Source organism: Saccoglossus kowalevskii, chromosome 16 (assembly GCF_978046115.1).
Source record: "Saccoglossus kowalevskii chromosome 16, keSacKowa6.1, whole genome shotgun sequence".
Classification (NCBI taxonomy): Eukaryota; Metazoa; Hemichordata; class Enteropneusta; family Harrimaniidae; genus Saccoglossus; species Saccoglossus kowalevskii.
This window is the reverse complement of record NC_140656.1, coordinates 16,024,336-16,096,424: the sequence shown is the minus strand read 5'-3', so window position 1 is coordinate 16,096,424 and position 72,089 is coordinate 16,024,336. Positions and strand designations below refer to the sequence as shown.

The following is a 72,089-nucleotide window of genomic DNA, read 5'->3' as shown; positions in this document are numbered from 1 at the left end:
TTTTGTTATTTATACTTTCCTTTTTTCTAGTTTTTTATATGTGGTAAACCATCTAGCCGGAAATACTGGATACGTTTCCATACATGGTATTGTTTTAATATTGGCTTGTTTCAAATTGCACCACTTGCAACAGATTTTTTTTTTCAAATATTTCTTTGATCTTCATTGGAACTTCTGAAAAAGTATAACTTCACATTTTTATATGGAGTTTTGAGCTTTTAGCTCTGCTGTTGACAAAGTCGACACAGCGGAGCTGTTCATATTACTGATTGTCAGCGTCAACTTCAGCATTACAATTTCAACTTGTTTGATATGCAAATACCTTGGTTGGTTCTCTCAGATTTGTTCATTTCATACTTTAATTGAAATGTGCATTGCTAACAGCGAAGCCGATGGGATTTTTGTTTCTCTTAGAATAAGATCAAGATCTCCACAACTTAGAAAGGAGTTGTTCACTTTGATTGTTTAGCTTCTGAAAGAAAGACCTCTATTCCAGTGAGTGAAAGCAATGCTCATCAAATATTGGGCTACGAGAAGATTTACCTATACAAACTATCATTGGAATTAGTCTATGATCCAGTGCTTGGAAAGCAGTGTGACGGAATAATGATTCATGGATCTATTTTGTTGCATAATAAACTGAAAAATATGTTCTCAGCTTTAGTTTCAAAACTAAAAAAAGGGCAGCCAAAAAAATATTGTTAGCCATCATTTCAGTGGAATTGGTGAACGTTTAGTCATATCAATATTAAATACAGAAATTGAGGCTTGCAAACTTAACCTAGTATTCGCAAAGAGCTCCAAAGACTTCTGTAACAGCCAATAATGACTTGGTTGACTTTTCAGGCAATCCATGCAAAAACAAACTTGTACTATTTCAATATGTCCTGGATGGATATCCTAGATGGATGTCTTAACTAAATTTTAATGGGTCAACCATAAAGTACAGTGGCTGAAGAATCACAAAATTTACCTTGAATTCGAACCCTCTGTAATTTTACTGTCTGATCAAGGCTAAAAGGTGTGCTCAAATTAATGTGCTCACATACGAAAGAGAACATCACCCACGAAGTCAGGGAAAGGTACGAGATATATTAAAATTTCAATTTTACCTGTGTATACACAGATACAGAATGAAAATCCACATAGTTCACTTGGCAAGTACAAATCCATCATTTGATTTAAAATTACTAATATTTTTTTAACCATATGTCACAATTGCTAACTTATTGGTAATTCTCAATAGAGAATGACTTTCTATTTCAATATCATGTATTCATTGGATTCTGCTGTGTAAAACCACAAACATCTGATATGATTTGTTAGTGTTATCACCATTTCTATACACAAAAGTAGGTAAACCATTATCTAAAGTTTTTGTCATTTAGAGGGGGGCACGCTATATTTTGAAGGTGGGAGCTGGAAATCCAAATTCTGATTATGACCCACAGGAAATAGAAGTATAATTATGTTAACATTACAATGTTCAATTTCATACTTAGACTGCTTTGTGAAATACTTAGTATATTGAATTTAAATCACATTGATAATCTGGTAGAGTGATATCGAAAAAAGAAATTAATAAAAATAATTTTTTACTTAGTGCTCACTTTATATGTATAGTGCCATAAGTAACACAAAGCAAGGACTGTATTTTTTTGTATATGAAAACAGTTTTAAATAATGATTGATATTGTAGAGCACTGATAGTGGTGTTGAAATAACACCTGAAGACATTAGTCAGCATTTGGAAATGTCAATTATGCAAAAAGAAGTAGGATTGCATTTACAGAAAGCCGTAAAAAAGCTGCTGAAAATCCCTCTTCTGTCTATGACATAGGTGATGATATTTTTGTAAGATTTAAAACTAGTGACAGGGGGCAAGGAAGTCAACAATCCTAAAACTGTTGAAGCAACTGTTATTACTAGAAACCTGGGAAAGTTCTTGTACATGTCTTGTGATAGCCAGAAGGAAGTTGCTGAATGGAGAAAAGTAGATGACCTCACTTCTGTTACACGTGTGAAAGAATCTCAAAAACGGGCAACAGTAAAAAAGTTCAACAGTTTGTAAATATTTTGTCTTTCTTAACTAAACTTCACAATTGCACAGAAAATACTGAAACAGTGTATATGGTCTAGATAATAATGTCACACCCTCCTGGCAATACTTCATTGGGTACCTTTGGCTGTTTTATTAAATGTTATCAAGGGCACAATAAAAATCAATGACTGTTTCTAGCAATCGTGGTGTAGTTAAGATCATGACTCATAAATTGGGAGTGTGTACATGGCGAAAGCTTGGTTATCAGGGTAATATACAAGGGACTTGTGACCCTTGTAGCTGCCTTCTAACACTGCACCGGTCTGGATTCAGTGCATGGTGCGATGATTGACAGGGTCATTAATAATCCACTACTCGGCATTAAGGTCAAACTTGGAGTTGTCTTGATAGTTTATTAGAAAACACACTGAAACTGAAATTTCATAAGCTTGCTTTTCACAATAGTATTTGAGATATTTCATGATAGAATTGTAGGATTTCTAGGATACTGGGCTATTATACATCACTTCTAGAATACCAAAAGGTCGTTGATGCTTAGACCTCTGGTTTCGGTCTATCAAATCACCAACTGGAATCTAAATTCCTTGGCAGGCAAGCATCCTCTGGTCAGCTATGAACAGTCTTTTAGGGATTTCCGAACGACTGCAGGTTAGTTCTAACTTTCTTATTTCTTATTTGTTAAGGAAAAATGTCACCAGGATTCAAACTTACACGGGAAACTGACCCCACAACTCCATTCACTAGATCATCACTTACATCAATGTTCATCACACGTGCACCCACAGCTAAAATAATTGTTTTCGCCAAATTTGTGGGCGTTTTTTTATTGGTTGCAAAAATATGGATTCTATCACATTCCTCATCGGTTTCACGACACTGAAGCATGTATACATCACTCATTAGCAATTTCTTCCTCGTTCTTATGTTATTTAGAGTTTCAGGAAACTCTGAATCTTGCTGTTCAGCAGTGGAGAAATATAATGCTTTTCGTTTCACTGTTGGCAACTGATAAAAATGGTCTACAGCAATCACAGAAATCTTTCCATATGGTGAATAGTCAGCCGTTTGTTTGATTTGTCTTCCATGGACATATGCAAGTAGTTCTTTTGTCTACCATTGAAATTTCGTCGATGAATAAAATCTGCAAATTAGCAAGCATATTGTGTTTATGACTTCTCCTAGTGGTTGATATGGTAATTTAGCATCAACTGCTATGGCGAAAATACTGTGTATTGTCAAAGCATATTAAATGCCGCAACACCTGTCAACAGAATAGATATATCATCAGGATTTGGTACTGTACGAGCAAGAATTCTTGAAGCTTCATAGCATATATCCTTAATTAAATGAGATTTTCCAGTTCCTGCTCCACCACATGTGAAAAGGTTCTACATGTATTCCATTGCATTTACTTAAGCACCATTGTCGCACTGGACAAAATATATCACATTGCCTATCCAATGATCTGAGCAGTATTTTAGCTTCATCTCTTGAAATTCCACAGTGATGGTATATTTCACTAGAACAAATATTCTCATCTTTTTCCCGCAAGTCTGCATGTTGGCATACTCTGGACAGATTCTTCTTCATTGGCAGCACCAGTTAGGTAGAATTCTTCATAAGTATTGAATGAGTCAGGTTTCAACTGAACATCTGTTCGATAAGGCCAAAAAAAGATACAGAGTACTTTGACAATGTTTCTCTGGATGTTTGGCGAGGGAAAATCTTGCATATCTTATAACTGCTGGTTCAGTTCGAGTTCTCAGCATATGACCAAGTTTATTATTAAGTTCAATAACTCTTTCCAGTGTATTTCCCATATTTGACACCTCTGATTTTGAGAGAACTCTGTATTCAATAACAAAAGTAGCAAGACATTGTTGTCAAATAGTTCCTCAATTGGTCTGTTTCTGTATCGATCCACCATGCATGTCATCCAGATATTCTCATTGTTAAGGTTACCAGTTTTATATTTGTTTTGAAGAATTTCAAGAGGTAGACTCATTTTAACTGAATTTTCTCCAGTAGGGATAAACTGTACCTTTCGGTGATCCCCCTTTCAACTTTAAATTACACACTCTGTATACAGCCTCTTGAACACCTAGCTCTCTGTTGTTAAGGTATACACCTCCCAGCTTTTTCATTGCTAGTTTAGCATCTACATTTCCTTCCCCAGAAGCCGCTGTATGTGCATGCTGTAACAACAAACCCATTTCTTTCTCAGCTTTTGAAATATAAGAGATGATGTACACTATGCAACTATATCCATCAACAACAAATTGTATATCCATATTCGCATTCCAACATCGAAGAAGATCTTTATTGTATTGGTTGACCCAAACATCATTTGTCTGCCTTCTTAGAACTACACTTGTTTTGTTTGTTAATCTACTATATGTCCTTTCAAAGCGCTCTTGAGTTAGGCCAATACTGCTAAACAAAGAATCAACTGTTGGAAAGTCATTTTTGGTATTTGATAGTGCCTTCCACATTTTTGTGAGAATTTCCTTTGCATCATCTTTTGTCATTAATTTTCAATATTTTCCGAGTTGTGGTCATTAGTTTTGCATTCATCAATTCTAGCAATGAATGTTTTTTTCTGAAGGTGGACATCAAATTAAATCTACAGTGCGAGGCACTCTGAAACTTGTAGGACACAAGGCACTACACCTTGTTTCCTACAAATTTCAGAATGCCTGGCACTGTGTTTCTGAACCCTGTTTACAATATCAAAGTGCTCTTCATCCTCTTCTGAAGATGGTATTCCACAGTTTACATATTTGTCTAGAAAGTCTGTTACTTCATGGTCCTGATTGTCGCATACGACTTGTTTACCACTGTGACACTGATCTTTATCGATTTTTGGCGCATATTTGACCAAGAATAGACGATGTGTATGTGGTGATCCACGTTGCTAAAACTGAACTGACACAATAAAAATAATCAGCAATTTTCCCAATAGGCTCTGCGGGTGACAATATTACCGGTTTCAAAAAGCAATGAAACCTATGTTCAAACATTCGTGCAGCTGTTACAGGGCTGTTTCTCAGACCAGTCCAGTTCTTCAGCTTTAGAATAATCCCCATTCTCATTAAGAATACTCACAATCATTTCAGGCCATGTCGTGTCTGCTGATGATAATGAGCATAACCATGTTGGTATTCCTAGCTGTCTTAACATTGCGAATAGATCTTTTTATGTACTTTGCCAAAAAGGTGCTGTTCCACGAATAGGTTTCAGGAATTTGTAGCCTTCCTTATATTTGAAGATATCTTTCAGAGACTGTGTGTCTATAAGAGTTGAGCTGTAACTGTTTAGCCACATGCTTTAGTAGACCCTTTCCGTAATGCAATTGATACGTTTGATACAACTTGTAGTACCTCTAATAGATACTATTTTGGTATCCTTAGCAAACAGTGCCCTGTTAATATTCTATTATGATCTGACACCCCAAAATCAGTCAATAGGAGCACAGAAAACCTTGTCTTCAGGAATACCAAACATTTATATTGATAATATAATTACACTGAAACTACATGTATGTATAGTTAACTGATGAAACAGTTTTTCTTCCAGACGATGAAAAGACGTGGAAAAGTGGTGGATGGAGAGGAGAGAGCCAACTGGAAAAAAGTACATCCTGAATTAATGTCCGATGAAGAGGAGCAGGAGGATGGTTCTCTCTTCAGAAGATCTCCAAGGTTGTCCCTCAAAATCAACTGGACCAGCGCCTCAATGATAGAGGGATTATGGATAGGCTATAAAAGGCACAGAACGACAGTTGTTTTCACTCAGAAATAAACCAAATAAACATTACTCAGCCAGCTGTGTCGTTTAAACTTTCTTTATTGTGTTTTCGATTTTCAATCTAACATTATCGCAATAGGTTTTTACAATTGTTGGATTGAGTTATATGGTCAAATTAACATATTTACAAAGTGCTTTCAAGACGCAATACAGATTTAAGTACTTTGTGTGGGGTGGGGGATGAGGGACTACTTGTCATGTATTTTTGAACAATTATTAACTGTATTTTTAAATAATAAACAATACAAGTTATTCTCATTTTGTTTTCTATGTATTGTGATTGTCTCTTTAATAGAAGACCCCCCCTCCCCAATCCATAGGATAGAGAAACACCACTATAGTGGCATTATTTAAGTGACATTGCAAAATGTCAAACAGAAATTAGAATTTACCAGAATTCTGTGATATTTTATTTAAACCTTCAAACAAATTGAGTGTGTCAGTCCCTGTATTGAAGTATTTGTTTAATACTCACCCTATGTTAAGAAAAGAGGTCCCAATATTAATCCATTGCAAAAAATTATGAAAATACAGTCCCTGCATCAAGCTGTTTTTATATAAATTCATTAAAAAACAACCCTCTGCATTAAACTATATTTGCAATATCATAAATACAGAAAAATACACTGCTTGTATCGGCTTGTTTTCATATGAAATATAGCAATAATACAGAAAAATGCAGGACGGCATTTAGCATGAACACAACTGAATGTAGGAAGTGCATTGTACCTGTATTAAAAGAATGCCACTTCATGTGAATACAGCCTGTATTCAGATTATATTTACATGAATGCATTGTAACATTCTCGTATATTTGTGTGTATTTTCTGTTGATACACAGCATGATACAGTGTGAGCATAAAATATGTTGTCTGTATCCTTTGCAAATCTAACCATCTGTATTCATTAAACGAGTATTAAGTTATCGTGCCCGTGCAATTTTCTTTTCACGTTTTTCATGAAAAGTTACAATAGTATACAATACAGGCAATGACCTGTGCAGAACGCCTATCAACAATGACACTCAATTAAACAAAATTGTTGCATATTCTTTGGTTCAGATCAGATAAATTAGGCAACTGCAGGCCATTTTGTTTTAATATGTGCCTCCAAAGCTACTATTCCATCGTGCTAAATTCATACACACAACCACTATACCATGGCAACTTCGCCATCCATACACATCAGTTCATTGCATCGAATCAAACTCTAACTAAAGAAAATAATGTCTCATACATGCTAGAAAGCAACAATTGTAACTTATCCTTCATCAACAGATCCAACAAAACCCAACAAGAGGGGGTCCTTAATCAGCATTGGGCCAATGACACCTCCCCCAACACCTAACAAGACTGAGGGTTACATATTGAAAGTTAGTGATATTGGTAAAATTGTCCAATTCAAATTGCCAACATCAAACAGCACTATAAGAGGTGTCTCTTGCACTCCTGAGGCTCATCATCTGGCACAGGTCACACAAGATGAGCAACCTGTACAACTACTTGGTATAAAATTAAAACCATGTAAGTTCAATATGAAAGACCAAGAGGCAATACTGGAAGGGTCACGCACAATAACTCACAAATGGAGGAAACCTTGCATGTATATGACATAATATCAACAAGGGTGCCAACTAATAAAAAACGAAATACCGCTTTCTCTGTGCGGAATAGTTGGGTAAATACGACTCACTAGCATTAGTTCAGATCAAATTATTGATGAGGAGCAAATTCCAGTATAGATAATGGAAATAATCATGAAATTATTTACAAGAGTAAGAGATTGTTTTTTGGAAGTGGCAAGCAGTACAGGTATGTTGAACATTTAGATTCTATTCTATATTCTTTTGTGTTTGAAAGAAAAATAGGTGAACCGATTACATTCACATATGAAATTGGTGACAAAATATTAGTTTTTTAGTGAATACTTTAATCCATTTTGACATTGAACCTCAAGTTGAATGGAATGTTATAGAATACACGTTTCTGTCATCAGGAAAGACTGAATGCCACGGCTAATTTAGATATTCCACCATATACGATTGTTTATTTTCAGGCTTATCACTGATTGGAGCACTGCATTGTAGGTGTGTGGACAGTAACAATCTTATGGATGTTGACGGCACTGATGCGTCATCAATTACTCCATATGACGGTCCAACTATGCAATCCGACGCTTCAGGTAGTATTATCAGTAATCATCGTACGAGTATTAGAGATTTCTCATTCAATATCGAGGACTCAATTGACGCTCAACCGAACATACTAGAAAATACACTGGAAGATGACTCACTCACGAACTTGCCGCCTCAGTTCGGTGAAGTAGACGTTACGTATGATGTCATACCGGGCACTTCTAAGCAGGGGAAGGCAATGCTAGTCGACAGCATTGGTTACTCGTACAATGCGAAGAGTACTGAACAGCAACGCAATGGAAACATTAATTGCCAATGGTGATGTAGTGTAAGAAGCAAACTGTTAACGTGTACAGCAGCGGTTCTACAAAAGTGAACAACATTTACGAAAGGTTTGCATGACCATAATTACAAATCATTGCCGGTGTTGGAATGCGAATTAGAACAGTTGAGATGAAAAATATTGCCCGAGACAATTATTTTTCGCTCTGCTGCGGACATTGAAGAGGTTACCGTAAAACGTGACGCCCGGCTGTACCCGCGCGTACAGCCAACCGGTACCACTAAACCTTATCCGGGCAGCGTCAGATTATGCGCCCATCCGAGCCGCAGCAACATGATTTAGATCTTGAGATTGCGTACGACTTTATACCGGCTGATTTCGTACAGAAGGACATTAACTTAGATGGTGCCCGACATCTACTCTTTTACACACAAGATCAGATTGGTTTACTTAGCCTTGCTATAACATGGTATATGGATTCAACCTATAAGATTGCATGTCAACCTTTTTCGATTCATGCATTCGTTAAAGGTAATAGTGGACAGATCAAGCAAGTCCCCTTGGCATTTTGCCTGATGTCAAGGAAAGATAATGATTATTACAAAAAAGTGCTCGTGGCCGTTCAGAGTGCAGTGCCGACTCTCTGTTGAAAAGTTCATAATCGACTTCAAAGCTGGAATGTGGCAAGCTTTACGGTGTGTTTCCCGCCGGGGTAAAATTCAGGGTCGTTGTTTTTATTGGAGCCAAACCGTATGACGGAAAGCGCAACACCTTGGCCATCGGTCAGCGTACCTAGAGAATTAAACAACTAGGAAAGACATTCGAAAATTGCTGTCGTACTTGCCACAACCATATTGCGTCTTCTTTTGAAACCCTTGCCTCCCAAGCGATTCTTGGGCTTATTCATTATATTCGATGAGCATGGATTGAAAGTTCGATATGGCCACAATCAACGTGGAGCGTATTCTCGCAAAGCATACGCACAAACAATGTAGAGGGCTGGCATCGTCGTGTGATTGGAAAAGCCGGTCGTGGTCAGCTGCAATTGTATATAATTATACCTTTGCTTTACCAAGAAGCACGTTTGATGTAATTACAAGTCCGACTTATAAGAGATCTATCAAAAGGTTTATCAAAGTCTGCAGGCATGTCTTTTTGATTTAAGGGAACAATGACAGTTATGACATCACGACGTCTCAGTTACTGCGATTAACATGTACATTGAATTGTCCTATTGTAAACGTTACACCTGTACACTAATCGCATTGTATCAGTCCCACTGATAATGAATAAAATTGCCTCATGTTACGGTACGTTGCATTATATCGGTCCCGAATTACAGTACATAGACTATTCACCGAGAGAGAGACAAACTAAACATCTCATCTTATCCCAAAACAACTTTTTAACATATTTAATAATATTCTGTCTGTATTTCAAAAACACAATATGTGTTAATGCTGAATACTGAAATTAAAGTCTAAAAAATAATTAAAAACGTTACATTCTACATTGGTTTGCATTAACGTTATTGTATGAACATACAGTTGATCTTATATTTTTCTTTTGCAGTGACATCAAATCAGTTGCCTTGGGTAGAACTGATTATTTACAAATTACCCTTGATCAACTATTTGATAATTCAACTATTTGATTTGAGTAATTACATTCTGTCCCATGGTAATTAAAGACTGTACACCAGACAGACAGCCTGCACCCAGACTAGTTGAAGACGATGAGATTAACATACTGTAAGATTGTGATGACCCCCCCCCCCATGCAAAACCACCATGTGATAAAGTGTGAGTACATGCACTGGATATGACTTGTAAAGAAGCCAACACACACAATTCAGAATTATGTTTGAAAGTTTTGCTATTTAACATTATAAATGCTTCTTCTATTTACAGTTTTATTCTTTTTTCGTGATTGTACTAGTTTTTTCAGTATAGGATATTTATAACAATGCTAATATTCTTCATTCCAAACAGGCAACGATGGTACTGTCCTGGTATTCGTAGAAGCTGAGTTCATAAAGGAGCACCACCAGTTATTGTTATAACTTTTTAAGGTATCATACTGATTTTAAATGTACTTATTGGGTGTTATACGACGTGATATATTCTGACATTACAAAATAATGAAAGACGAGAAAAATCAATGAGCAAAGTTCGGAGATTTCTGTCAAATTCTTGTTGAACTTTCTTCAACAGTGGAAGTGTTACAAGGGTAAAACAAGGCTTTGTTTTGTTGATACTTACTCTTTGGTCAGATCTCTAGAGATCAATAAATCAAATCTGTCAACATTGTATATTCTACTGTAAATGTTTATCCTTGCTTTAATTGGTCACATGCCCAAATATAAGTTCACTTTCTTTCCTGTGATGTCGGAAAGCTGTCAGTGACCCCGAGACATAAAACTGCATTCTGGGCAAGCTTGACCATAATTGGTATATTGCAAAGTTGGGTGGTTGGTTAAGCTTCATACATGCAGTACATGCGAGAGCAGTTATCACAACTTTGTTGGAACTTTAAAGAAAGCAAATCATGGCATGCAGCAAGAAGAGTAATATCTGTGTGTCCAAGTTCCAGAAAGGATCTGTTGCCTGGAATATAGAGGTTTAGCAATAGCAAAGGTGACCACAGGTGTGAACTTATCTGGTTCATCATATCATCAGTTTTCCAGGGACATGTATGACGAAGTAACAAAGGCTGCGGGGATAATGTAAATTTGCTGAGACCCGGAACAGAAGGGAAACCTCAGACGATTGTTGAACATTTGCAGTCTGCGACGAAAGTACCGACAGGATGCTTGACATGGAGAAAACTTCAAGTCTGTGGAACAAAGCAAAAAAAGAAGTTCTTCAACAACCTTGTGCACAGGTGACTTGCAGTAGAACGACATTCAGAACTGATGAATTTGTGTAACTGTGGGCTTGATGCGTGGTTATACCTGCAAAAAAGTACCGCTTGGTGAAGTCACTAAAAAAGTGGGATCTGGTCGGAAAGCAGCAACAGCTAATGACATACTGCAGGTTGGAAAATATTGTTAACAACTGGTATACCTGCCCCAGCAACCAGTGGCATGCAGAAGTGTGCCAATAAAATTGGCCAGGTTATAGTGAAACTTAACAAGGAAGATCATGTTAATTCAGTACAACACTTCCATGGTGCCACTGCGGATGCCGCACTACCAGTGAAAGGTGATGCTTGCTACAATAACCTACTGTGAATAAATCAAACATTTCAGCCTGCAACACAAATGACATATACCATATATCTAATAAGATATTGTCAGTGTACATCGAGAACCAACTTTGCAAGACTGATGAAAGGCAACTGAATAAAGGATTAATTGTCAACTGCACAGAACATGATGGATACTGTGGTGCCAACATCCAACCAGGTATTAGAGATGAAATGCATGAAAGGACAGAAATTTACTGTCAGCCATTTCACTTCTAATGGGGACAGTAAAGGGTCACCAAGGCATTGAAATGACACAGCATGAACCAGTTGATCACCTGATTAGACACCTGTGTGGTGGACTGAAGAGAAAATTGACAATACCGCCTTCTCTGCCACTACGTTTCCAAGGAAGACAAAAGCATCTAAGGATAAACATAAAAAACATGTTGCCAATGATTTCGTTGTCAGATGCAATACAGAACACACAAAGGCTTTCAAGCAGTATTGTGGATGTCTGGAAAATATAAAAAATAAACTATAATTTACTGTTGATGCCATCATCGATTGTTATAGTGAGAAGAGTGGAGGAATGTGCAGAAAATATTCATTTATTTGCACTGGTAGGAAACGCAATAAATGTAACAAATCATTGTTATGATGCGACTCTGTCCAAGTGCATTCGACAGAACAAAATTCACGACAAGCACACAAACTGAAGCTGTGCATTGTAGTTATTCGAAAACAAATCCAAGGGGCATTACTTGGAGTAGAAATTTTGCCAAGAACAAAACAAATGAACAATGAGACATGCAAAAAGACTAAAATCTAAAAGAATTTAAATATATATAGAAAAAGTAAGTAACTTATATTAAAGAAATGTCTTTAAATGTACAGTGCTGTAAAAAACAATATTTGACCATACTTACAGCAGGACCATGAACAAATAAAATGCAGTTATTAGAGCAAAGATAATGTCATATTTAAAAGTGGGATGGAAATGAAGGAAAAAAGAATCCCCCAAAACACAATACATGGTGGGTATGGATTGTGCTCAATGCACCTCTGGTTGCCATGGCAACATTTTCAACTATTGTTAACCCCCTGGGGTTCCTGCGAGATGGGGCCACACAGACTTTTGTGACACATCTCTTCCACCGACTGCAAATGTCTAGTGGTACAGCAAATATTGCAGTCTGTGGACATGCAATGCTCCACTTTCTAGATCCAGAAAATCTCACTCTTATGGTGCCACACTGTATCCTCCTGCTTGATTTTATATTCCCTCTCCAAACAATGCAGCCCAATAACTTTTCAACTGGCCTATATAGTTCAAATTAACTTTGTCAGAATAGTGCTTTCGCCAAATGTCAGCCATGATTGATAGAGGTCAAAACAATTAAACATTATTTCAACCAAACAAGTTATTCAAGCAGATTGTTCCACATCAAATATTGGTTTTAAATGGAAATCAAAATGCCTGTAATCAACCACATGAACAAATGCACATGTTGGCCAGCTCAAACTCTTGCAAATGTCAGGTAAACAAAATTGGGATTGCACCGAGAGAAATCACTAGAAAAACATCCAAAGTATTAGAACATCCAAATACGCACAGAATAACAATAATAATGCAACTGTCGCCTCTACTGGTACCTCATGCATCCCGTTTCCTTAGCCGAGTGTGTTTTCCGGTTTAATGCATGCGCCACCATAGACGAATGGATGTATTACATAAATGTAGCTTATGTACTCCGATCCGTGCTTATACTAAAAATTGCATCGTCAACGAGTTAATCTCGATATATCAAATTCACCGTCAACTAGTGGTTGCCATTCCAGTTGGGCAAAAGCAACATTGTCGCCAGTGCCGGGCGTCGACTCCAGCATGTTACTATAGCTCACTGGCGCCACACAGCGGTTCCCGCAGAAAAGGCAGCTTGTCTTCAGTTTTGAACGACAGCAATATAATGAACAGTTCTACTACTATCGGTACAGTAACTCTCAGCCAAGAGAGCTTTGATGCTTTAATCAAAAACCAACAAGAAATGATGCGAGTCTGAGGCAACTCAGGCAGCGGCTCGAGGAGATGATCCCCCAGCAAAAAAAGAAACTCGAAAAATTGAGCCACCAAGGGCAGTACAGTTAGGAATTTACTAACACTTCCTGTTACTGCGTACCACTGGTGTTATTTCTGTAGATAGCCATATATTTTAGATCACATCTGCATGTCCATGATCACATTGTTGCATGTTCTCGACTACTGAAAATATATCATATTGTAGGCTGAAGTTTGAAATATTTACAAAGAACTGGAGAAGAATGGTTTTAGTTGGAGATTGGGGAGTTGTGGGCAAGTCGTAATCGCCACTGTGTGTATCGTTATTGTGAATTTGAGCTAATTCAGTATTAAAGCACGGTTGTACTAGATCGATTTTTAATAGTGTTGTATTTCCTAAAACTGCAGTGGAGAGATGTTTTTAACTGGCATAACGCACTGTTTTAACTATTACGTCATCATTTGGAACTAACCAGCAGGCAAAGCACTTCCTCATAACTAGTTAGAGATTATATTCATGGGAACCGAGAAGTAAATTTGATTAAACATGAAATACAAGGCAAAAACTTGACAAAGCTTGTTGAGTAAAATTTAGTGCAGGCCAGCAAATCAAGAGATTATATATTTATTACATGCATTTTCCTACAATCAGAAAAAATGAAACAATTGTTTGTTAAATTGTGATATATTGCCGAAATAACTTTGGATACAAAGGTATCACTCCAAGACATTTGTATGTGTTCCATTCCATGTGATCGCCCAGTTGAAGTGTGTCATTTCTGCTTGGTCGATAAATTAATATTCCACAAAATAAATGCATTAATACATTTGTTTGTTGATAGTGACAATTAGTGTGTTGCATTTTGTGGTTGTTCGGCAATAGTCAAACCTGGAAGCTAGACAAAACTTTTTAGTGTCACTCCCAGTAAAAGAAGTTTGGCCTCTGATGTGGAACAGGTTGGATAAAAAAAGCTGTATTACCCCTACGTCACAGCTATGGGATACACACGTTATGCTTGTGATAATGTTGCCTGCATATCCATGAGTATATTAATTCCATGCTAAGTCAGCATTGATGGTCTAAAACTAGGCTCTGCAACAACGATGATATAAGGAAACACCTAAGACACAACAACAGTGTTTGCTCAGCTTGCCATGGTGAGTTTTTCTGGATGGAGGATGGCAAACAGGTCAATTGTTAGAACTTTTTAGGTTGCATAAATAGGAACAATAAGCTTGGCTATGCTTAATAGTGAAATTGATCTGAATATGGCCGAGGCACTGTCAAGGCTGTTATTCTATTGTTGATAAGCAATAATTGTACATTTTGCTGTTCTTTTGTTAAAAGATGTTAAAAGTTTGAGTTAAGTATACCTCCTGAATTGTAATTGAACCTTTGTCTTTATCATCAGTGTACCTGATCATATCCCTAGCTATTGGTCCGCTTGTCTGATTAGATTTTTGTGAAAGACCATGGATGATTTACATAATAATTGATGTCTGCATAATCTTTATGTATGGACTAAATTCAGTTTGCAGCTGTACTGCATCATTGACTAGTGCTCATCGGTCTGAACCTCTATCTCAAAACCTAGTTTTATTGCAATAACTATGTACCTTGTCTTCATAATTAATACAAAATGCACTTCACAAAATGCAACTTTCAAGCAATCAAATCACGTGGTGGTAATGTTTACATATTTCAGCAACACACAGGAGCACATTAAGTATGGACTGTATGAAGAATATTTGTCATACTATTATCTTGTGTTATGTAATAGTAATTGTGGTTACATCATTCGTAAATTTTGGAACACATGTTTTTCCAGCAATGTCGTAAAGCATGTGTGACTCGTACGTCTCATTTGAACAGTCATACATAAGGAAAAACTAAGTACAAACCCATATATGATACTTGGGTATTTGTATTGAGTCAGGTAATATAATCTGTGAAAACAAACGTACTATCAGTCAACTTCAAGAATATTTTCGTTTTTCATACATCACATTCATATACAGTTTATGTGGTATTGTTTAAAATAGTGTTCCACTTGCTTTTGAATGAGAGTGAGATAACATTAAACATATGCATTGCACAGAGTGGCTTAATGTTTAAACCCGGCTCGGCAACTTCTACTTAAATATATAGTTTTAAGCTGAAAATGTGAGATTGTATATTAAAACTCTACATACAGGAAGACTAGGTGACGTTGCGTAATTAATAATACAAATTCAGATTACTCAGGAGTGATTGTTCAGTAAAAGTGGGATTTTGTTTAACTTAATTTGTTCACAGAACTGCTATATTCATATGTCACAAGTTGAAGTAGTTAGGAACAAATTCTGAAATAAAGGTTGTACGATGTTAACTTGGTATTGTCTCTTACTAATAGGGCAGTTATTATTCTCAAGTCTGTCAGAACTGGCAATAAAGCTGACAAAGTTACATCGATGTAAATATCAATTTCAAAACATGAATTATATTTGACAATCATAAATATTCGGTATACTGAACAGAATGCATAAACACATTTTGTATCAGCAACTCGTAACAACGACTATTAAACTCGCAATGACTTTCAAACGACTATTGAGATTCGTTATTACGACTTTATTTCGAGTTTGAAAGTCGTTATTACGAGTCACAAATTTGCGAGATTTATAGTCGTGATAACGAGTTTCACATAAATTTGTATGAATATCCCTAACAAGCCTTTGTAGTATACCTAGGTCGACACTTGCAGTAGCAATACTGCTGAAGCGAATATATTTCTGACCGTGTATGTTTTAAATATGTCACTACACTCCGTTGTTTGCACTGTGAATTAAATTGTCATACAATTCCAGTGCTTCTTTCCAGTCATTAGGTTTTTCTAGATTACACTCGTTTACTACATACTGGAAATATTCGTGGTATTCATTGCTGTCCTCTACGTCAATTATTTGGGTATTTGCAAATGTTCTACTCCCAAATGATACTCTGGCAAATAATATAGTGAATCTTCTGATGTAGTGAGTGTTCCAGTGATGTAATACATGATCTAAATCAGTTTGTAACAATCCTGCAAAGCAAAACCACAAACATTCTTTATGCAACGTGCTACTTGTTTCTAAACGTCGCTGGGCCTCCATGTCCTTAAATAAATTGATCCACCACGTAGACCGATTGCGTCTGAGGAATGACCACCATCCCTCAATTCTTTGATTTCGTTGTGATGTGACGTACCTATGTGAATCTATGTCATCACGGAAGAAACAATGAATTGCTGCCATTGTGCCATTTTCGGTGCCAAGATCACTGTCTAGTTGTATGGGACACCCACCAAACTTCTGAACGGCATTCACATAATACCTGGCAATATTGTCTGGAGAATTATTGGAACGTGTTACATGCAACCATAAAATCTTTCTACTGAACCCGTCTGTGCATCCATGTATAGGGAAACCAAATGGCTTCAATTTATCGTAACCATCGACGTGCCAAGAATAGTTGGGTCCAGGCAAAATGTATACTCTTCTTTTCAGACGATGTGCTTTTCGCATCTCAGTCCCTTCTGGGTGCAACTCGCTTAACAGTTTCTGTACAACGATTCTAGGAACTCTGATACCCTGCAATTGAAGCGTATGCCAAATAGTTCGGTATTCTCCTATACAGCCAGGACCATCTAACAGTCGTATAATGGTTTCCCTCATAAGATTAATATCATAATCCGGGGTTCTCCTCTTCAATCCGTATTGTCGGAGTCTTCTCAGTAGTGTACTTCTACTTATATGGACGTTATAATATTTAGAGAGAAATCAAAGGATTTCGTCATATTGGTAACCACTGAAGAAGAAGTATCTTATCAAGCTCTCCTCGTCAATCTCATCACAACTCTCGTCACCAGTGAGACTCGTGTTACCTGTGTTTGCTACAGCCATAACGACACTATGTTTGAGATGTACTTGCTAGAAAATGGCTGCCCGATCAGGGAATCATGGGATACATTGATTGCTTCCGTTGTGTTTTTAAGAAAATTAAGTTTTGTTGCGAGAAATAAAAGTTGTGTTGTGAGAAATTAAATTTGTGTTGTGAGAATTAAATTTGTGTTGTGAAAATTAAAGTTGTGTTGTGTTGTGAAAATTAAAGTTGTGTTGTATTGTGAAAATTAAAGTTGTGTTGTGTTGTGAGAAATTAAATTTGTGTTGTGAGAAATTAAATTTGTGTTGTGAGAAATTAAATTTGTGTTGTGAAAATTAAATTTGTGTTGTGAGAAATTAAAGTAAAGTGTGTTGTGAAAATTAAAGTTGTGTTGTGAGAAATTAAATTTGTGTTGTGAAAATTTAAGTTGTGTTGTGGGACATTGAAATTAATGTGACACTTGTGTGCCACCGTATTAATGTCACGATACTTGACATCAAACATCTAACCCAACTTTCATCCCTTCAATTCCAAGTGAATGAAAGATCAGATTTTCTTAATGACCTCATGTTGGAATATCAGCGTCATCTTACTGGTTTACATTCACTGGTAGCTGGATTCCTTCTCATTGAATTCATCAGTCAAGTGAGAGACACCTTGGACCAGGCAAGAACACAACTTAATAACATAGCCACCGATTTTAAAATTACCCACAACGTGTTGTTGTATTATTTTCGCCAAAAGAGCGTTATATTTCACCAAACTTCACATTATCTATATATTCAACTCCGCATCCATTGACATTCGTTTACGCAGAGTATGATTTATATCGTGTTATGAACTTCCCAGTACCAACGCCAGTTAACATACATACAAATAAGTCTACTCTGGATAAATCATTTACCAAAGTTGTCAACCTTCCTGAGTATTTAGGAATGTCATCACACGAGTATACATACATAGAAATTTCGGCTAATGATCTTACACATTGTAGTGGAGATCACCCCTTTAGCATATTTCAATCTGATTCTTCATGCGCTCATGCAATTTATCTGGACAAACAAGACCGTATTTCGAAATTCTGTAGCGTACAAATCTTAGTAAATTATAACCCTAGACCATCGGCATTCTATTTACCAAACTCAAAAGCGCTAATCCAAGGTTTGACTGCTGATACATATGTGGTCTGCCCTGGGCGTGAGACTAGATCCCTGCCTCCATGCGAGTTGTGTCTTGTAGACATGGGATGCAATTGCAAACTTACTTCCAAAGAGATATCACTTCATACCAGTTTGTCGCAATGCACAGGCAATGATACATTTCTGGTACATTATGTGGCTAATCTCCATTTCACAAGAGCTATCTTTCAAAGCTATAGCTTAACAAACGTTACTGGGAGCAAGACGTTTGTATCGAAATGGAAGGCGGAACTTCCCGACCTCTCCATACTTCTACACGCATTCAACCAGTCTCTGACAACGGATGCAGCCCTTACCTTGGATTTAGCGAAAGTTGCCAATTCACATAATAAACGGTCGATTATGTACGCCTCTAATTTGGACCAATTAGCTTTCCAATGCCGACCCAATTTCGATTTGTTTTCTACGCCTTACTCATATTTGGCGCAATTATTCTCCCCTACAATGATATTAGCGATCATATCTCTAACACTGTATCTCTGATGTTTCTTAAGATTCGTCGCCAAGGTGGTTTAATACGACAACTTTTGATAGCCACTTCGACATCAAACATAATTCATACCACTAAGGGTGCACCTATTTTATATTTACATAGTAGCACCAGTGAGCCTATTTTGGACCCAAATATATGCAATTACCCCAGCTCATTATCATTTTCTTTTATGCATGTGGCTATTTTATTAACTACAATGGTTGTGTACTATTTAAGTAAAGCTATGGTGTTGAAACTCAAACGACCGTTTTCATCTTCTTCCATTACCCAGGGTTCCAAAGCAAAAATTATCCTTGAGCTATCTAACCCCATGGAAGCCATTTCGTTTTTTGTAAGAGATGTGAGTTACCCTGTTTCGAGCATTACACGAACCGCCCGACAGCCCATTCGTTCGGCTTGGATAACTCAGGGCTTCCTCACATCCAAACTCAACCTCAAGTGGCGAAATTTACCATTTTTGCTAGAAGACTCTAGGGTAGAAGAAATTTCATTACCTCCTCAAATTTCGATCCCATTCGGCAAATCCTCCAGCACTATTCGAATTCTCCAAACCCGCTACCACATTCGTATCTTGGTTGGCGATGCCCCAGTTTTCACCGAAATTCTCATCATTAATACTAAAAATCGTGAAATCGAAAACTCCACCCATTCCTACCAATATTGTGACGAATCCAGCTGATCAATGATATGTATAACTATGACGTGTTTACTTATGCCATGCAACTGTTATAGCCACACAGCGATTTTCTTATTTTTACGAAATTTATTTTAATTGATTTTCCAGTTTTTTCTACATTTTCAGCATGTTTAAAAAATATATATATATACTATTACTTAATGTGAATATAATGTTTTTCAAATCCATGTACAGTATGGTTCCTGCAATCTATTTTTAATTTCATATTACCTTTTGAAGTATTTTTTTAAATTACCACATATATATATATATATATATAAAAAAAATTGTTATGTATATCATGCATTATTATTTTCATGTATTAGGGTTTCGAGCCCTATGGGGCGAAACCCTATTGTAATTGCTTTGATTATTATTTTTCCGCCGTTTTTTGTAACCACTGTAACTTGAAAAATAATGCTGCGATTGATTTGCTATTTTGCATGCTGATAAATGGCCACGAGTTGTGGTGCATACCCCAAAACCAGCTATGTAGGTCACATGACCTGACCGCCATCTTAGACACAAACCGGAAGTGCTCAATTGCACCACTTTCTGAGGGTCTAAGAACTTCCGTTTTTTTGTGTGGCATCATTGGCTCATGTCTAGCAAATATCAGCAATAAAATCTTTAGCGGTCATGTGACCTTGGCCGCCATATTGGATTTTCTGAAAATTGACAAAAAACTTTCAAAATCTTCTTAAAAATGGCTCATTCATGTGATTAGAAATTTGCTTTGCAGCACCTATGGCCATAGCTCTACAAAGTTACTGAAGCAGATTTTTGAAAAAAATGGCTTCCTTTGGCAACCATCTTGGATTTAGTAAAAAGTGAAATTACGCTATAACTCATGAACAATTTGCCAGATTGACACCAAAGTTGGCATACAACATCCCCTTCAATAAGATGATTATGTGTTCATAAAAATATTTCCCATTTTTCAAGTGGTTTTGGCGGCCATCTTGAATTTATCAAAAAAATTATCTTCTTAAAAACTGCTTGCTTGTTTGACAAACAATTTAGCATATAGTATCTCTGTTGATAGCTCTACAAAGTTACTGAAGCAGATTTTTGAAAAAAATGGCTTCCTTTGGCAGCCATCTTGGATTTATCACAAAAATGCAAAATTCCTCAAAAAAATCATCTTTATTATGAATGACATTGAACAGATGACTAAATGGTTATGTCTGCTGATTCCAGTGTGGTTCATAATAGCAAAATACCAGAAGACTTGTTGAGAACATTGCATTCTAGACATGAGACGTTCGTCAAATAATCACATCAAGCAAGTGCAATTTGCCATGAGCCACGCAGGCTTGAAACCCATCATCGCTGCTATGCAGCTATATTTTAGATTTTATTTTGACTATTTGATCATGCTAATTGAAATTTTCCTCGTCTGAAAGACTCGCGGTCCAGACTCTTCCATTACCTCCACATTATAATCATCCTATTCATTTAATCATCAATTTAATCATCAAAACCTGCATTGTTTACACATGGGTATACTGGTGTGTCAAAGGATGATGAAGGCAATATCCTTTGTATAAAATACAAAGAAAACTGGTTTGAAACCATCATTATACATTATGGACCCACGATTGCTACCATGTCCGGTAAGACATTTTTCACGACTAAATTGCTATAGGCTGGTATAGATATGATAAAAGGTGAACCTGAAAATGTGGTATTAGTCATTATAAACCCATTTATAATGATTTAACGACAAAACTATGTGATTCTACGAAACGTTACTTGATAGTTTTGGATGATTTAATTGGTCGAAATGTGCGATAATATTAATGTATCAAATATGTTTACTAAAGGATGTCATCATAGGAACACATCCGTTGTGGTTTTTCTTCAGAACCTGTTTTGCCAAGGGAATTCCATGCGTGATCTCATTGAATTCACAATACATAATTATCCTAAAATATGCCCGCGATGCGCACAGTTTACATATCTCTGGTAAACAAATTTTCCCGGGTCATGCTAAATTTGTACGTGAAAGTTATGAGGCTACACCAACGATAGACCCCTTTGACCTAAAACCAAACACAATGACTGAATACTGTTTAAGTCACGGGCGCTTGCAACAGTATTTATGGTTAAGGGAGTTATGCTTGGGTAGGGTTGTATACTATTATAATGGAAATAACACAGGGTATAAAACGTCCGCACTTGGAATCGCTGTACACTAAACGAATACGGCTGGTTTGTGAATAAACTCGCACACTACACTCACCAAAAAAGCGATGCACTTGACTATCAGACTTTTATTTATCCGATTTTGTCATACGTTTGTAATAATTTGCCTGTAAATTCGCAAAGAAATGATAATTTCTGGCGCTATAAAACGTCGCGACGTGAAAGACGCAACTACTCTCTGACAAGCTCTGCCCATCGGTGGAAAGGGCTCGATTAAAGGGTCACACTGTCGCTCACCTTGCCGGGGGATATCACCCTATATAATCAGAAGGTGACTCGTTTCGTTGACAGTGGTTGGTGTTCTCTCCGCTTCGTACGATGTTGTATATAGAGACTGATCGTATCAAAAATAGACGACCCAATTTACGCATTCAGTCATTTAGAAACACATAATCAAATACACGTGCGTGTTACCCAAATAAACCCACTTCTTTATTAGACATATACAGAATTATAGATCATAGCAAACTCTACAATATTGTAGGGTTATGCGTAAATATTAGTGACCAGGAAGGAAATTGTATACAAACGTAGACGAAGTGACAAAATAAAAGAATACACACTATCGGAAACATAAATCCACAAATTTGTATGCTAGAGCTAGACTTCACATACGGATTCTGATAGTGATTTCTTTAGCCAATCACAATTAGTTAATTCGGACCAATCATGTCCAAGGCTACTGATAGTTACTGACCAATCCCACATGGGATAAATTTTCGCGCCTTTTACCGAAGGTCAAATATAAGTCTATTTAAAGACAAAGCAAATGTATGTTTTTTTTTCCAGTAGTCTTTGTTCCCGTCATTAATAAACGTTGCTGCTCTGTTCTACGTAATCAGTTGTGTCTTTGCTTAGTCGTCTGTTGCCGAACCGTCCCCAAAAATACAGTTTTTCTCGTACGCTGCAACTACCACCCTTCCCAATACACGCACAAACCGTAGACGCAGATCGCGCATGTGCAGTGTCCACCTTCACGTCGCTCGAGAAGTTCAAGAAATGTACAGCTGATTGATTACGCTGCCATCAAGCAGACGACCTCACTATGGAGGAGGTTTTGAATCTGGCGTCTTCTGGTCATAACATTTTGATGACAGGCCAGGCAGGTTGCTGTAACAACTTCCACCGGCATTGTGTCACTGCAATACCGGAAGGACATTGGTGCGTCGACAATACACAGTGGGCGGGTTTGAAGGTACGATGACACATTTTAAACAAATTATACGATATAACATAATACAACTGACTAAGGGATTATACGAGTTCAAGGCATAACGGATGCGACAATGCTGGATCCTTATACGGTGCATTTCCGGGGATGGTCAACTTTAGGTAAAATGGTGTTTAACTCGTACAAATGTGCTCGTTTTAAAACAAAACAATGAAAAATCGTTTCTAACCTAGTATATAACCCAAGACTATCTCCCTTAAACCACTGGCACTTGTAACAAGATTTATGGTTAAATACAAATATTTATTAAATGGGAACATCAAGCCTACTACCGATAATGAAAGTCCTTAAAAAAACATCCGTGAGATTGGTGACAAGACACCACACTCCAACACGAGTAAAAAACTACACGTACAACATGGGGAATTTGTACCAGCGCTTATTGGTTCAGCATTATTGGCAATAGTCAGTTTACTATTTAAGTACGGAAAACCAGCGTAACATGGTGTTAGTGCCCCAAGAATCATTAGCTATGATGTAAGAGAAAACTTATTCAAACAAATGGGATAAATTGAAAAGCGCATTTGCCAGGAACAGGACAGCTTTTCCCTATTGATATTATTACCTTTGTACAGAAATACCAACCCCACAAAAAGGTAGATACAGAAATCAAGGTTCATTTGGTTCATTGACAATATTAATTTTTAATTTGTATTGATTTATTTCTTTTTCCATAATATATATGAATGACAGACAGCCAGATAATACTGCACAGGCGATGATATGTGAAATACTACACAAGTGTTTAATGATCACGATTTGGATTGTAAAGACTATTTCCAATCCGCGGCAAATCATGCGTGTCAAAAATTGAATAATCTTAATTCGCTGAGGTTGTTGGGCATTTTATTTCATTCCAGTACATGGCGCAAACTGCTTTAACCATCTGAGTAAATTTAATTACGAGAATGCTCAATAGACTATTGTAAATTACCAACGATATATTGCCACAGAGAATGGTAGTACAGAACTTTAAGCATGGTTGGTGTTTGATGAGAAAGTTCAGGCTTAATCAAAGATGTCGACCTGTCATACATAAATATACAGTCGTAGTTCATCACAATAACTGAAGCAGTTGCATGTAGACATATACATGCAAGCATGTCGTGTTTGGTAAAATAAGCAGGGAAAAGCAAAACTAAAGAATTTCCCAAAAGTGTAAAAACTCGGGGAACAGCATAATGAATATGAAAGGAGTTTCAGAATTAATCAGATGTGTTTAGCCATCAAAGTGAAGAAGGGTTAAAGTAATTAGGAGAATTTCAGCAGAATCGTAATTGACCATGAATTGAGTTTATGAGTTCAGAAGACCCAAACTCATCGCCAGTGTTCGAAATTAGATGAAAATCATAAAAGGCCCGAAGGACCTATGTCTAATTGAAACTGTAGGTCCTTCTAGCTAACTGTAGGCCCTGATATTTAACAAACAAATACTAAACGGATAATACATAAGATAAGATAACAGCTTTATTACAACCGTGTAGAAAATTTTACATTTCTAATTTGGTGTTTAAAATGTAATAAAGTTAATAATGAATAACTAAAAAATTAAGTCTGCGAAAGTTGGGTAAATAAAAAGTTAAATAAGTGTGACTGAGTGTATTCTTTTGTTTGTTCATTTACTGTTACTCAAGTACACATGGAGGGATATAATAGTATCTTTATCTTTTGATTGTAAGCTATGTTTAAATTACAAGCTTGCAATTGCAAAACCTTTATTTACTAATTAATCAGATATATTATCTGCAGCCTCAAAGAGGTCATCATCATTTCTTTCATCGTCACTAAACTCATCAAAATCTTCAGAAAAAACACTCATGATCACTGGCCGACTCTGAATCTGACATGTATTTTGCATCCTGTTCACAATCATTGGCGTCAGCCTCAGCTTCTACAAGGATCAATTCTGCTGCACAATCTTCGACAAGGCCGGCAATACATCACCTTGTTGTTATCAAAAAGTAACCAGTCTTTGAACTCCGCCTGCCAGCTAATTTGGAATGTGCGTGGTTTACGCCTAGACCGTTCGTATTCTTGCTGTTTGTCACGCCTTTCTTGTGTAGTTTTCAGCGTGTTTGATGCAAATCAAAGATGGCGGAACATAAAATGTAAGCGCGAATTCTATTGGTTTGAATCGGAGGCTTGATCGGCCTACAACCAATCAGATAGTTTGTTACAGTTCCCACGATCGGCGCATTTTGCGATCATTCGGCAAGCTTGAATTATGACTCGTATGCCCAGGTCGATGAGTGATGCCATTTGTTGATCAAACGTGCAAGAAAACGCAATTTTGAAACAATTCTGGAGTTACTATCGATATTTATTATATATTTGGTCTTACAATCATAACTAAATAATGGAACGTTTTTTTAAATGTATGGTCGGTCACAAGGACTAATGGTTTTTCACAGCTCTAGGTTCTTTACACCCACTGTCTGCGTGAGGCCGACGGACCGACGTTAATTTCGAACACTGCTCATCGCTGGAGACAGCAGAATCTGGTGACGATGACGACATTGCAATTCCCCAGTCAAGAAAGTCAAGCCACTTCCATGGAGGTCAGTGAATTTGAACAAGTGGTTTCAAATTCTTGACCGATTACATGAAAACAAGTTGAGGAAAATGGGTTGAAATTGGTTCACACCAGGAAGGAGGGGGTGCACCCTCCAATGCGAACAATCAAAAAGATTGATTAAAACTGGTATATGTATTATCTTGGCTAACAGTAAGGAATGTTGTGCATTTTCCTAATTTGTTCATTTTATGTCGAAGATTCAACTGTTTCTTCAAGAATGAATATCAGAATGATAGTGAATATTTTGTCACTAAATACACAAGAAAAAGGAACAAGTACAATGTTCATTTAGGAAGATTTGTCGTGCAATATTTGTATAATTTAGTTATTTTACTGGACGATTATTAATTAGATATAATTTGTAACAGTGAATTATGTGACAAATATCACATTATTTGACCCCAGGTATATATGCATTGAATTAGTGCCATATTTCACCCACCTCTTTCACTAGTGAATTCTGTGACAAATATCGCATAAATTAGGTGCACATCACATGTTTTATCATGCATTAGCCAACATAATGAGGAATATTACTACAATTTCTTCCCATGTAGCATAATGTATCAATTGCCTAGTAGTGTGCACTGGATGTAGAATGTTAAAATACACTCTCGTACACCATGACATATCAAAGGTAGGAGATATACACTAGTATTACCAGAAACAAAGTTAAATGTGGTCAAATATCTTCCTTTCACATTATATTACATGTATTTTGCCTACCCTGTAATATTTGATTCTTTGCGCAGTACCTGTTGCAATGTTTGCACATCTTGTTGATGTTGATGGTCGAAATACATATTGCATGGTCATAATATAGTTTAATAGTAAATGCTACGATATGTGCATATGTGCATAGAATTCAATTTGAATCTTGTCTTAAGGTCTAACCTAGACAATTACAAATCTACATGTGTACGTATTGTTGCTGCGTATATACACGACGACAATGCAGAGATGATTGTCTCGTATCAAGCAAATACACTTGAAAATCAGTTACTGAAATACGCTTATTTCAAAACCTCTAAACAGTAGGTCTATCATGAACATGTACTGTTCCACGACTTAAATGCATAAACAATTTTCTATTTTTGCTGTTTATTGAATACTTAGCAACAGGGACGAGACTAACTGATAAACAAATGTAACCTCAAAGATGGGATAGGATTGATTTGTTGGCTAGTTTAGGTAAAGTATCAAGAGTGATGCACTGTTGTAAACTGTTCATCTTTGTAATCATGAAGTATTAACAGTATGGAGAACTTTTCAGTCAGAGACTCCTTCAGGGGGATTTCGAACATAAACCACATACATGGTGTGAATGAATAATTGATTTTAGTCATAACATGTAGTGATTTTGGCATGCACAAATAACATAAATTCAGCATAGAAGATGGTATACCCACACACAGTTCAACATCTGACACGATCAAACAGAACTTCAACAAGTTAACCTGACTGTAGTCAACAAACTAGTTACCTGTTAAAATGGTAGTCATTGACAAGCAAACAATTCATTAAAACATAATAAATAGAGAGCCGTCTCATCAAGTTTATAATGTACATTCAACATGTCTGAATGGCAATACAATAACTGAAATGTTGAAACATTCTGCATGTGGTAAGCCCGTTATTTTATTAGTCATATTATCCAAGTACAGGAAACCACATTTTGTTTTTGAACTATTATCAACTGTGTCGTTCATGAGAACAAAAATCATATTTATGTTACTTATTGGAGACTAAAGCGGCAATATCAGATTTGATGCACATAAAGGTGACACGACCTTACAACACTTATTATTTACAATATAATTTTTAGTTTGAGGTAGTTTGGGGCTTAGCCCCTCGGGGTTAAGATGTATTTAACATTACATCTCGAATTGTACTGTGATCCCCGAAGCAACGCTCGCAGTCATTAGTTCACTTGAGTGATTTAAGTAAAATAACGGTATAAAGCATTTATGCTATACTTTTTGTGACCAAATTTCGGCAATAGTTGTTTCAAATAGACCCGAGAATATACACTGATGCTGCTTTAGGAATATAAACACGCGACAATTTAAATATCCTATATTTGGAGATATTACTGCAAAATAGCGTGACGTGCATTATGATATTGACAAAACAGGAGCTGTATATCAAAGATATAGTGTATGTCAAGAAGCAAGAATACTTGCAGTGGACTATCAGTAGATCTGATCAAAATCAGCGTGCATCTAAGTATAGACTAAATTATAGCGAAACCATGATCAATATACCATATTTAAAATAAAGACTGATGCCAGATGGCCATTCTTTAAAATCACATAATTAATATTAAAATGTATCCAGACCAACAGGTTACAAACCTATTTCGATACGATTCAAAACTGAAAAACAAACTGACATTGCTTTCAACATGTATAATGTGCGTGACAATTAAGAATAAACAAGTGTACAAGTCTTGGATGTGCAGAAGTATTGATAAAAGCTGGTTACCAGTCTGTCACCCTTTTTTCTGATTATGGAAAAACAAAAGTTTCTGGACAAGTATCAACAATTTGTAAATAAACCTTTGTAGTGATTTACCACATGTGTGAATGTAACAGAACAGAGATAACAATAACCTTGATGACTGGTATAGTAAGCAAGAACCCATTACATTTCATAAACAATGCTTGCGAGTGATTTACCAGATGCTGAGAATGCAAGACAATCTGAACAAAACCGAAATGACGACTTCATGAAAGCATCAAGCACAACAACAGGAGAAGAACACGTTAAGAATATTCTGCTAGAAATTCTTGACAGAGCAGGACTGTCAATGATTTTGATGACAAATATGAAAACCATAGAACCCAGCGACAGCCAGCAAGATGAAGCCCGGTTGTATTTTCCCACCACCCTTTACATACACGTGTTACGGGTTATTCTTCGAGAAAATCGTTACGGAACATAAATAACAATGAGAGTTATCAAAACTAGTGATAACCAGCAAAATGCGTTGATATAGTTGAAATTTTGCCGCATATGACAAACAACAAAACAACAGCAGCAACCGAAAACTTGTAACAACCCTTGAAAATTACAAATTCCAGACCAAGCCAAAGAAAGACTTACTCCAGTGACTGCGCATTTGTGACTGACAGTTACGAAGCTTCGGCATCCCGGAGTTGGTAAAATGACCTCAAACTTCAGCCAATGAAAGAACCCACGTGATATGCAAATACGCGCTGCTTTGCCTATCAATGTAAACACGTGTCAAATTCCCGCCAAGAGTACTGGCCTATCATGGATTGCGTACCTTTATTGTTAGACGACTCGGTTTTCTGTCATTCATTGTTTTGGCTGCATAAGCAAAAACAACATAGCAAAGCCAGTATTTTACATCGAAACCTCGATTATTAGGTGTTATTTGCTTATAAAGAAGGCTGAAAAGTCATTAGACGATGGTTTGTTTGAGGAAGGCTATGATGATATATAAGTTTTCCTTGAAAAAAAGACTTTGTCAGGCACTGTTGACTCGCTACCGTATGCACTGGCAAATGTCACCTACTTAAATTTCACAATTTTCCAACTGACCATTGATGGGGAAATCATTTCTAATAATTATTCCACCAGCTGATTTAGAGAGAAATCTATTATATGAATGCATTGAGATTGAGTTGGCATATATATGCGGTCATTATGATATTAGTAGTTTAGTCCACACTATAGAGAATCTTGCATAATTATGACGCCACAATAGGATTCTTGTATACATTATCATAAATTATGATTTCTATAAAAAAAATAGTCTGAATTAGACGTCACAATGGAATCATTTGCATAAATTAACATAAATTAAATGTTGAAATCGAGGGGGAAACGAGGTCGTCGTGAATTAATTAACACAAATAAGCATATATTTTTTGTAATTGTACGAGCAATGACGTCACACCCCGAATGGATTTTCTGAATGAACGGTAGAGGGTGTTCACATACAAGTACGGATAACCATTCACACTGCTTACGCTAATGATTACACGGCATTTTGCAAACTAACTCTGTTTATTACACAAAAAAAGTTAAAATAGATGAAGTGTTTACATTGATTTATCACATGGTTGAGTATTTTTTTAACGCTATGAAAAAAAAACAACGCTGAGTGTAAGGAAAATAGTTGCATAGCGTGTAAATGTACGTAAACAATTTGATTAAAAACCACAGAAAGGTCAATACTAATAAACAGTGATGAATAAAAAATAATTCATTCTACATAGAAATATACAAAAAAAAAAAAAAAAAAAAAAAACGCTCATCTCTCGTAGAAGAAAAAAGGAGAAAATAATATAAAACTGATAGTATAAGTTATATAAGTCACCTAGTAAAACTGCATGGGAAAAAAGTATCTGTCATAAAAGAGGTGAATTGAATTCGGTAAAATTCTCCGATCACATAAACATCCTTCAACAAGAAATACAATACATATTGGCCACATTGACACACTGTATAGAATGAGACTTGAAGTATAGAGAAACCCAAAAAATTGTTATTGCATCATAACATGAGAGAGCACTAATTCCAATTTGGATTGTTATTATCGAAACAAACTTTTGTAGATACTCCATTGAAGTTTTTAATAGTGATAGTTTTCAGTCTGCTCCCTAACTCTGCCATATTGTAGGGCCATTTTGAATCCAATGAGTGTGATTCTAATTCTAATATATGTATGATTGTCGTAACAAGATACAACATGTCCATTTTCAAACATATTTGGCCATTTGGGTTAGGACAGCTACTAATTTCTATCAATGATCGCGTTTCAAATACCAGCGACTCTGCTATATTAAAATATTATTAAATTAATTTGTTTAAGGTTTTTGTAGTTTTCAAGAATACAATTAAAATATTCATTCTTATGTTGATAAGACTGATGCACAAATATGACACTGAAGAAAAAATAGTAACATTTAGTTTTTTGAAATACATAGAACTAGAACATTTTTCAATGGAGGCTATGCAGGATTTTTATGATTACATTATGGTTTGAAACACCTTATATATAGCACAGTTTATATTATATATCTTCCACTTACAAATTTGAATATGCTGTGCTATGATTCCTTCGGCAGCTTTGAAAAACAAAGTATGTTATAGATCTACGGTTGTGTATGTTATTTCTACTTTGGTGATTTTGAAAAAATAACATCAACGGAACTGATGTTTTTTCTATAACATTATCAACGTTTTAATTCACATCGTCTGATTGCCATTAACAATCAATTTAATTTCCCGTGTTTGTTTGACATAGCCAAACTGAGATCATCTTATTTACCAGTTTTATAGAAATGATTCATGAATACAGGTTCACGTTTTTACTTTTCAATATTTTGTTTTAATGCAAATGTGTTTGAATCATCAATGGTTCTAAAAATTGTTGATTTTGCGTTATAAGAACATGTATATCAAACTAAATAATACATAAAATAACTATCATACTCATTCACTATTAGAAAAAAAAAATACTAAGAAATCGCTCAGTCCATCTATATACACATTAAATAATGATAACATGCCAACTTGTCTGACGCCATTCATAAAGGCGCCAACGTAGTGAATCCCAATCGCACAGAAAATAATTAGTTCACAACACAACACAACACTAATAGACATATTACTATAAAGAAGCCTTTGTAAAAAGAGTCCAATGATTAAGCCTATAACAGGCTTATGGCGCATCTAAACAACACAGATAGTTAGATTTAAAATATATTTTAGTTTGAAGCGTAAAATATTGTTCAAAACTCATTTCAGCTAGTACAATCGAACGAGCCAAAAGAGAGCAGACGAAGCTACGAGTTCCAATGAATAGTAATAAGTAATTAGAGGGAAAAGGGGGATAGCTGGTACAAAATGCATTTCACGTTTTTACAGAAAATAAAAGGAAAGTTCCAATTAAAAAAATGTTTTTTTACACTTTACAGATAAAGCAAATTCGTAATTACATTCTAATAATATAGTTGATAATTTGCGTTTAAGAATCAAAATTGGAAATTGCGTAAGAATTGCGACATTTAATGTTGAAAACGCTTTAATATATGCCTGCAAAACAAAAAATAAGATCTTTGTAAAAATTACGGACGAATAAAATAGCTGATTACATTTTACACCTTGCCCATTATTACGAAAATAAAAACAATTGATTGCAGCTTACAAAATTACCCTTTGCCGCCCCCCCCCCCCAAATAGATATAGCTCTGTTTGAATCTTTCCTTCTGGCTTCCAAGTACGAGCGAATGTTTTCTACATGGACGATCACAACGAGATTCGCAAGGTGAGGTATTTAGTATTCTGTTAATTCTTAATTCTAACTCTCCTTTCGAGAATACAAAGTTTGTACACCGACCGTGCATGAGAATGCAAATAGGCGTGAGCTTTTCAATTCGAAAGATGAGACATTATATTCATTGTTTCGTGGAAAGGAATTAAAATCACAGTAAGCCTGTGATGCGTATGCGTGTCTTTTATGGTATTTTGACGTTCGGGATTTTTTTGCGCATCTACCGGAAGCCCGTTGTGCTCACGCGCATCGGTATGCAAATTGACCGTTGACCTAGTTGGGATACGGAAGTCAGAGCACACTCATTGAAGGCAAGACGTCTTGTCGGGTAAGTATTACATTCACGTTTTATGTTCACATTTCGTAGACTTTGAATAGAGTACATAGCATGGATACATACTCTGATTAATAATGAACTTTTAGAAATATTTTTGGGCAGTATGTTTTGTAGAGGATCGGCAAATTTGTCACGGTCAAGCTATGATATACTATAGCCCTGAGTACAGTCCTGTAGGTTGGCCTTCTTCCGCTGATCATTCGGTCCCCACAGTCCTGAGAAGTCGCATAGACCGGGGATTCGACACTATGTGAAGGGCTGTTTTGGGCGATTTAAGAGGTATTTAGCTTTGCAACCAAAAAATAAGTAGGCCGATACGTCAAACTATTACAAATACCTCATCTGAAAGCGAAATTACAGACGATTTCCTGCAAGTGTCGATCAAACCGAAATTTTCCAACGAAACTCTATCTATCAACAGAAAATGTACGCCGCCATCTTGTTCTTCGAGATTACCAACAAGCCTTTGCGCCAAATCCCGTTGAAACAAAAGAGCATCAACTTATCAAACGCATGTGCGTAGATTTTTTTTTCTTCGGAAAATTATTGTATCAGCCAATTTCATGCAACTTTTATAATAATAAACATATAAATATATAAATAAATAAATTGCCTTAAGAATTTACTTTATTTAATAAAAAAAAATTAAAAAATTACAATTTTCCCAGCATCCCTCTGGCCAACAAGCACTTTCAATTTTACTTTCGTTTTTTCACCATGGATAACCTTAACCTGGTAAAAAGCAAATATAAATTCAATTATGAATTTAAAGAAGAGCAAAAAATTATTTTTAATAGTGTTGCTCTTGAAAATATGCACACATTTGGTGTTCTACCAACTGGTTTTGGGAAAAGCGACTGCTTTGTTGTACCTCAGCTATTAGTGGATGAGGTAAGATTTTGTTTAATTAAATTCTCATATATAATTATTATAATATATTAAGGCATGTCAATTTCAAGGAGATTAATACAGTGAATTTCATGGAATGAATTTATAAAATATGGAATGGTTACCCATTGAAGATGCATGGCTTTAAATGGCTGTAGGATCAATTTTGTAACACACATAAAAATAACCACAATCTTCTGCATGCTACCTGCAATCATTGGCCGATTGACCTTCCCAAATCCTTTAATGAGTTGCGATTGGTCAGATTGTTTCAACCATTTTTCATTTCATATAAAAAACATCCATGAAATTTATAATAGTAACATTATATTTAATATCAACAAAGGATAATTCTTCTTTATTGAATTTATTAGATGTACCCAGAAAAAAATCCACACATCGGTTTGGTGATTTCCCCATTGAGGAGTCTAATGCTCAATCAGATGACAATATGGAGAGAGCGGGGAGTGAAGGCTGTCAGTATAATGCAACTGGCTGAAATGTCATCCATAGACATAAAAAGTAAATAGAAAAACATTCTTTGTACCATCTCCAATAAATTGAATATTTACAATTTATGTTCTTTTCAAAACTAGTAATTAATATTTTATTTCAAACTTAATATTAACTATCAAATCATTATCTTTATTAATTTAATTCCTGAACATAAAATGAGCAACATATACAATGCCATAAGTTTGTTTTAAATGGATTTTCTTTAACAAAATTAATTCTTAAACAGATATCATTGAAGGACAGTACAGTGTGGTATTTTGCTCCCCGGAGTCAATTGTACGAGATCCCTGGAGGACAATGTTGGGCAATGCCCATTACAAAGAAAGATTATGTCTTTTGGCATGTGATGAGGCACATTGTATTGTGGAATGGTGAGTTGGTTGATTTACATTTTTAATAAGTAAATTAACAATAAAATAAATCAACTGTGGTTCCTAATATGTGGCTGAACTGTATTCGCTTTTCAATTCTCATAAATAGGGGTGATGATTTCAGGCCTAGTTACAAGCAAGTTACTGTGCTTCGTAGCCTTACAACTTGCCCAATACTAGTCTTGACAGCAACTGCAACAGAGTCTATGAGACAGAATATTTTGTCAACTTTACTGTTGGATGAGGAGGAGGTGAAGACTGTTGCCATTGTTCCTGACAGGTGAGAATTTACATGTGTTTGAATTTGGAATAACTTTGGCCATTTCATCAATGCAGAAAATTATTGTCAAATTTGTAGCATAATATTCATACAGACATAAATGTTAAATGTTACAGACAACATTAACTTTTCTAATCATACAACTTTATGAGAACAATCAATGCTTTAATACAGTGACACCAATCACATTGTAATTATCTGTTGCTGATATGGAAAATGATCTGTTGGCCCAAATATTATTCATCCAAGCTGTAAAACCTATAACACAAGTTATGATCATGTTAATTAATATGACACCAATATGACATGAATAATCCACTCTCTCCAATGTGTTTTTCAGGCCTAATATAAAGCTATATTATAAGTCACAATCAGGTATGAAAATACATGAAGAGCTTCTTTGGTATACACAGCATATTGCTACTTTTGGATCAAAGGCAAAAAAAGCTATAATATACTGCAGGTCAGCCTTCCTTTTTCCATTTATAGAAATTTAAGTCATGAAATAGATTTTAGATACCCTATTGCTCCCATTAGATGCACATTGACACTGGAAGTGCAAAGAATCCAAAATTAGTATTTGTTACTTTATAGATCACCTACTTTGACCAGATATATGTGGTATACATGCCTTTTGTCTTCTCTAATCATTCTGCAGTGCCTTAATAAAACCTGCAACACAATCTCTGATCGGCTTCTAATCAATCAAAACCATGCAGCCATAAACCAGTGATAAATGGTTAATAGAATTTACATTATAATCATGTTGATGTGGTACTAATAGAGAAAATACAGTAGTTGCATGACATGGCCAGCATACATATCACCAAGGTTTTATAAATTAAGGGTAAATCTGGTGGTTGTTATGAATCAGCTACAGCTGTTTGAATTATTGAAAGCACATTATCTAGCCATTTTCAATAAAAAGCCAAAATTATTTTTATCAAAAAGGTCAAAACTATTCACTAAGTTATTTCCATGAACAATTTTGGTAAAGAATATAATGTACCACACAAGGTCCCTGACTGTTGAGTATTCATAGCCTTATGGCTTATAGCCTTTTTAAGAGAAAGGACAATGACAGTAATATGATTAGCTTCACTGTAATTATCACAAAATGCTACCTGAAATTTGACTGAGCATTGAATGTGACACTCAACTATCCAGAAAAATAACATGGGACACCTTATCTATTAAAAAATTATATTACTGCTGATTGAAACCCCATAACTATTCAGAAAAAATAGCATTAAGTTTCACTCTATTTAGCATTACATGAAATATATGATTACTTAATAACCCCCCCCCCTATTTAACAGGAAATAAGACCACAGATTAACATTCAGTAAAAATATAGGACAATCATAAGCATCCATAAATACGGCTAATGAATGATTATAAACACAATTATAAACACACTCATAGCTTGTCTGATACTAATTTTCCATGTTCTCTTTGGTTCTTTACTCATAGGACCATGACACAAGTGGCAGACATCTACGAATTTGTCATGACTGAATTAGGTGATAAAGCTTGGTCTGGTGACAGCCACATCATAGATAATCGTCTTGTTGACATGTTCCACTCATCCATTGATGCCGATACAGAAAAAAAAATAGTCAGTGTTTTTCCACAAACAGATAGTATAATTCGATGTTTAATTACCACAATTGCTTTTGGCATGGGAGTTCAAATCAATGATGTAGATCATATTATTCATTGGGGTGCTAGTAAAACTGTACTAGCTTACTGGCAGCAAGTTGGCAGATGTGCCAGAGATGGCAGAATTGGTCAAGCACACCTCTATGCTACCAAGGTGAGTCTAAATAAAAGACGTATTAGTGATGACATGCTGTCACTGTGTAAAAGCCTTAATTCAGGAGCCTGCATACGTCACAGTATTTTGAAACAGCTCGTGGTAAGTGGGATGGACCTTCATTCATTAGATGTGATGGCCCAGCGAGATCCCTGCGTAGGGGCTATTAATGATGGTAGTTGTACTTGTGAATTTTCTACATGCTGTAGCAATTGCCAAAAAAAATGTATTTTAAGTCAAATATGAAAAGATGCAAGATGCTTTAAGTTACCAATTTTCTCGTTGAAATAAACAAGATGACCACTGATTTTGTTTGAAAGGGAAAATGATAGTACAATATTAGAAGCACATGTTAGTTTTATAAATAAAATAATTAAAGTTGTAATTAAAGTTGTCAACAAAATTGTGTTTTGACTTGTTAAGTATTATCATATGAGCAACTGGAACATCATCAAGTAGATCCGTAGCATCTTCAGGTGTCTATTGACAATGGACTAAATTACCAAATCAATCTTCGATGTGAAGAATTTTCTAGTGTAGTAGAATTGTTTGTTATGTAAAGCATTTTATAGCCATTAGATAGGACAAATATTTCACACTTGAGCATTACCTGTCACCTGAAACATGTCTTATTGGTGCTATTATGAGAAAAGCCTGTTTTTATCAACAACAAAAGCAGTGTTAAATTAGATAAAGTTGCATTCACACTTTGTATTATATGCAGAATACTGTAGAATACTTTATTTTCACTGGAATTAATTTTCGCTGAAAAGGCTTTTTGGGCGTTTTGCTTGGAATTTATTTTCACTGATTTTTGATGAGTTTAATGTGAAATATAGGATTTTATTTTCACGGAATCATCCCTTCAGCGAAAATAGCGAAAATAAATTCCAAGCTAAAATAAAGTATTCTACAGTACATTAATTATTGTGATCACTATAAAAAATTGTAAAATCCCCTAGTCTGGCCGCAAATCATGAAAAATCGAAGCACTGCAGCTATACCAGCACTGAAGGTTATGATGTGTAACGGTAATCATTAAACCAAATACCCAATTTTTAAGTTCTCTCCTTATGATATTAGTCTATTGGATAACAATTCTCATGAATTGTACACAATCTAAGTTTACAGGGATCAGTGAAAAGTTTTCTACAGATAATACAGAGTGTGACTGTACATTGACCAAATACAGCATGGAATTATTTTTGTTTTCTCTCAAAATATGACTATATTTTATACTTACCTCTAACTGTTTTATTGTTGAGGCAAATTTTCCCTATAATTTTCCAGCTTAGTTGTATACTTTGTCAAGCGTTTGATGAAAGCTTGTGGCCTTTTTACTGTGGTATCTAGGTGATATCCAGGAAATGCGGCATGCTGTCTGCCCGATATCACATCAAATAATTTATCTGCTTTATATTCTTTCACAAATTTTTTTATATCAGCTTTATAACTTGATTTCCCACCTTGAGATGTGGCAACATGTGTATCGGCTACTTTGTGCTGATATAGATTACCAAGTGCCTGACCCAAGCTACCAACCATCTGGCTCATTCTGGCTACCTGCCAACAACAAAAGCAGTGTTAAATTAGATAAAGTTGCATTCACACTTTTTATTATATGCAGAATACTGTAGAATACTTTATTTTCACTGGAATTAATTTTCGCTGAAAAGGCTTTTTGGGCGTTTTGCTTGGAATTTATTTTCACTGATTTTTGATGAGTTTAATGTGAAATATAGGATTTTATTTTCACGGAATCATCCCTTCAGCGAAAATAAATTCCAAGCTAAAATAAAGTATTCTACAGTACATTAATTATTGTGATCACTATAAAAAATTGTAAAATCCCCTAGTCTGGCCGCAAATCATGAAAAATCGAAGCACTGCAGCTATACCAGCACTGAAGGTTATGATGTGTAACGGTAATCATTAAACCAAATACCCAATTTTTAAGTTCTCTCCTTATGATATTAGTCTATTGGATAACAATTCTCATGAATTGTACACAATCTAAGTTTACAGGGATCAGTGAAAAGTTTTCTACAGATAATACAGAGTGTGACTGTACATTGACCAAATACAGCATGGAATTATTTTTGTTTTCTCTCAAAATATGACTATATTTTATACTTACCTCTAACTGTTTTATTGTTGAGGCAAATTTTCCCTATAATTTTCCAGCTTAGTTGTATACTTTGTTAAGCGTTTGATGAAAGCTTGTGGCCTTTTTACTGTGGTATCTAGGTGATATCCAGGAAATGCGGCATGCTGTCTGCCCGGTATCACATCAAATAATTTATCTGCTTTATATTCTTTCACAAATTTTTTTATATCAGCTTTATAACTTGATTTCCCACCTTGAGATGTGGCAACATGTGTATTGGCTACTTTGTGCTGATATAGATTACCAAGTGCTTGACCCAAGCTACCAACCATCTGGCTCATTCTGGCTACCTGCTTGTCTGTATAGCGGCCTCGTGAATTCTTCAATGTATCTGTATGTATAGAGCAATGTGCAATATGTAAATAAAATACATTAGTACTGAAAACTGACATATATCCAAAATTTTGTTGTGAGAAACATGAACGAGGTGCACATATGTAGAATACAGATATTTTATGTGAATTTGCTGTTTTAATATAATAATTTTTGTTTTTTTACATCTTGAGATCTACACACTTAATCAGCCTCTGTTAGTGTTATATTATCACCTTTGAATTCATTATTGAGAAACTCAGTTCCCAGGTCCATCCCAATGTTTCTGCCTGCGCCTCCATGTATATTAATTGTGCGATTCCAAACAAGGTCATGTGCCAATCTCTTTGGTAGCCATCCATGAACGCCTGTGTAACAATTAAATGCTTTTGGAATAAAGTTGTAATTTGTAATAAATTTACATTTATGATCTTGGTAAACGAATCAAAAGTGTGTGATTTTACAGTATTTGTATCATTATTAGGTATCTTATTTGTACTAAGAAGGGTTATGTCACCTGCAATTAGCCTGTGCCCTAGAATCATGTATTTATTATGATTTCTTTCCCAGAAATCTAACATGTCAAATGTCCAGTGGTCCAGCATTGCTTCCCCATCATTTTCTCTGATTGCATCCCTCCTTGTCAAATCACTAAGGCAACGCCACAACAAGGCGCAAGTATAAGTCTGTACATGATCATGATTTCTGTTCTTGCAACAGCAGGATGCTGTTGTACGTGGTAGTTTTTGTGCTATGAAAAAACATGAAAATAAAAATTGACTTTTATACAGAATTTCATATGTACATATATGTGAGAATTTTTTGAGCTGTGTGTTAAATGTTATTGGCCAAGGCTGGGATATATGTGAGGATACACAGACAGACACACAGAGAACAAATCCCTGTTTTCGGAGTACATATGTAAGTCCAAACAGGGCACGGCCACTATTGTTCCATTTTAAATGTGATCTGCAAAACATAGTAACGTATGTGCACAAGATTTAAATGTCCATTCAATCAACCAAGTTTAAATGAAAACTGTCCATACATGACTGAGATCCATACTTGCTTTTGATGATTAGAATATACATTGTAAGTGCATAAATATACACCAAAATGTGAGAACATTATTTGTCCATGTATGTCCAAGATGCAGATGTCAAATAGATCAATTTGATCAATGTATGATATGTGTAAGTACCTGAACATGTCTCTGAACAAAACCAATCTGCATCATCTGCAGGCACTGTGTGTTCAGTCAGTTCTACACATTTTAAGTGAAACCAATCTCCATTACCACATCCACCATTACAGCATTCAACCATCATACCTCCAATATCTTGAACATTTAAAATATGTAATAATATGCATTTTTATCAAAGTACATGTAGACACATATAGATATAGGAAACCAACAGGGTATGTATTATAATACATGATATTGGAAGCATGAAGTAACAATAGATTTGTTGACAAAAAAGACTCAAAAAGACATGAGCAGAACGTTTATGTCACATTTTCATTAGCATGAGTTCACACAATCAGGATACCAAAAATAATTATGGTTACCGGATAATTATTTGAGATACAATAATATCAGGTCAAAATTGGCAATTTCAGTTTGTTATGGCGAGATTATTTACTCACTACTACTCAAAATTTTGCTCTGTGACATATGGATCAAACAAGATATGGATTCTAATATTGTAATCCAAAAAAAATTACTTAATATAATTTAGTGAGTTTGTAGTATTTTTTTATTGTATTCTATCCATGAAGCTTAATATTATTAGTACTTGTATTATTACCTTCTCCACATAAACAGTATGGGTAGTCCTCTTCCTCTTCCTCCTCCTCTTCATGTATACCAGAATCATCACCTACATCATTATCACCAGTTGCATTAAAACAACCATCACCACCTGCATCACTACCTGTACCTGTAACAATATCTTCTAGTACTGACGTGTCTTTCATTAACCACACTTCATCAACAACTTCATTGGCGAGTTGGTCAAGAAACTCTGTTCTCTCCTCAATGGTGCCATTGTATACAGAATTTCCTGGCTTTCCTTTTAATGAAGACAAACCAAGTTTCTTCATAACAAGAAGGCAAACCAAGCCAGATGTCACAAATGATAGGAAGTTTGCTACATGGTTGAAGGAATCCATTACTTTCTTCTTGACATTTCGATGTCTAAATTTGTTTTTGATGTGAGTCAAGGTCCCTCTATTTGACGCACTTTTCCCAAGGAAAAACTCATTCATGATGTCCTGTAATTAAAGACAAATTACAAAGTTTGAGTAATAATTAATTGGTGTCACTGTGTTTTACCTATACACCCTTAACTACAATTATAGATTATATAGATGTTATATAATTATAATTATATAGATGTTGACCAATATTTTAATATTTACATAAACATATTGATATGACAAACACTAGAATATTACACTTACTTGCAAGATAATACCCCTTTTGTGGAACTCCTGTGAAACAGGTTCCAGTCCTTGTAGTCTTCCCTTTGTTGTTGTGCATCCAGCCCGGGTTCTATGAGCATCAATGTGCCTTTCCACACTCAATCCATCACCATGACACATTAAAACATGTGTTTGATCACCATTAACAGGAACATATGTATAAAGATGGTCCAATATGGCTATTACACCAGATAGAGAAGAAGGATTTTCTTGAATCACTCCCAGGTTTACCTTGAAATTTGATAAAACAAATTATGTACAATTCATATTTGATGTATTTGTGTAACTTGGTAAAATGCTGTCATAGCAGTATAAACACAGTTGATTCACACAAAACTTTGTACTATACTTACCAGTTCACTTCTTTTAGCTGATTCCTCAGAATATTCATGTTCAATATGGACTTCTACGCAGTCAGAATAATATTTATTGAAGTGAGAAAGGTTTTCACAAATTATTCTGGAAACAATAGTTTTCATTCTTTTTCTGTGTGAATCTATCATTCTCTGTGATGGAATATAGATCTGGAATGAAAGGTCTTTTGCACTGACTGTGGTTTTATCTTCTTCATGAGAGTAAGATATTCTATTTTTTGCAGCATAGGCATTAGCCCACATCAGCATTTTGTTCTGATTAGTAGTGGATTGATAATGAGCAGTACTCTGTATCTGAACATTATCCCATGCCAGTGAATAACCTGGATCTAGAAAAAAAATATTATTTCAGAAGACTGTTATTAAAAAATGAGCACATACAAATTTAAAGGGTGATGTTTGTTTACACATGAGAAAAAAAATAACACTACCGATATTACACTATAGACAATTTCTCAAATGACTGGATGCCAAGGAGTGAAAGTCAGTATTTGCAACAAATTCAAAAAATCTCAGTTACAAATGCTATTAATTTAGAAAACACATTCTGTTGTAGAAAATTCAGTGTTTGTCAAACATATTTCACACATGTGTGGGGATACAACCACTAACTTTAATTACTATTAAAAGGTACAGTTATTAATCAGCATCATAACTTACTTTTCCTAACTTGAGATGTTTCAGATATTTCCATTTCAATTATATCAATATCACACCCTGTACCACTTGGACCAGTGTAACCAGCTGTAGAACCGTGACCAATATCACCACTTGGACCAGTGTAACCAACTGTGGAACCGTGACCAATGTCACCACTTGGACCAGTGTAACCAACTGTAGAACCGTGACCAATGTCACCACTTGTACCAGTGTAACCAACTGTGGAACCGTGACCAATGTCACCACTTGGACCAGTGTAACCAACTGTGGAACCGTGACCAATGTCACAACTTGGACCAGTGTAACCAACTGTAGAACCGTGACCAATGTCACCACTTGGATCAGTGTAACTAACTGTAGAACCGTGACCAATGTCACCACTTGGACCAGTGTAACTAACTGTAGAACCGTGACCGATGTCACCACTTGGACCAGTGTAACCAACTGTAGAACCGTGACCAATGTCACCACTTGGACCAGTGTAACCAACTGTGGAACCGTGACCAATGTCACCACTTGGACCAGTGTAACCAACTGTGGAACCGTGACTAATGTCACCACTTGGACCAGTGTAACCAACTGTGTAACCGTGACTAATGTCACCACTTGGACCAGTGTAACTAACTGTGGAACCGTGACCAATGTCACCACTTGGACCAGTGTAACCAACTGTAGAACCGTGACCAATGTCACCACTTGGACCAGTGTAACCAACTGTGGAACCGTGACCAATGTCACCACTTGGACCAGTGTAACCAACTGTGGAACCGTGACCAATGTCACCACTTGGACCAATGTAACCAACTGTGGAACCGTGACCAATGTCACCACTTGGACCAGTGTAACCAACTGTAGAACCGTGACCAATGTCACCACTTGGACCAGTGTAACCAACTGTAGAACAGTGACCAATGTCACCACTTGGGCCAGCGTAACCAACTGTGGAACCGTGACCAATGTCACCACTTGGCCCAGTGTAACCAACTGTAGGACCGTGATCAATGTCACCACTTGGACCAGTGTAACCAACTGTGGAACCGTGACCAATGTCACCACTTGGACCAGTGTAACCAACTGTGGAACCGTGACCAATGTCACCACTTGGACCAGTGTAACCAACTGTAGTACCGTGACCAATGTCACCACTTGGACCAGTGTAACCAGCTGTAGTACCATAACCAGTATCACCACTTCTACCACCATGACCAGTGTCAACATCTAGCCCACACTGTAATGTCATTTCTTCAAAGCTGGTATCAGCATCAGAACTCCAACTGTCACTGTCAAATTGTATGTTGCATGTATCACTGAATAGTTGACGGGCTACATTTGATACTGCATTTTGAGCTGGCTGTAACTGTAAGATTAATAAAAATGTATCTAAATACACTGAATATGTATATATTAAATAACAAACATCTATAAGGGAACATTTAACATGAAATATATAAATGGTTAAAAAGACTAGGAATAGTTTTTATTGGCCTAAAATGCATCAACATGAAATGAAGTATAGTATAGTAATTGCAACTCATAGTCTGTGTGCCTTAGCATCACTCCTATACTTTTGTACTTTGGGTTGTATTACCTTTGATGCTATTTCTTCTTTCCAAAGAAGAATTTCCCTATCATAACCGGCCCTTAGCCTGTCAACAACTCCCCTGCCTCCAGCCTTTGTCAAGCTTATCCCCATATTGCTGAAACACTGGAAAAGCTGAAAGTGTATAAATTTGTTATCAATATAGTATCAATTGTGCATGAAAAAAGATTTGGTAGTATTTAATATTATATTCATAGAAAATACCTGAATACCAATTACCATGGAAAATCACCTCAACATGGTCTCACTCAAACCATTATGTTGGGCTACTCTTTGTCAACAATGATATCAATATCATCCACTTGTAAAACATACCCTTTCACTACATCCACATCGCCACATCTCCACTGCATTTACGGAAGCAAGGAATTTAAATTTTCTTGGTTTTCTGATATGCAATCCTATAGATACCATAGATCCAAACTGCGCTGCTAATGGACCAGATTTTCCATTGGCTTTCCTTTTGACAAATGAAGAATATTATGAAATTAATTCAGATAAGTTAAAATATAAAATATAGTGGAATGTTAGAAACATTGGAGCATTTAGGAATTGACCATAAAAAAACAGAATTGAATAAAAATTTAACAAAAGAATTTATAACAGGAAACTTGCCCTCTTCCTAAAAAACAACACTAATATTTCATAGGGTGAAAACAAAAACAGCAAATCACAGCATTACATCATGTAACTCCATATTATGTAAAGGAGTTTAATACGCACCATGCTCTTGTAATATGGTATTGTTTATACATCCCATAGTGTACCATAAAATCTGAAGTGAATGAAGCTATAGGAGACTATTCTAGAAAATTATGTTATATAATTACACTGAAATTATAATACACTACATTTTGACACTTAAATAAAAAATGATAACCGTGACTAATGTCACCACTTGGACCAGTGTAACTAACTGTGGAACCGTGACCAATGTCACCACTTGGACCAGTGTAACCAACTGTAGAACCGTGACCAATGTCACCACTTGGACCAGTGTAACCAACTGTGGAACCGTGACCAATGTCACCACTTGGACCAGTGTAACCAACTGTGGAACCGTGACCAATGTCACCACTTGGACCAATGTAACCAACTGTGGAACCGTGACCAATGTCACCACTTGGACCAGTGTAACCAACTGTAGAACCGTGACCAATGTCACCACTTGGACCAGTGTAACCAACTGTAGAACAGTGACCAATGTCACCACTTGGGCCAGCGTAACCAACTGTGGAACCGTGACCAATGTCACCACTTGGCCCAGTGTAACCAACTGTAGGACCGTGATCAATGTCACCACTTGGACCAGTGTAACCAACTGTGGAACCGTGACCAATGTCACCACTTGGACCAGTGTAACCAACTGTGGAACCGTGACCAATGTCACCACTTGGACCAGTGTAACCAACTGTAGTACCGTGACCAATGTCACCACTTGGACCAGTGTAACCAGCTGTAGTACCATAACCAGTATCACCACTTCTACCACCATGACCAGTGTCAACATCTAGCCCACACTGTAATGTCATTTCTTCAAAGCTGGTATCAGCATCAGAACTCCAACTGTCACTGTCAAATTGTATGTTGCATGTATCACTGAATAGTTGACGGGCTACATTTGATACTGCATTTTGAGCTGGCTGTAACTGTAAGATTAATAAAAATGTATCTAAATACACTGAATATGTATATATTAAATAACAAACATCTATAAGGGAACATTTAACATGAAATATATAAATGGTTAAAAAGACTAGGAATAGTTTTTATTGGCCTAAAATGCATCAACATGAAATGAAGTATAGTATAGTAATTGCAACTCATAGTCTGTGTGCCTTAGCATCACTCCTATACTTTTGTACTTTGGGTTGTATTACCTTTGATGCTATTTCTTCTTTCCAAAGAAGAATTTCCCTATCATAACCGGCCCTTAGCCTGTCAACAACTCCCCTGCCTCCAGCCTTTGTCAAGCTTATCCCCATATTGCTGAAACACTGGAAAAGCTGAAAGTGTATAAATTTGTTATCAATATAGTATCAATTGTGCATGAAAAAAGATTTGGTAGTATTTAATATTATATTCATAGAAAATACCTGAATACCAATTACCATGGAAAATCACCTCAACATGGTCTCACTCAAACCATTATGTTGGGCTACTCTTTGTCAACAATGATATCAATATCATCCACTTGTAAAACATACCCTTTCACTACATCCACATCGCCACATCTCCACTGCATTTACGGAAGCAAGGAATTTAAATTTTCTTGGTTTTCTGATATGCAATCCTATAGATACCATAGATCCAAACTGCGCTGCTAATGGACCAGATTTTCCATTGGCTTTCCTTTTGACAAATGAAGAATATTATGAAATTAATTCAGATAAGTTAAAATATAAAATATAGTGGAATGTTAGAAACATTGGAGCATTTAGGAATTGACCATAAAAAAACAGAATTGAATAAAAATTTAACAAAAGAATTTATAACAGGAAACTTGCCCTCTTCCTAAAAAACAACACTAATATTTCATAGGGTGAAAACAAAAACAGCAAATCACAGCATTACATCATGTAACTCCATATTATGTAAAGGAGTTTAATACGCACCATGCTCTTGTAATATGGTATTGTTTATACATCCCATAGTGTACCATAAAATCTGAAGTGAATGAAGCTATAGGAGACTATTCTAGAAAATTATGTTATATAATTACACTGAAATTATAATACACTACATTTTGACACTTAAATAAAAAATGATACTTACAAAATTCCGTGTTGCTCTGATTTTCGTGTTGTCAACAAAGATGATAATGTGTGGTAGACAGTTGGAAGTAGGTTTTTGACTTCATTTACCACATCTTTCCAATCAAATTTTTCCAGATTTTCAAGCGTTACCAATCTGGAAGTTAGCCTTTCTCCCTTGCAATAACGCCAAACTTCTCGCTTCACTAAATCATAAACGACAGAATGGAAAGCATTTTTTGCTACCTTACTGTTGTTAATCAAGGCATTAAATGCCCACTTATATTTTGATTGCTTAATGGCTTTGATTGCTGTTGATCTGAATGAATACTGCAAAGCAAAAATAAAATCACAATTATTAACTTAGGAACTGAGAAACTTAAAATATTTTCATCTATACATATATATGTTGTGCCAATATATAATATCTAGTTTATTTATATCTGTAAATAATTAACTTTCATGTTGACAATAAAAATAAAAATAGTAATAAATAATAACTTACCACATTATTTGATCTACGAACCGAAACACTTTTTTTCTTTACTGGTGTGCTTATCTTGGTTCTCTTCGCTGGCCGGGGTGTGCTAGGTGTCTGTGGTGAAAGGATTTTGTGGGCAATATAGCCCTCCTTGTTTTTAGTTTTTAAAAACATTCCTGTAGAATTTTGGTAGAGTGTTTTGGCACTTTGAATTTTTTTCAAATTCAAAGAACAATTCAAACACAGATATTTTTTTTTACCTGGTGTGACAATGACATTGTATTCTCTTTTCAAAACATCACCAGCAGTATCTTCTAATGAAGGCAATTTGGCATCTATCGATTGCCGTTTATAGCCTTTAAGCTTTTTTTGAAATTCTGAGTTACAATGAATGCATTTTAACTCGTCCATGATTATAAACTCTTAGCAACCAGGGAATGCTGGGAAATTATGACATGCTTATTATAAAATTAAATTATAAATAGAAATTTTAAATGTAATTTGTGTACATGAAAAAGACATTAAATATATTAAATTATCATTTATTGGCATACAATAACAACAAAATTAAGAAATACAATGTTTGTTGGCCTACAAAAAAATCCAAACGACACAACTTTGACGCCGATGCGCTTTTGTTCAATGAGTTGTCACGCAAAGCATTGTTGGTAATCTCGAACAACAAAATGGCGACGCATTTGTAAACAAAAAGTCGTTTCGTTGCGTAAAACTAGCTTTCGTCAAGGTTGCAGTACTGTAGGTTCATTTTTCCGCTACAAAAAAGGTATTTATGCTCGCTAGATTGATCGATCTAAGTTTTGGCTGATTACAATCATGAAAACTGCAGAAAGGCTCGCCGCCATAAATTTGTAGGCGGGTGTCGAATCCTCAGTCTATGCGACTTCTCAGGACTGTGGGGACCGAATGATCAGCGGAAGAAGGCCAACCTACAGGACTGTACTCAGGGCTATGATATACTAGTACTCACGTCACGATGAAATTTTGTAACGTCAATGTAATTTCGCCCCATGAATTTTAACAGTTTATGTGCTCATTTGTTTTCCAATGACAACTACTGTTTATTATTTTGTTAGGTGGCTATTGAATCGATGATGGGATTTTGCTGTGTCCCCGGGTGTACAAACAAGTCAAAACCTCGAAAGGGAAACACTTGTGGCGACAATGTTTCATTTTATACGATTCCAAGGAAACCCATTGGAAGGTACAAGGCATTTCTTCATGCAATACAGAGAGAAGACAAGTAGAGGCCTTCTCAGCATTCTCGTAGCAGACATTTTGAGAATGGGAAGAAACTTGACATTCTAAAATCAAAAAGCTATGTGCCAACATTGGAGCTGCCAAACAAATCATTTCAGACTGCTAGACGTAAAATTTTTTACAGGGGAAAGATAGTAAGTAGTAATATTTTGACAGCTTGTTTGTCACGATTCAGTTCTTTGCCTATTTTCCGTGGCACTGACAGGTGGAAGTATTTACCGGATTTTTAATTTAATACACTAACAACTTTAGGATAGGTTTACAGAATGTCTTGATCATTTTTATGTCAACCTGAACAATGATTTCACAGCTTGCCCCATTATTTCTGAAGTGGTGTTCACACCTTCACACAGCTTTAATAAACACTAAAATGAACCCATGACAATGCTTTTCCCCATGTACAGACAGCAAATCTGGCCCAAAGAAGTGCTGGTCAGTTATAGTAGTTATTGCACGTTTTCTCTCTAATGAAATATTTTCTGCAAATGCGATTAGACCAGACCAGTTATAAAATGCACAAAAACAAAGTGTTTTCTTCTTTCTGTTATATTTTTTAATCTTTTTTAGTACAATGTTGAGCCATGAATAAAAACATAATATATTTCATATGTTTTAGGGAAAACAAAACAGTTTATTGTTGGCGATGTTGGCCACAGAACCTGATCTTGATGCTTTCAAACATGAGTCTAAAGTTCACATTTCAGAACAGGTTATAACATTTTTACATCAAGGTATACAAAGTGAAAATGTGGACATAGTAGAACTCGCCAAGCTTTCAAGTGACCCCTCCCCTTTGTGTGCAATATTTTGACAGACCTTCATTGATTTACGAGTGTCATTGAACAAATAATTCAATTGTATTTTATTTTATAGACACCTAAGAGTTTTACTGTGGACACAGGAACCCAGTATGATGTCTCTGATATACCTGTCAGCATTGTACCACCCCAACTGAACATGACTACTGTTTTCCTGTAACGAAACCTGCAGAATATATGGACATTGATTTTTTGAAATCATACACAAAATCTTTAGTGGAAAAACAGACTGATTTGAAAGCTAGAATTGCAAATCTGACAGCAGAGTTAGAGTCGTATCGCAGTAGGGAATTTACTCTTGATAGTATTAAGAATGATGACAAAGCTGTTAACTTGTACACAGGTTTTCAATCGTATAATGCACTGATTGCTTTTTTATAAGTTCCTTGAGAGTAAGGCTGAAAATTTACAGTACTGGAGAAATTCAAAAACTACGTCAGAACCACAGTATTATCAGACTTTGGGCAGAGGGAAACCAGGTCGTAAACGTACCTCTTGTACTTTAAATGAATTGTTTATGGTATTGGTTAGACTAAAAGTAGGCTTATTTGTTGGAGATATCTCCAATAGATTTAATATTAGTTGCAGTACATTTTCAAGAATTTTTACTACATGGATCAATTTTTTGTATTATGAACTAAAACTACTTTTTCCATTCCCAACTCAGTCTCAGATTCGAAATACCATGCCAGCAGAATTTGTGCAGTATCCAACCACACGAATTATTATTGACTGTATTTGTTGAAGTGCCCACATCTTTGTTAGCGCAAAGCCAGACGTGGTCTAATTACAAACACCACAATACATTTAAGGCTCTGGTGGGTATTTCTCCAAATGGTGCAGTAACTTTCATTTCTGATTTGTACGGGGTAGGATATCTGATAAAGAAATTACAAAGAAGTCTGGTCTGTGTGATATATTGGAGTCTGGCGACAATGTAATGGCCGATTTGAAATTAAAGGTATTCTCCCTGCAGGGGTGGATTTAAACATTCCTCCATTTAAAGGCACCAGAGCACAGCTGATTGCTAGGAAAGTCCAAGATACCATGGATATTGCATCTGTGCATATTCATGTAGAATGTGCTATAGGCCGAATTAAAAAATATCATATATTGGATGGGGTCATCCCTTTAACTTTAGCCAAGGTCACTAACCAGATTTTTACAGTTTGTTCATTCACCACTTTTAGTGCCAAAAACATGGAAAACTGTTTAATTGCTTTTATACAATAAAATGTCAAATATATTGTGTATTTTTATTACACTTGGTTTGTGTTAAGTTTTCAAATACCATAATAACGCTATTAATTAGCCAGGGTAATGTCTTGCATCGGCACTTTGTACTTCAATTTTTATTACCAAATGGCACGATCTTAACTGTCTTATGGGGTATACCATTAACTTAATCTGATCGAGTAAAGGAATAATAGCCTGTCAATCTACGGTAGTTGGTGTGAATAAAGACCAATTTCATTAAGAAATGGTTGTCTAAATATTAGAGTTATTATGGTAACTTTTAATAATAGAAGCTCCACTTCTTGGTTGTGGATTTTTTGAGGCAAGACACCAGGTCTGTGTTATCAGCAATTTTTTTTTTATTTACAAGTGTGTAAACGTAAATGAAGCACTTATATTGATGACATGTAAATAATCCATTTAGAATATCGATGTCAATAATAAACTTAACATCATATTAAAACTTATTTACATTGTCATTTACCATCAGAATAAAATGTATGAAAGTAAATGAAATAAACAAAGCTCCCATATCGCTCACAAATAAATATTGACTTAAAAAAATTGTGTAAATAATGTAAATAAACATGTTTTGATATGACATTGAAAGGAAATTCTACATACAGATGAAAAATTCCAAGCCATCTTCCTCTCCCTCAAGTAAAAATTTAGAACAAATTAAGTCAGCACATATATACTGTACATAACATGTTTTGACTGCAAACACTTTCTTGCCAATATAATTAATTTTACAGTAGACTTACTTTCTATATGGCTTCCAACCCCCATGGCGGTATAGTTTTATCCTTCTTTTCACTCGACTGGTTAATATTTCTGGAAGGAAAGCCCTAAAATAAAAATGATTTAGGGCTGGCAGAAAATAACTCTACCACAAGTCCTCATTGAACTTTATTCTTTGAACAAATAGATCACAGCCCTCACCAAACCATACTACAAAGTCTACCCACTGTAAACCAGCTGCATACATTTGTCCTTGTACTTGTATATAATAATTATGGGATCTCTTCAACATGATTACACCGTTGCTGAGACTCAGAAAAGAGTTTTCTTTGGCAGCATCCTCAGGTGACATATTCAGGAATGAGGGGGGACATTTTACTTCCAGGCCTCCTACAGTGTGGACAGCCTCAGTTGGATCTGTAACCATCCTGTCCAGACTTGCCCCATAATCTGTATTGTGTCTACAAATTGTGAATCCTACCTCTTGCACTTGTTTTGATGAATTTACGGCTGATATTGTGAAAGGTAACGTTTATTCCTTAGTACAATGTATTGCCGTCGGTGATTGGCTGAAAGTGATTGCCGGCGCATTGTACACAAATAATAGTTGTAGTAATCCGCTGTGTTTTGCGTGATATTCAGTTTAAATAGTTTACTTATTGTAGGTTATAAATCATAAGCCGACTATTGTTCTATTAATTAAAACGAAACAGTATTTTATTATAATAGCTGTGTGGATGGGATTTCGAATCATTATTCATTATTTTTATTTGGGAACTATTTACTTGTGCCGAGAGCACTCCGCGGAGAAGACAAGAAGGCGAGATTGGCGACGCCATGCGGGAGAGTCATAGCTGAAAACTAGATTAAATACCGTGACAAATCAAGTCCGGGAGGCAACATACGCAGTACACCTGAAGTTATAGCGTTTTCAAACTCACTTGGAAGAAGTTTCATCCTGTTTAAGAGATAACTAAAAGGAATCGTCATACATCCTGAATTCTGTAACTGTGAGTACAACTCTCCGTGGGTGAACGCCCCATGATACATTGCGAGGAGAGCTAAACATGGCCGCCTCCATGCTCCGCTAACGTGTTGTGCGATTGATTGAACTTGTCTCGTAAATCATTGAACTGACGTCCTGTTCTTCGTTAACCGGGAACAACGAGCAACCTATTCTCGCCTAACAACTGATTGCTGTTTCCGATGTCTGTCAGTGAGTGTGATTAATAAAAGCCTTCGCGAATATCCATGAACGTGAAGCTACGCTAATTCATAGCAACCGAATCAAGTCGTAACATTGGCCTGTCAACTCTGAATTCAGAAGAGTCGCAAACACTGTTAGTCTCCGCCGTGAACTACAATATCCAGTCATGTGTCGTAATTGATCTACGACGCGTGTGTTTCTTTCGTACTACTACTACATCGTCTAGAACACCAACGCGAAGCGTCGGCGAACCTCCTATAACAAGAACACTGACTGAACTCTCTCTGTAAAATCCCATGCTATTGTAGTGAGCTATTACATTTATTTGTATGATTTTTGTTTTGGATCTCTTGTATAATATTCAAGCTGATCAATACTGTGACCCCAGTCATTGAGTGATTATTATATTATCATTTTTGCAGTGTGTTACCATGGCTGTAGGCCTGGGCGGTTACTAAGGTTTAGCATTTATTGTAATTATATCACACTGCTAAGTGCTGACCATTTGAACTGATTTGTATAAATTACATAGGGTTTTGCTCCTTCTCATATTTTGACGCATTGTCAATTGTTGTTACTCGCAAAGTACGGGTCAACGCAATTTGTATTGATTTTACTCATGCTCTATTTGTCGAGTGTGTGAGCAACCCCTACGTAGTTTGACATCTTGCATAGTCCAACATTGCTATTCCTTACCATTGACTTTTCCCGATTGTTAGTGCGCCCTCTATTGTAATTGAGGAATTATTGTTATTCTCTGCCAGTGTATACTTGGGCAGTGCATTCGTTATCGTGTAAAAGATAATACATTTGTTGAAGCGATAGATATTGCTCTGTGTCTTAATTTGTTGTATGTTGTGGTGCTTGTATGTGGGTGAGACTGACGGGACATCTGGCGGACATACCCCTGGTAAATTGTACCCGTGCTAGTCTATTTCGAGAGAGACTTATATTGTCGTTTCATTTTGACCTCTCTGTAAACTGGTAACACTTGTACGAGAGGTACGCATTAACACCATCTGCCTCATGCTTTCGACCATATTCAGTTGCATATGTTGAAAAGCTTGGTCTGTACAACAGTGAACGCAGAAGCTTGTCAGGCTCACATCTTCTTTTGACAAATTTTCCAAAATTTGACGCAGTCATTTTCATCCGTCTGATATTCTGCCAGGCGATATTTCCTGCTTGACCACGTGTTTGTTTTTCTATTGCTTTAATATTGTCTTCTGACAAAGATTTTGCATTCCTTGATGCCACAAACTTAACAATTTCATGAAAGTGTGAAGTGTTAATGTTATACTCGTCACTGAATGGCAGAGCACTATTGGATGGTACACTGTCTTGTGGTTCGGTATTAAAATTCACAATATTCTCTGTTGGCAACTCGTACCCTTGTCCGATGCCTTAACAGCCTATTTAGCATTTCCATGTAATGGCTGGACATCATGGAATAAAAAAGTGATGATTGCCAGACTGATTCTTGAAAACTTTGACAAAGTACCTGAACATTTTCACCATCAGTGTTTCTTTGGTGTGGTGCTCCGGGGTCATATAGATTGATGGATGGTTTTCATTATACCCTAGAAATAAATCATAATTCCCAAAACAGTTGCAACATAATACGTGAGGTCTATATAATTTATTGAAATGAAATTATTTTTAACTGCACCCAATACCAATAAAGTATAATTTTTGGAGGTGCGAGACATGGTAAGTGCCTCTTGTCTAGATTTGTTTTGATTCGGAGTCGACCGGGCACTTGAAAAAATAATATAGCAAAAAAAAATTAAAAAGTACATTTCTGTAACTAAACTTGAACATAAACACATATTGTTATGTAAACTAAAAATGAACAGTATGTATGAAACACTAAACAGGAAATGTAACAGTAACAGTTGTCACCTACCCTGCTGGACATTCACATGCAGCTTGTTTTATCGTACCATTTGATAACATATTAATCACCACTGTGTAATTTTTTCACTGTGTAAAGCTTTCACTTTTCCTTTCACTGTTGCTGTAATTTCTTCTTTTAATATTTCGATCTTTGTTACGTGACCTTCCGCAAAAAAATTAAATGCCTTCAGCTGCTTGTATCCAACTTTTTCCATGAAAGTTGGTGTATATTTAGCGGACGTCACAACCAAATAATTGTACAGTTGCATAAACGTGAGCATCGGGGCAAGTCTGAGATCAGAAGACCATGTTTTACCATGAGTTCTACGTAGCAACCCTTCCACTGACCAGGAACTATCATTTTCTAGCTCAATAATGCCATCTTCAGCATTTAGTTCTAGCGACTGCGTTGATTCTGTTGCCTGCGTTCTCGATGAACTTGCCTCTGAATCGGCGGAAAAAAACAACCAAAGTCCTTGCAACCAGCTCGCTTTTGCTGCCACCAGTCTTCACACCTTTGGATTTTAAAATTTCTTTAAGGTAGCAGGATAGTTTTTTTGCATGGAAAATGTAAACACCTATTATCAGAATAAATTTTACAAGAAACCATACAATCTATATATGTTTGGAAAGCTCTTGACTTGTATTTTCCTATTATTAATATTTTGTGAACATTGTGTTTGTTTTAGCGTCACGTGATTCTGAAAATCGGCGCGGCTGATAATTAACTAACGTGAATACATTTTAAAATGTCAGCTCTACAGTCATGCATGCGGCCAAAACCTTTACACTGTTTTGAAGCAAGGGTCATGAAGTTTAGATCCGTATTTCTATTTTTTACATTAAGTTTTTTTTCCTCTCCGAAAATCAAAAATTTCAAGCACGTTTTTTGGTGTTGAAGTTAGTGTATATCGGCGGTTTGCGCGAGGTTTGTGAAAATACGCGATAGAATTTCGCAAAAATGTAAATACGGATACGAAGCCAACATATTCGAGAGTACGAAAAGCTAAACGGCGACATGGTAGCGCTACTCACTGAAACGCCATTTAAAATTAGGTCAACGGTAATTGCCAGAAACCGAACACCGAGAAATCGGCACTTTTATGATTTTAAACTTCAATCGACGTTAACTCCCGTTTTACATGGGCTAATAGTAAATAAATTACTTTGAAGGTTGTTTCAAGAAAAATCATGAATCAACATTTATATCTGTAAAAAAAACAGTATTTTTTGACCGTTTTCTTTCACGTTATGGAGTTTTGAGACGGTCTGTGCTGATAACGAACGGTTACGTCATTCATTACAGCTAGGATTATGCAAAGTAGGCGGTTCTGTTTGCAGGTTGCAAACAACACAAATACTACACTAGGCAGTTGAAGTGTATTTATTTGTGGGCCGTTTTATTTGCAAACTTATTTTCTTGAGTATTCCACGAGTTTCAAAGTCTTCTAGAGACAGAAGAACACCTTCCGACACTATTTATCAGACTCCCGCGAGCAAACTTGTGTAGAATACGGTAGAAGATTAAATGGCGGCTGTCGGGTGAGTTCTTTTTTAAGTGTGTTGGGGAAATGTAGTCAATTTTCAACACGAAAATATTGTAAATCTGCTAGCCAGCGAGTCCGTTTTTGTTATTTTGTTATTTAGGCACCTTCTGTAGTGTTCTTGCAGTTTAGTTTTTATTTTACCTGGATAAGCCTAAAGCGATTTCGAAGAGTACGCCGTCCACCTCACCCAAGTGTACGTCTTACAGCACATTTATATACACTCTTTTTGCAGGTACGACGGACTTTGGTCTGACTTTGGTAGCAGCAAAATTCAAGTCCATTATGTTCGCCAATAACCGCGCTGCATCACGTTTTAAACTTGCCACTTTCTTTCCACGAAAAGTCACAGCGACTGCGGATTCTGGCGATCTCGGCGTGGGAAGCTACCGTAGTGTGGCATCCCAACAGCAAGTACATTGCGGATAACATTTTATTTTATTTTCCGCTCATGATAAGAGACTGTAATATTTGTTTCAATTGTCGACTCTTTCTACGTAATTCGACCAATGAAAATGCAGTGTTCTAAAATATTGACAGACACTAAACAACCCCACTTGGTTTGTTGTTATGGCTATGAGGAGGCTACGAGGTGTCTTTTTGTTGCCGCGAACTGGCCACTTCGGTCGAACTTTTCTGGTCTGTTTATATTTTCCACTTCCGTAATGAATGCGTCGTCGGCCTTCTTGGGAAACATCCTTTACCGGGCCTTTGTAAGTGCCACCGTTGAGGAAACGAAAAACTGATGTGAATACCAAGCAGCTAATGTTGGAGTGACTGAACAGCAAACTTCAAGAGGTGTTAGCTTGGGAAGCTAAATGACGAATTTGATTTTTCGGACGAAGACAGTGGCCCAGAATTTGAAGGTGAAGAAATCAGAGACGCCCTTCAAGTATTTGTGAATGATACCGACGAGCATTGTAGATGACCAAATGAAATGTACGACTGTAAACGTATTGCCATTTTTATAATTTAATGTACAAGTGGGATTAATTTATTTTTATTGGCATTGTTAATTAAATTATTATTTTGGAAATGAGCGTCTTTGCTTGCTCCTTAAAGTGTAAATATACGCCGAGAAGATCGGAACAATTGCGCCGTCCACATGAACAAGGCCTTTTCCCCATGATCTGCTCATAAAAAGATACAATGTATCAAATATAAAAAAAAATCTACAACTGAGTTTCCGCACAATGGTGTATCATTTCACGCAGATTGATTGTTGCAGATTTAAAATAAACATTTAGAACGTAAATTCCTCTTCCCAAAATATAAAAAAAAAATAAAAAAACCCCAACTACCGTTAAACGGCCCAAGCGAATTTACGGCAGAATCCGGCAATACGTTGGAGTGATATACTCATGTACCTTTTTGTTTATTCAAAATGTGTTGTGTTTCAAAATTTATTTTTTGGCTTTGCTGTATAGCTTCCTCTTGAAACGAAGCAGCGCACATATATTATCAGCTGTGTGTAAACTACAAACAGATATCTTATCAGTAAATAGCTTAGCCTCAGTTCAGTTATGTTTGTTAGGCATCAAAATTAATGAGAAGTACTGGTGGGGCGTACACTGGATAAACAAAAACTTGGGTATTTGTTTGCACACAAGAAAAAAATTAGTTTACTTGTACAAGATATTATTTTTTCAATAAAGTAAATACACTAGTGTACGTGGCATGCCTTATGGGGCTATGCTTGTGATTTTCACAAAAAAAATGAGAAAAGTGCCCAAAAAACTATTCTGCTACCTTAAGCTGTTTCACTGTTTTTTTCTTCAGATCTTCGATCATCAAGTTCGTGTCTGTTATCGCCATGGTATAAATATCATACTGACGATCATGGTATAATATCCGTATCCCAACTAGATCAAGTTGGATGGTGCGCGTGCGCACTAAGCATTTCCGGTTGAATTCGCAAAAAGGCTGTTCTGTAGCTCGCTTGGTTTTGCTGTCGGTTATTCTGTTCGTTGTGGTGATAACGCGAAACCAGGGAGCTACAGTTCCATGCAAGTTACCCTATTTTGCCGACCTGAAATCCATAAACAGCTGTTTTTTTATTATTTTTTCTCAGGTTTCTACCGTTCTACTGTCGATGGTTCCTGAAACTATTTCACCAATTATTCTGGGAACGATTGTCAGAAATTAGTCAATTTTACGATGAAAACCGAGGAAAATGTGAATACAACAGCAAAAACAATGAAATAATCTGATCAGGCTAGAAGTATTTATCCTCGAATTAGGCAACTTCAACTAATGTTAAAAATAACTTTATTAAGTATAATACTAAATGTACAAATTTTAAGTTTGATATAGCAGTAGTATTTTGATAACTTTTTCATCATAAACCATATACGAGGATGATAAAATTTTAAATCAGAATAATTTTACAAACAAATTTATTCCTTGATGATTGTACACTTAACACAAAACGATTAAATATTACAGTGATACCAACCTGACATATATAATTGCCTTTCTTGCTTTTTGTCCCTTAGCTTTTACTTCATCTAAATACCAGGCAATTTCCTCACAGGATTTCATGCCTTCTTCGTGTCCTTCTGCCTCATACATAGAAAACTGGAAATGTTACTTTGCTTTTGCCTAGATGGTCAGTAGGTGACTATGAAATTGACAGTGCTAATCGGTATGTGCTAATTTTCTGAACAATGGATGACATGTTTTACTTACTCTGTACTTAATATTAATGAGGAAAAAAAGCCCATAAGAGACATGAAATAACTGTTATAGCAGGCTACTTAATTTTGCTGCACCCTATTTAATTGCTTTTGATTATACAAAATGGTAATAATGCAACTTCAACAGAGCATGTTCAGTTATGTTTAAATTATTTTTGTTTCTGCGAGTTGAAATAAAACTTTATTTGCATGCTGGTCGTGTTCTGTTCTTTAATATTGTTTCAGACTTTCTTCCAGTCATCCACACAAATAGTATATGGATGTCATTTAACCCTGGGGTGGGGGAAGGATGTGTTAATGAATGCACTTCGATTCTGAATCTAGGCAATTATTCCTGCCACAGGCACACAGCAATGAATAAAAACATTATTTCAATCCATCTATTAAAGATGCATTATCGACGAAAACAAACACTTTTTTAAATATTATTGTTGGATACACCATACTGTAGACCAAATCAGATTATGATTATCAGTAACTAAACTCTATTTGAAATATTTTTTGAGAAATTGAAAACACTAATTGCATTGATTGTTATCGTAGGTCCCAAAAGCATAGATGTTATGTCAAATCAGTATTGATGTGTCAAGGAGAACCAAATTAAAAGAATTTGGCATAATCAGAAGATCAACAGCCTTCAAATGCCTTTTTAAATACAATGACCATATAATGAATATACTATTTTGTGGTAAAGGAACAGTTAAAAAAATATGAAATAAAAAAAAAAAAAAAAAATAGTATTTTTAAAACAAATAAAAAAATTACAGAAGTATCACCCAGGCTGGTAAAAGATGGCAAGATTTAAACTGGGTGAACATGCATACATACGGAAGAAAAAAAGTGTAAAAAATAGAATGATTGACATGTACAATGCGTCTGTAGAAGCTGAAGATCAAAAGAGGGTGTTGGCAGCATCAGATGTGTTGTTGCAACAGTTGCTTTTGGAATAGGGATTAATATCCCAGCTGTTGGGATCATAATTCACTGGGGAGGAAGCAACAATGTGCAGCAATACTGGCAGGAAGTTGGGCGATGTGCCCGTGATACAGCCAGTCATGGTGAGGCATACTGCTATTCACTCCGAACAGATGTATTTAGGTATGAAGAAGATATGAAAATTCTCTGTAACAAACTTATTAATAGAAATATGAAGTGTCTGAGATTTGAAATTTTGCAGGTTTTAAGTATACATGAAATGGACCAACAATATCTGCAAGACCTATGTGATAAACCAGATTGTAATGTCATGTGACTTCATTACTGCACATGTTGCGTGTGCAGACAATTGTGTCCATATCAAACAAGCTTTAGCTTTCTTTTTTGCAAACAATGAGAGGCGTAGTACTTAAACAGCTCCTTAAAGTAGCCTTCCCAATTTGCAAATACGTGAAACATCGCTTTCACAAGCTTAAAATATAAATATTCTGTTTGCTAAGAAATATGAATTATTAAAGTGACAATGGCTGCAACTATCGATCTTTTTTAATTTTTATTTTTAATAAAACATTTCCTGTGCTATCGGTGACAATTTGTAAAGGTCATTGATGAAATTCGGACACTGAAAACTTTGCATATATGCTATATCGACGTTGTACATTAAATCACTTGCAAGTGAAAAAAGATGGCCACAGGGTTTTATCCTTATCTCCAGAGGGCGGAGTCTATTGAAATGCTGTTTTGTCGAGTGATCCTTGGGGATTACGGTACAAGATAACTTACCATGGGCCCTTGGCGAAATGTGTCCTTCTTGGAGAGTGTATGCCTCTCTCTGGCGGTCTCTCACTGTTGATTTTATATTTATGTATGTCATGTGTCAACATTTTCTATGACCCCAGTCACGTGACATATTTTCAAAAAAAGGTGACTATTTGAGCCTTAGTTTTCGCATCACATTTTTTAAAGCACGATTGTGTCTAAATAATATTTCCGTAAAGTTTAGCCACCTTTAAGAGGTTAGTGTTTAGTGTAATGTACATTTCTATTGGATATGCACTTCTATTAGAGCGAATGCAGCATTGTGAGTTAAGCTGATTTATAAAATGAAACATTCTGACCATGGATATACCCATGTAACATATACCCATGTGCTACTAATATAACAATTACTGTATGCAATTCATTGTGATAAAACAGGTACCATATTATCTCAATTAGAAGTTTTTTGCTCGTAACAATAATATTGATATTTTCTTACCTCTATAAACTATACAAGTATGAAATTATATTTCTGGCAATATATTTTGTTACGTGTACTCATCAAAATAAACATTCTGTTGGCAGACATCTGATTTCATCATCTAAATTGACAGAATATCTTTTTGCTTTTAGTTATCACAATTTTATGTTCAAAGTTTGCGAAGTCAGTTCAGGGTAGAAAATTTACTATCTCAATCAGTCTATTATTTATACAAGTCTTAATAAACTTTTTTACATCCTCCTTATAAGATTCTTTGGTAGCAGTGACCTTTCAGATATGAATATCCACAACTTTCGCAAAATAAGCATGGTCATGTTCTTTTCTAGGCTCACAACAAGTTGACTAGTTCGAGCAACCTGGGTGTCTGTTTACTGGCCATGATTATGTTTCAAATTATCTGTGAAAATATATCTTGTTTTTCATATAAAATATACTATATGGTTTAATTATGAATGTGTGAAAAATGATTTCTACAGGATGTACATAGTATATTGGAATATGTTTCTGCACACACTGAATTATACTGTAGCAATCACTGGTCCTGAATACATGTACAATGTTTTCATAATTTGTCTTCACTGCAGTCAAGAAGTAGCAAAGAGATTTAGGGTAGAGATGCAGTTTACCTGACAGGTATTTTAATTAGTTAATTAGGAAACCAAGATGACCTCCCTTGTCCACAAAACTATTTTCGGAAAGCTTATTGTTCGAATTTTAAAATTTTGTTAGTATTTTTTTATGGGCACTGTAGTTTGAAATATGCACAAAAATGTGCTTTTTTGGTCAAAAGTGAATTAAAAAAAAATTAGCTTCTAAACCATGCTTCTGTTTCCTGTCAAAATTGGTTTATGGGTACATCTGTTTACTATGAAGAAAGTGCCGTCTTGAAAACTGTCTACCAGTTGTCAATTTTGCAGGGCAGCAGCTCAAATTTCACTGCTTCAAGTTTATGCATAAATTAACACCCAGGCTAGTTGTCTGTACGATTGTTGTAACACTGTTCAACCCAAAACAATGCCCCGACGGCGTTTTGAAGATAAACATATTGTCAATCATTTGTGAAAATTTCAAAACAAAAAGTCAAAGCGTCCAGGAGCTATTTTTCTGGGATGTGCACTAAAAAGAAGCTGAGATAATTGCTAATTTGCATAACAATTCACTCAGTAAAAAGCTTGCTAATGCTTATAATTGAAATGGCTGTAACAGTTCTAAATTTAAATGTATTATCGTTTTGTTAAAAGTTAAATATAGTGCATAGTATGGAGATCCCGTCATTTCTTTTTTATTATTTGTGTTTAGCTTTGCTAAATCGTGCTAAGCATTCAAAAAAATAATGTTTGCACCCGTTATCTATTTTGAAATCGGTTTTTGAGTTTGTTCCACAATTCACAATTCTACAAAATTTCAACAGTCTATAGCCAAGACTGTTTGTTTTTGTTTTGTTTTTTATTATCCATTCACTCCCAAGTGCCCACAAACCTGCATCTCTACCTTAAAATAGGATTAATATTTTTGACTCCTGTACACATAACAATTTTTCATATTTTCATACCAATTCGCCAAAACAAATTTATGTGTATTAAAGTCATCAGGCTAATAAAAAGTTGAAAATACAATTTTTAGCTCTGCTGCTATTGAAGATGACAGAGTGCACGTTAACACGTTACAGGGCGAAATTTAGCTGCAGTTCAGTAGCTCGCTTGGTTTTCCTGTCAGTTATTATGTTCGTCATGCTGTTAACGCTAAACCAAGTAGCTACAGTTCTATCCTATGCGAGTTACTCTATTATACTGCAGTGTGGTGAAAGTGCACTTGGCTGTTTTGCAGGAATGTCCAAGTCTATTATTTCTGGTTCTGGTTTCTTCACCATGGACGGGACATTTACTTCTGAGTGAAGTAATTGCGTTTTTGAATTACACCAAAATAAAACACAAAATGAGCTGGATAACACTCACTGATTATGTGTTGCAGTGCATTAGTCCAATGAAGTACACATTGACCACAAATGAGGTAATCAAATTAAGAGACACGTGTACAGGTTTAAAGCTGATAGACAAGCTGTCTAAAAGATTGCAGACTTTTCCCATCACAGGCACAGATACGATTTGCTAGAGGGAAGATCAGCCAGGCTTTCTCAGCAGTGTTTGCCTCGCAAAACAGCAACATGGCACAGGATTGACTTCGACAGAATCAAAACTCTGCTTAGACTTAAACACCCCGAAATTGCATCCACAAGACAAATGTGGCATATACAAGGTAATGCACACAGATACTGAGGCGAAGATGTAACCATCCTAGTTCTCAGCAGCAAAAATAGAGAACTATTCATTAAAGGCATCGATCTGCAGTCTTCCTCTGAGCTCCATGCCATATTTGATGGCAAAGACAGCAGAGCCAACTTAGAGAAAATGTGGGTGATGGTCATGGAGGTCCAGGATTTATCAACGAGTTTGTGACGTCTCAAAAAGCAGGAATAACCAAGTAAGCACAAATGGGGATTCCATGTTTCTTGACCATGGTCAGTTTAATCTCTGGATGACTCAACTCAAGAGTGAGAAATCATGCTTTATGCAGAGAAACGGAACACAGTTTGAAGATAGGAGCAAATAAACAAGATCAACGCATAGTAATACTGACGGAGATGGCAAGTTGAGCCATTTAGTTGCTAATATTAACAGCAGAGGTGTTGAACAATGAACATTTCAAAATACCAATGGATTTTACAAACACTTAAATCATTAACCGTACCGTAAACATCCAGTATTATACTACTGACCGTGTTGCTCACTTTATTTATATGTTTTGTATGATGATTTTCGGCTCGCAGGCTTCAAAGCTGGTTCTTGTTATAACCTTTAAAAGATTTTTTAGAAGATACAAGCATTTAATTTCCAAATTCCACGTGCTAGCAGATACTAATCAAGATTCTAATCAAGATGAAACGGTCATTACAGCAACCTCTGAGCCTCTAAAAATGCAGTAGAAAGATGTGGTTAACATATCATGGTTGGTTGATTTTTTTTTCTTTGGATAAGTAATCTTGTTGGACGAGTTATCAATCTTTCCAAGGAAGTTTTACCGATTGAAGGTCAGTATAGTTAACAATTTTACTGTACTTATCCTTATATAGGCCCATGCTCAGGTATAAGCCCATCATCCTTTACTATTTCATGCCACTGTTGGCATATTTAAAATTGTGTAAACATTTGCAAATCATCATGGGTAATCATTGTTTACTCTGCCACAAACTGGCCTAATGACAAAAAGTTATCGAAATGCCGTGTGAAATGTAAAAATGTAAATCTGGAAACAGGTAGTTTTAATCAATTTATTTCTGAACGGTGGAAAGAACATTATTTCGCAGAATATTATGTTATTTGTGCAGAATCTGAGTTACGGAAAGCAAAGATAAATAAAACTGTGGTAGAAGCTATCAGAAGATATTAAAAGTAAGTTTTATAATAACAGCACTGACAGCTAAGAAAATGCCAACTACAGGCATGACGTCGAATCATTGAGACAAGTGGACACCTTGTTTGTGCCAGTGTTAGCCAAACCAACAGAACTAAAGGGTAACAATTTATTTTACACAGTATACCATAGTAGATTATATATAGTCCTATAGAATAGTTACATAGGGTTTTAATTTCACTTATTTCACTGACTGGGGAATGTGTAAAATAAAACAGAGCACATTGTAGACAATGATAAATCAGTTTTGATTTAAAACCCAAAGAATATGCCTAAAATGTGAAATCAGTGAAATTTAAACCAAGAGAAAATTGGTCCTTTTACAGATGTAAAATATAAAGAAAAAGTATTCCTACAGTATTTGAGTCTGCATTACAGAAAAAACAAACATTCATTTTCACATACAATGTTTAGCACCACATATACCACTTAACTTTCAGTGTCTGGGATGCAGCCAAGGCTAAGCGATGGGCTACACAATGTGCAGACACTCTAAAAGGGTGTGCTTTTTTACTTGAGCAGCAACTCCAGACTGTTTGCCTGTAAACACATTGATGCACCATCACTTCCTAGTGAAATAAAATGTTCAACTGTAAAACCTTTCATTTTAACGATTTCTAAAAGTTTCTCTGTTATTGTTTCAGCATCATCACTATCTAACTCTACAACTGTTAAAAGTGTTGGCCTCCTCTTGCTTATCAACAAAACGTATATACTTCTCCCATCTTGTTATTTATTACATCAGCAATAGATGCTTGAAAACCTTCCATACTGCTGGAGTGCTCATATGTTGTTCGGTCATCACACTTCAAATTCTGGACGGATTCAACTCCCTAAACAATTCAAAAGTCACAAAAAAATCATATTAATTTTGTTTTAAAAATTGATAAATAATCAACAAAAAATTACTAAATAAACTAGGTAATGGTGAGTGGAGAGATTCAAAAACTGATTTCATAGATGTCAATTTTCCTTGGCGAACAAGTACACACTGTGTAGGGCTGCCAATACAGCAGGCTTCGCTTCGGCAAACACATTTTTCATTGCATGCTTCATATCCATTGCTTGTTCATGATCCATTGTTATGTTTCTTCACATTGTCAAGTTTCAGTTTATCGCATCCATTAGTGAAGATATTTTGTTTACTTGTTTCTTTACGAAATTTACAAAACATCAAGTCCATCGTGTAATCAAGTTCTAGCCATGAGTATGATTTAACCCAGTCATCACACGTATCTCGGTTGACGCGTCTTTCTATTTTTTTTTATACTTTCAGGACCTTGATTTTTCCTTGGTTTATCATCCGTTCTGACATTTATTTGAACTCCGTGATCAGCCTCAGACCTGTCTTTCTTTGAAGGATGTGGTTTAACTTGTCCTACAAAACTGTCAAGGGTACTCGTTTGCAAAGAGTGGACCCTCGCATATTGGCAGCCATTTTTTAAGAAGTTATGATACGTCATTACGTCGTTCATATAATACAGCGCACGCTATTGGATAACAAACGGAATGAGGTCACAAGATGCCCAATTGGAATCAGCCTTACAAAATAAAGTTGTTTTATGATAATTAGACAAGTGTTTACGTGTTTCGATTTTTTTCACGTGGAAATCTTTCTGGGCAGGGAAATAGAAAAAGTTCACACATTGTTGTTATATCTTTAGCAATCGCCAAATGACGAATTGGAGAAACTTTTTATTAGCCATTCTGATTTTGTTTTCACCACTTGGCGAACGGTAGTGGAAACACTGCATCTTCTTTTGGTAGACATGCATCAAGTGGGATATGTTCCTCGAGAAAGGCAATATCTGAGTCAGTGGGAAAACAAACATTGTAATTTCCCCATGAAAAAAGCGTCCAAAAAAGTGCATCTTCTTTTGTCATGTTTGTCCAAGAGAAATTGCCAGAGGTAACATGTCATTTTGTTTGCTAATGTTAAATGTTTGATCCTGGAATTCTGTCAATGCAATGCCATTTTATGGCTCTATTGGTCACATTAACCAATGTGAGATAAATAGCACTGATTATGTAGCTGGCTGCTGCCAATAAGAGGCCACAATATGCTAAACTACATGTACCATCAAACATATTTTAATTTTTCCTGACAGAAATGTGTAAAATGACAAACTAAATGTGAAATAATTCAGTGTCCTGCAGGGACTACATTTTTATTACCCTGTTAATTATAATGCAATGACCCACCAAGTACAATCACCAACTACATACTGGTGACCCCTCCCCCCACTGGCCAGCTGGGTGCACTGGTCTCTCCCCTTTTAATATGCATTTAGATTTTACATGTGAATGAAGTGGGTACACATAATATAATGACCCTCACAACAAAGAGTATTGGTTGATCCTTATGATTTCTTATATTTATCCCCAAATACAGTTAATATTTAATAGTCATTCAAAACTTATATTAGTCAAGTCATAAATTACCTTCTCTCTCAAATAGGTAGTATGGCAGAATTTTCCTTCCCATGTCTTATATTTCATATACTATGGGCAGTGTGTTTAATATTTTTTTTTATTCAATAGGTGCAATTTCGACTTTTATCGTAAGGAAAATTTGATATTTCTCATGAAGGTCCTACAAAATCGCTGGTAGCAGCTGACTAGTATAGACATCAGACAGCAACCTATGATGAATATATTAAAATGGCCAAACAGGCCGAGGCAGAAGCTAAAGAAAGGTGGTTACTTCCTTCATGGTAACTTTGTTGCCTTCTACTTTTACTGGTTGATTGATGTCTGACGTCTTTATCTTGGTACACAGAAAGTGACTACCACTTTCAAGTGAAAACACCATTCTTTGTGATGGCCTTTATGAATGGTGTCGGGGTATGCATTTCCGAGAGGATCCTGCAAGACAAAACTAGCAGCCTATCGACCGAGATAGCTCCACTGTTAGAATGCACATTTCAAATGAAGAAATGAAGTTATCATTAGAAAATAAACAATATGTATAGTATCAAAGCAATCAGACATGCTGTTTTCAACAAAAATATTCATCAAATTTAGATTTGTTCATTTCATGATTATATCTTCAATTATCTGATAGTAGATGTACACTAAGTATCAAATCATTCATGCTTGTAGTTTTCAAGAAGTCAAAGAAGTAAAATATTGACACAGATGATGAGGGCCAATCACTCATAAGCTCCACTCGACAAAGTCGACAGCAGAGCTAAAAAAATAATAATTTTAACTAGAAAGGGATGAACCAAATCAGGTAGATGTGATTAATAGCCTTACAAAACAATCACAACAGACGTCAAAATTTTAAAGACAAAAATCAATCGACAGTCACAAGGGAGCTACGAAACCGCAGCTACCCGCAGGTGTCATCAGTATAAAAATGGTCCGTAACATTCAATTTCAAAAATTGGTTACTGACTGGATAATTGTACTTGAGAATAATTTTTGGTTTTACCCCATAATGACACCAAATACTTGTTGCACAAGAGATCTCCACTATCTTCTACCTGTTCAGTGGCCTCAGTCTCTACGAACAAAAACGAGAAGCAACCTGTCACTCGGTTGAACATTAACACATATTTCATAGCTAGACAGAAAACACTCGTACAATCGGTAAAGAAATGCCACTTTCATAGGGTAGTCCGAGTGTAAACGAGGTGTGGTTCTAACATTCTTTATTTCAATTTTTCTCCATAAGTAAAGTTGTGTTACAATAAACTTGCATCCAGAGAAACATGCTGATTAAGTTTAAAACTGTAATTCTGCACTGTTTACATTTGTCTCGGGTATCAACGCATGTGTTCCGTGATCAAATTACACAGACATATTGTACATGTACTAAACAGTGTCAACAGACACCATTCATTTCATCAACAATCTTGATCTTACCAGTGACCACGTGTTCTGCACTTTCGTACCAAACAATGTCGTCTTTATATAAACTGCTTGGACGAACTACAATGTCTTTTCTTTTACATGTTGCGATCATTTCTGTAAAAGAACGAACATCTTCAGACGAAATTCATTCGTCATGCTTGGAGAGCCAGCCTTCAAAATGGACCTCTGTGTATTCTTCATCTGTACCCAGTTGGTCAGAGATGGCAATACATCACACATCATTTTTAATGTGCCTACGAACTGAGGATCGTGCATATAGCAAGGCCAAGATCATTTCGTTATGAAGCTTTACTGTGAAGATTTATAATTACAATATTTAACAATTGGATAATAATACTAAATACATCCTTGTGATACATTTACAACCTGTTTATGACTGTTACAAACATGATCTTTTCAATATACCTGTATCTCTTTCAAATCACTCAGCCTTACAGGAGAATTGCTCATAAAACTTGTACAATGAATTCAGGATATCATTAAACTCCTTTATACAAGGTATTGATTTTGCTGCCTGTCCAACTACCAGAGCCAATCGATGTGCAACACAGTGGTTTCATACTTACCACTTCTTTAACTTTAGCAGCAAAACCTCCACGCTGTCCAAGCACGACCGGAGCTCTATCAATATCCACATTGTGTACCATTCGCAACAATGTCTGGTATGCTATGTTAACTTTGCCTTCTTAGCCTTAACTTGTGGTACACATTTTGGCCACAAAACTCTGTCGAAACATGCTTGCTCTTCCCTGTTATCGTTAACGCTGCATTGATTGCTAGTAATAGTCAGAGTAAGACGGTACCATTTAAACAAGACAAAAGTTGTGTAAAGTTGTCTTTCTATTGTATTGCTCACAGGTGGCAGTTTCGTTATTCATTGGCATGCTTGAGTGAAACACCAATAGCGGCAGAAACCCTAGACATTAAATTGAAGAAAGGCACAGAAAGCTAGAGGACACAGCGCCCTCTATTTAACTCCTTGTGGAGAACACTAGGCATGCAGTCCTTTCTGTATGTGATGCGGTCTCCTATTTATTTTGTATGCAGTCCCATCTTCATTAGAAACACGACTGTATACTGTGTCGTCTTAGGTTCATGCTATGAAGTTCATAGGTCATCGTTCCCAGGTACAGCGAGCCATGTACAGCATCGCCAAGTGTTGTCAATGTATCGCTATGTCGTGGATATGCCAGAGGGGAACAACATCTTTTCACTATAAACTAATAATATCAAATTAAAATGTTTTAAATAATGAAGCTCAGAATTATAACTATGCAGGACATGATATACAACATAGGTGAGTTGTTATTTATCTGCTAATAGTAAACATGAGTTGAATGATTTGTTTTATTGCAGGTGAGGTGGTACGTGAAGCTCAAAGACAGTAATGTATTTCATTGTTGATAGACGAAACAGACACAGCAATCCTCAAACAGATGATTTTATATTCAGAACACCTACTACCAATTGGCGAAACTGAAGTATGCTTTCTGGTTACTGTTGGTGTGATTATTTTAAATTGTGACATTTTCTGTGTTGAGTGCAGGTATATGAATTTACAATTAAAGTGATATTGTCACCATTATTCATGGTTGTACTTTTGTCAGGTTTCTGATGGTCGTGCCAAGACTGACAAACGCACTTACAACATTCAATGAAAAAAGGAGATTGATTTGGATGGAGCTCCTGTGAAGTTGGGCAAAAGAAATGGTGTCATTGCAAGACTGAGGAATGTGAGTATATTTTTAATTAAAATTATTGTTATGTGCATCTTAGATAATGTGGTTGTATAATGGTAAGGGATTTATTGCACTTCAGATGAAGTTTTTTTTTGGTAGTTTTCAAGTTTTTTTGTTGGAAACCATTGTATTGCGCATCACTTAGCTCCTGCATAAGGCCATGCAGAGAGTACTATATTTTTAAAACATCAAATGCTTAATCATTTTTATCATGCTATACAGACTTACAATTTATAATTCATATTTTAGAAGACCCACACATGCCATAGCAGTGAGATGGCCGTCTCATGAAAGTGCATGCAGTACCTTGTTGAAGATTAACCCAAGCATCATTATCAGTTTTCAGTCTCTGTAAAGAATGACCCTCAAGCACTCAGTCTTATTTATAGCAACCCGTAAGATAATGTGTGATATTCTACCCAACCTTGCTACATTGTCAAGAGTCTTTCAGGTACAATTTTTCTCATTACAAGTTTTTACAGTTCTTACTTAATTTTAGTTTGTTTCATAAAATTGTTACTTAATTTATTCTTAACTTAACAACACTTAGATGTCAGATTGACGGTACCTGAACTAATTTCAGAAGTATTGACAACATTGAAACATTGAATAGTAGTGGAGCTGAAAATCAAATGGTCCACTGGTACAATGACATGCACGGATGAGACTGACTGTTTAATATAATTGTTTTATTTTTGTAATACATTCACAATGGCAGTTTATGGTATTTTCACAAACAGATTTCCTGGTAGCATAGTGGTTGTCACATCAGACTTGTAATCGGTAGACCCGATCGATAGTTCAAATCCTCCATTAGGCTGAACAACCCTGAGATTCATTCACTAACGAATGCAACTTTGGGAGAACCTTGGTATAGGCCCACAGACACGTGTTTGACCGAACCTGCTTGATGCCAGGATAGCACAGGGAAATAGATGCATAATAACGTTTATACGTACATAAAATTGTTATTGAAGCATTAAAATATCATACCAAACATGGTCATTGTTACCCATTTCTAAATGAATTTTGTTGTAGTTCTGTTTTTTTAATAATTTCTATGTAAGCGTGTCTCCAAATATTGTTTATTAACATCACCATGAGTGTATTCCTTGTGGGTGTAGGTGTGGATGTAAACAATATCATAAAAGTTCAGCATCTAACAGCTGTAAAACGTGTGTGTGTAGTGATTCGCATGAATACATTTTTACAAAATACATCTTCTGAAAATATATTATTCTGTTGATAATTGATTCTCAGCGGTTCTGTATTCGTATTTATTTTCATGGACCATGTAAACATTTAAAAACAATGAAACATTCCGACAGAATGTGTAGTTTGTGCCCATGGAGTCAAGCAACATACACAACGGAATAAAATTGATGAGTTTTCTCATTTCACTTTGTAGCTGCAAAATGTTATTTGTCAATGGGTTTTTTTTATGAAATGAAACAATAAGCACATAATATCTTTCACAAAAATATATACACACATGCAACATACAAATTACTAATTATAAGGTGTATCATTGTCACCCAAACCGCTGCACTCCAAATATATTCCAACATGGAATGTATGTTGGAGCTTTGTTTTGAACCTATTACTAATTGTATTGGAGTGATACTGCCAAATTATGTCAGTAGATAGAGCTTTTCCTCAAAACGATTTAAAGACGGTAATAGTAAAAACTAAACAAAATCATAAGTATGTGCATTAACAAAGCTGTTATCTGTACAGTCCTAAACTAACACCAGACTGCACTCCTGTGCGTGCTGATTAGTTGAATGTCCTAGCATGTAACGCTGCTTGCTGTTTCAGTTTGTTCTGGGAGTGATGTTTCAAAAATTTGGAAAAATGGGAATCCAATTTTTTACATCTACAATAATCATTAAAATTTACATGCCTTGATCAATCACATTCAACCTTTATAGGTACATCACACATCATGTCACACGTATTCTATCAGATTTATGGCGACCATTTTGCCAATCCTGACCCCACATCTTGGTTATACATGAACGACTATTAGTTCATGAGCCAGGGCTCAAAAACACAACTGGGCCAGTAGGAGGGGATTCTAAGTTTCAGTACAGTATCAGTAAAATGGGTCTGGGGTAAGAATTATCCCAACACTTGTTGTCCTGGTCACCTGCCTGTCTTACTAAAGGGATCACCAAACTGGCTAGATAAAGACATGTTGCAGCTTCATGCTTTCTTTTTCAGATGG

At 35.9% G+C, this 72,089-nt stretch overlaps 1 protein-coding gene and 1 pseudogene across 1 annotated transcript; one reads left to right on the top strand and one right to left on the bottom strand.

The window, feature by feature from the left end:
* Positions 1-33,139: 33,139 nt before the first annotated feature.
* LOC146733695 (bifunctional 3'-5' exonuclease/ATP-dependent helicase WRN-like) lies at positions 33,140-36,861 on the top strand. Its single transcript, XM_085491125.1, has 6 exons — positions 33,140-33,349; positions 33,721-33,868; positions 34,089-34,233; positions 34,343-34,513; positions 34,854-34,976; positions 35,987-36,861. Exons 1-6 carry the CDS (start codon positions 33,176-33,178, stop codon positions 36,573-36,575), a joined length of 1,350 nt encoding a protein of 449 aa, XP_085347251.1. The 5' UTR covers positions 33,140-33,175; the 3' UTR covers positions 36,576-36,861.
* Positions 36,862-51,252: 14,391 nt separating this feature from the next.
* Positions 51,253-54,010, bottom strand: LOC144352364 (uncharacterized; annotated as a pseudogene).
* Positions 54,011-72,089: the final 18,079 nt, after the last annotated feature.

Coding starts and splice junctions, on each gene's coding strand:
- LOC146733695 (XM_085491125.1), top strand. CDS start 33,176: ATGGATAACCTTAACCTGGTAAAAAGCAAATATAAATTCAATTATGAA. Junction 33,350..33,720: donor CTCAGCTATTAGTGGATGAG/GTAAGATTTTGT, acceptor TGAATTTATTAG/ATGTACCCAGAAAAAAATCC. Junction 33,869..34,088: donor GTCATCCATAGACATAAAAA/GTAAATAGAAAA, acceptor ATTCTTAAACAG/ATATCATTGAAGGACAGTAC.